The sequence below is a fragment of the Pleurodeles waltl genome, chromosome 4_2, assembly GCF_031143425.1.
Source record: "Pleurodeles waltl isolate 20211129_DDA chromosome 4_2, aPleWal1.hap1.20221129, whole genome shotgun sequence".
Classification (NCBI taxonomy): domain Eukaryota; kingdom Metazoa; phylum Chordata; class Amphibia; order Caudata; family Salamandridae; genus Pleurodeles; species Pleurodeles waltl.
In genome coordinates, this window is record NC_090443.1 from 1004755755 (window position 1) to 1004827843 (window position 72089).

General features: G+C 45.3%; 2 protein-coding genes across 2 annotated transcripts; both read right to left on the bottom strand.

The window, feature by feature from the left end:
* Positions 1 to 22359: 22359 nt before the first annotated feature.
* LOC138293984 (C-type lectin domain family 2 member D-like) lies at positions 22360 to 23043 on the bottom strand. Its single transcript, XM_069233242.1, has one exon. The coding sequence runs from the start codon at positions 23041 to 23043 to the stop codon at positions 22360 to 22362; it is 684 nt and encodes a 227-aa protein (XP_069089343.1).
* A 24703-nt stretch (positions 23044 to 47746) lies between these two features.
* On the bottom strand, positions 47747 to 48370 carry LOC138293985 (C-type lectin domain family 2 member B-like). Its single transcript, XM_069233243.1, has one exon. It carries the CDS (start codon positions 48368 to 48370, stop codon positions 47747 to 47749), a length of 624 nt encoding a protein of 207 aa, XP_069089344.1.
* Between the last annotated feature and the right edge of the window lie 23719 nt (positions 48371 to 72089).

The following is a 72089-nucleotide window of genomic DNA, read 5'->3' on the forward strand; positions in this document are numbered from 1 at the left end:
GCCCAGGGGACCCTTGTCCCCTGTGCTGGCCGCTGGGGTGGTGGGTAAGACTCCTGTCTTTAATAAGACAGGAGTCATGTGGAATGGTAGGTTTTGCGCTCAGAAATGACACTAGGCTGATTAGAGTCATTTGCTTTTACTCTAACCAGACTGATGTCATTTTTCAGTGCAAAACCCCCTTCCCCATACCGCCACTGCCACCCCCACCCCCACCACCACCCGGCTAATGTAATTTTCCATGATGTTAGCCCACCCTTTGTGCTGGATTGCACCATTCCTTAAATATGGCGCCCTGCTGGTGCTCTGGAATGGCAGAAGCTGTCGCTTTACTTTTTGACACAAAACTGCATTAGCTAAGATTTGCGTGAAAAAGTATACATTTGGGCCTAAATACCAAACCTAAATCAACAAATCGGACCTGAAGTGCACTCTTTCAGCTGCTGCAAAACAAACTCTGGAGATTTTGAGAATGCTTATTTATTACTACAATATGAAATGTTACAGGAGAAAAAAGATGCTGTTTAGTTGCTTATCGTACATCTAACAGATATAGAAAAATCTTTAAAATGTAAGTGTAAATTTTTAGGTTCAATGCTCCTCTTTTCCACATAAAAATGAAGGGGTAGATTTAAAAATGCTCTGGGTTAGCATCAAAAATGTGCTGCAAACCAACACAAAATGTTTTTCCTATTTTACTTTCCAGTGCAAAACTTGTTTTGCAATCAAAAGTACCCTAAAAGTAATGCAAAGCAGCGCAAAGAACTGCTTTGCCTTTCTTAGTGCCAAGGGGACGTTACATGGGCGTTCTCACATAACCACCCATACTTTTTGATGCAAAACCCTATTAAGAACAGTAGACAGGGTTTTATGTCAAAAGTTAACGCCATTTGAAAGGAGACGTTAAAAGGAGAAATGTTTTCATTTCTCCTTTCATTTCCGGCTTTGCATGTTTACTGCGTTGTAAGGGACACATACAAAGTAGGAGAAGTTTTAAATGAAGTCTTGTGCTGGAAGGCTATTCTTCCAGTATAAGCACATGCTAGTCACACACACACACCCTCGCACTGCTGCGTGGAGGTGCCGGGGGGTGACGTCTGCTCATCGCCAAATGTAAAGAGCAATACATGCAGGCAAGATTCAGATTTAGCTCTTTATTCACAGGTTCTAGTCTCCCACGGCGTGCTGCGTCCAGAGGGCTCGGAGACTGACTGCGACTGACTCCCTTCCCGTCGAAATCCCTCGTCAGTGTCCGCTCCATGCACATGACATTACAAATCAGAACAACGTGACAATGCACAAGAAGCATCTCGAGACACAATACATTACAGTGAGTAATAGTAACATTTATATTTACCAAAGGTGCTTAGAAGCAGATGCTGCTCCTGCTATGTATGGAGTGTCTCCACCCAGAGAGTGAACGTGTATTTAAGCACTACACACTTGTGAATTGCACTGCCTGGAGTGTGAATGTGCCTTTGCTCACTCCTTCTGGCTCTGCAAGGTCGTGTGCTGTGATGATAGCTGCACGCTTCTGCTGAGGGTGTCCTGATGGAGTGCACTGAGTGGCCAAGGGTTGGATATCTGCGTACATGAGAGAGCAGCTGAGCTTCATTACTACAAAGAGTAACCCTGTGGGGGCTGCAGCACCAGGGTGCAGTACCGCACCCTGTCACTAAACTACTCTCTAGAGAAAACACCACAAGTGTGCAGTACTGCACTCTGTCACTAGGTGTCCCTGTAAAGAAGAAAGCACCAGGGTGCTTACATGATGTCTGTGCTGAGCAAGCGCCTGAATTTTATGACAAGACCGGAGGCTCCTATTATGCGTTTCTCTTCTCGCTTTATTAACACAGCAGTCAAGAAAGAAACTACAAAACTACAAATCCCATGTGGCTAACCCAGAGAGCCAATGGGATTAGAAACGTAGTACATCATATGTTAACCAATAGGAACACCCTCGTGCCCTTGTGATGTCACTTGACTGCAAGCAGCCCTCTTTTCTTGCTGCTGCAGTCAAGGATAAGTTCTCTTTTTATTTCCTCTGATATTGTAAAACGTTTTATGAGGATATGTAGTATTTATGGTATTATTTTTATAATCTGTGTAGTCCTATGTAGACGGCAAGTTTGCCGCATTATTTCGCGCTGCCTCGCGCTAGCGTCCGTTTTTTCCTGCTCTCGGGCGGCGACTAAACCGTTCCCGAGGCAGAAGATTCAACGGTTTTCAGGCGCGCTGTGTGCGCGACGCGCTCAGGCTCTTCCTCGCGTCTGGAGAATAACCGTCACTCGGTTTTTCTTCCTGACGCGAGGAAGCCACTAATTTCTGCGCGCCGGCTTCAAATTACCTGCCTCAGCCGTTCCTCCTACGCAAGTTGTTTTTTCCCTTTGCTGTCAACACCTCCTTTGGGCCCGCCCTCCGATAGGAGGGGTTTTGGTTTCCATAGCTCAATTGATGTTTCCTGCTCTGTTAACCCCCGGTTGTCTGCATCCTTTTCAAGTCATTTCCTATTAACTTCAATTGTTTTTTCTCAGGAGTTGTTTTCCTTATTTGAATTTTAAAGAAGATAAATATTAATATGGAATCTAATACTTCCTCTGGGGAACAAGGTGTGCCCAATGATATTGAGGATATTAGAAATGAACTTCGAAATTTTATAAAGAGTTCTGTTCAACAGGCTATGGCGTCATCCATGCAAAAACTATCAAAAAATGTAGAATCAAATTTTTCTAATTTATTATCAAAATCTTCGGCCCAGTCTGCGGGGGAATGCAGTCAACGCCAGCCTGTCAACCCTACGGGTTCGACTCAAATGGAGAGTGAGTTTACCTCACATATGACAGAGGACGCGGTTCCTCACAAGGCTCCTGCCAAGGAGTATAATAATATGGTTCCTAAACTTTCCCTAAAACGAACAGCAAAACAACGCAATATTTCCCTACCCGTACCCTCTGCATCTACTCCTGACTCAGACGATGATATCCCTGATGCGGATTCCGATTACGTGGTATCTGATCAAGATGATACCGATTCCTTTTCACCTCCCCCTCATAAGAAGCCTAAAGTTCCCTATGTTTCCCCTACTCTCTTTGATGCAGAAGGCTTTCCCATGTTTGACCCTTCCCACATACTCTGTCCCAATTCCACGGAATGGTTCCCTGCCGACCATGTTGGTCGTTACGTGGCTCAAAAATTATTTTCTCCCCTTGACAAGCAAACCAGAGCTAAACTTAAATCAGAATGCCCTCGCCCCGTGCTTCCACATAATGCTACTTCTACCCCTTCAATCGATCAACAGATGCTGACCTTTTTCAACAAACAGGGCAAAGACCCTCGCAAAGGGGTAGACAAAGCATGGTCGTCCTGTCAGGACAAACTGTTGGACGTCATTGGTCCACTTACCAGAATTTTTGACATGGTTGAAACGGCTAGACTGGATGGTAGTTTCTTGGATCCAGAAGAACTTCTTTGTGGATCCAACGTTGTTTTTGTCTGCTGGGCAATGCTAACGCTTCCCTAATACACGAGAGACGGAAGGGTCTCCTTATAAAATTAGACCCTAAATTAATCAACTTGGCCACGGTTCAACCTCAGATTCACACTGAGGGACAACTCTTTGGGGACTCGTTCATCAAAGACGTCAGCAAATATGTTGCCACCTTTACTTCTTTGGACAAAGCACAACAGTCCATGAGAAAAATGTTCAGCCAACGTGTTTTTGCCAGGGCCGGTAGAGGCAGGGGCCGCTTTACCGGCCGAGGTAACACCACCCAAGGCTCCAGAGGGTACTACGGTTCTTACCAACAAGACTTCAGACCGCAATTCTATCCCCAGCGCGGCAGAGGTTATCGTGCCAGATCCTTTAGACACAATAAGACCGTCAATCCAACAGGTAAGCCCTCAAGTTGGTTCCTTTCCAACAGGGGGTCGCATTTTCCATTTTCTTTCAAATTGGTTAACAATTACTGCGGATGTGTGGGTACTAAATACTGTACAGGGTTACATGATAGATCTTTATTCTACCCCAGTGCAAACGTTCTCCATTCCTCTTCCCCATTTTTCCACAGAAATGACCCACCTAATATCTCTCGAAGTAAGCTCTCTTTTGCAAAAACAAGCAATCTCTATTGCCCAACCCCATCCTTCGGGATTTACCAGCCCAATTTTCCTTGTTCAAAAGAAGAACAAAAAGATGCGTCCAGTCATCAATCTAAAACATTTCAATCGATTTGTAGTATACAGACATTTCAAAATGGAAACAATTCTCCACCTCAGAGATATACTCCTTCAAAACGACTGGATGGTCAGACTGGATCTGCAGGACGCCTATTTAGTGATTCCTATTCATCCAGACTCCAGGAAATTCTTTCAGTTCCACTGGCTCGACCAAACTTATCACTTTACTTCTCTACCCTTCGGGCTATCTTCCGCCCCTTGGTGCTTCACCAAGCTCCTGAAGCCTGTCGTGGCTTTCCTAAGATCCCAGGGCATAAGGCTCTTAATTTACTTAGACATCCTCATTTTAAGTCAAGCTCCTCAGACTCTCCTTCTACACTTACAAACAACCAGCTCACTTCTAGAGAATCTGGGTTTCATAATAAACAGAGAAAAATCTCTCCTAGTGCCTTCCCAAACCTTAGAGTTCTTGGGATTTCAAATCAATTCCATCTCAGCCACTCTGCTTCTTCCTTCCGCAAAAATAAGATCCATAAAGTCAGAGATTCTACAAGTCCTTCGCAGTTCTCTTATCTCTCTCAGGACTTTGGCTCGAATAGTAGGCCTTCTGTCCTCTTCCATACAGGCAATCTTTCCAGGTCCCCTTCACTATCGTTCCCTTCAAAGACTAAAGATTCAACACTTGAGGAAGGGTCTAGCATACTCCGACCTCATTCCCTTAGATATGGAGTCCCGCACAGAGCTTCAATGGTGGATAGACCATTTGGATGCCTGGAACGGGAAAAGTATCTTTCCATCAGCCCCAGATCTTGTGTTAGAATCCGATGCAAGTCGTCTAGGCTGGGGGGCCCGGTGTGGTCCCATCTCGACTGGAGGTACATGGTCTTCAGAGGAGTCCAAATTGCATATCAATTGTTTAGAGATGCTTGCCGGCTCCTTTGCAATCAAAAGCCTGGCAAAGCACAAAGTGCACTGTGCAATACTCCTCAGGATGGACAATATTTCTGCAGTAAGGTACATAAATCATCTTGGAGGCACAAAATCCAAACCTCTAGCGGATTTGGCCAAGAGTTTTTGGGAATATTGCCTTTCAAACCATCTTTCGGTACAGGCAGAATACCTTCCAGGAGCTCTCAATTCGGTCGCAGACTGGCATTCTCGTCATCTACGAGATTCCAACGATTGGAGAATTCACTCTTCAATTTTTCACAAGATTCATTCCTTATGGGGCCCGTTCTCGATAGATCTCTTCGCATCTCGACTGAACACTCAACTTCCCCAATTTTACAGTTGGCGCCCGGATCCCTTAGCCTTGGCATCAGATGCCTTCTTACAGGATTGGTCTCATTCCCTCAATTATGCCTTTCCCCCCTTTATCATGATCAACAGGGTCCTAGCTCATGCCAGACGTCAACACGCTTCTCTTATTCTCATTGTTCCGTTTTGGCAATCCCAAGTATGGTTTCCGTCCCTTCTGGAACTATCGGTGGATTTTCCATTGTTAATTCCGTCCTTCCCAAAATTACTGTTGGACCCTCTCCTGCGTCCTCATCCCCTCATTGTGGACAACATTCTTACTCTATCCGCTTGGAAGATCTCAGGAATTCCCAACCTTTCCCTATCATTTCGTCAGAAGCTTCCCAGTATATCTCAAACTCCTGGGCCCCTGGTACCAAAAAAGCCTACAAGTCAGCCTGGTCTTTATGGGACGGCTGGTGTTTGGAAAGGCATCTTGATCCCTTTTCAGCAGATGTAATCTTTGTTGTTAATTTCCTGGCCGCAGAAGCCAGTAAAGGTAAAGCTTTCCGTACTGTCAACCTTTATAGGTCAGCTATCTCTTCTAACCATATCCATGTCAATGGGAAACCGATAGGCGAACATCCGCTGGTGTCCAGATTATTAAAGGGAGTAAAATTTTCCAAACCTCCTTTACCTAAATATAACCAATTATGGGACGTTAATATCGTTCTAAAATTTGTGATTTCTTTACCGGATAATCCTTTTCTTTCTCTAAAGATGTTATCTGCTAAGTTAACAATGTTACTGTGTCTAGTTTCCATCAAACGTTTATCAGATGTAAAGGCTTTGGACGTCTCCAACCGACAGTTCACCCCTACAGGAGTGCTATTTTCGGTTGTACGACGTACAAAGACCAGTTTGTCGTCAGTTTTTTATCCATATTTCCCACAGCATCGCAAATTATGTGTGGGCCAATGTCTTAAAGTTTATGAACAGAAAACTGCAGATTTGAGAACATCCTCTTCCCAACTTCTTATCTCCTTTAGGAAACCCTATCACCCGGTTTTATCTGCCACCTTAGCTCGTTGGGTCAAGTGGATTATGTCCCTAGCGGGTATCGATATTTCCAGTTTTGGTGCCCATTCTACCAGAGGGGCTATGGCCTCCAAAGCCTTTTGGGCAGGCTCCCGTTTAGAGGATATTCTGAAATCTGCAGACTGGTCTAATGACAATACCTTTAGAGTATTTTATTGCAAACCTGTTGACGATGTTTCACTAAATGTAATTAATATGCTTTAAACTCGCATAATAGGAGCCTCCGGTCTTGTCATAAAATGTAGATTTTCCTAGTTTATGACGGAAAGTCTTAATTTTATTAAAGACACAGAGGCGAGTATTATCCCGCCTCTAGTTTAAACACTGTTTTTCTCCCTCCCTTTCTTCTAGCTACAGTTCCAGCTGCTCAACCAGGGTCCTAGTACGATTTCTTCACACCTTGGGAAGACTTCATTCATCACAAGCATGGGATCGTATTCTCCCGATTTATTGGAGCATTCCTTCCTTTGTAGGATTTTGGATTTTTCTTCAGACGTTTTTGCTTTCCTGATGGCTTTGTTTATTCTATGTTCTTTATTTCCGTTATTATTCAACAATTTACTTCATTCGCAAGAAAAGAGGGCTGCTTGCAGTCAAGTGACATCACAATGGCACGAGGGTGTTCCTATTGGTTAACATATGATGTACTACGTTTCTAATCCCATTGGCTCTCTGGGTTAGCCACATGGGATTTGTAGTTTTGTAGTTTCTTTCTTGACTGCTGTGTTAATAAAGCGAGAAGAGAAACGCATAATACTCGCCTCTGTGTCTTTAATAAAATTAAGACTTTCCGTCATAAACTAGGAAAATCTACACTATCCTCCACATTACTGGATATGTCTGTTGAACATGTAGCACAAGGGTGCAGTACCAAGCCCCATTCCTAGCTGTCCCAGTAGATCCTGATGCAACACAGCAGACCCGAACTAAGGCCTGGGGGATTTATTTACTAGTTCCAGTCAAAGCAACACAGCAAATTAGGCCCCTTGTTAAGCATGAACATTAAAGCTCCCGAGGGCTGTCTGAAGACGTGTGTATGCGAAAAAACACTGTGACCTAATTTGCACAGCCTGTGGCGCAGGCCACTGAGAAAGGACATGAACCCGTCATATCTACAAGATACGGCACATTTCTGTCCTCTTCCCCTGCACTGGCACACAAACTGCTGCCTAGCACTAACGCAGGCATCCTTGCACCATGGTGCAAGGGTTCCTGCATTGTGGTGATGATTGTTTTTGTGCAGGAAGGGGCACCTTCCTGCACTAAAACAATCCCAAGAGGTGTTTTCCTCTTTCTATGTGTGCTGCAGAATGAAAAAAAGAGGGAGAAGTAAAGATATTTCTCCCTGTTGCGTCACTCTTACACCACTCCTGAGGTAGCATAGGAATCTGACGCACTCCCAGACTTGTAAATCAGTGGTATGCGGGAAAGGGGTCCATATTTTCAAGGCCACGCAAAGCCACGTGGCTTTGTAAATAAGGGCTAGCACACTGCGCCACCGGAGCGTAAACAAACTGACGCTTTGAAGCACAGTGTGCCGCTAGGACCTTGTAAATGAGACCCTGGAGGGTTTATTTACTACAAATTTGCCACATGTTTACATCACAAAAGTGACACAAATCAACGCAATCTTTTTTTATTTATTTAGGGATTATTTGGAAGGCCCTTGCACTTTTCCCATATAAAAAGTGATGCCCCGGCGGCGCAAGGGGCTTGTAGATAAGCCCCTTACATTCCAGCGCAAAACTTGTTTTGTGCTGGAAAATCACTTAAAAGTAAAGCAATGCATTTGCATTACTTAGCGCCAAGGGTGCATTTAATGGGTGGTGCATGGGCGTTCCCATGCAACCACCCTATGTTTTTGACCCAAAGCCTTATTTACTAAAAAAAAGGAAACAGGGGCCCATATGTTCAAGCGGCTTGTGCTTCTGGAGCATCTCTTTTGTTGCTGCACGCATAGCGCAGGCTGCAAGCCCATATCTACAAAGCCACTTTGCGCTCAGAAAGATGAAAACTCCTACAAGTTCCCAAAAGACTGACCCGCATAATACCATGGGAGCGCCTCAGGGCTTTTTTTTTAAACAGATTTTATTGATTTTCAGGGATATAAAACATCAACCATTCCTGGTAGATTGGAAGGGTGCAATTGTACAGATATTATTACAGATTCACCAATACCGTCAAAACATTGCTACCCGACTCCCTGTCCTGCCGCCCGATATCACTGTTGGTTGATGGTGTGGCCAGTGTGTGGTCTACTGGTTCTATACCAAGGACCTCTGCAATCATCGAAGGCCTTTTCCATGGGCGACATACATAACCTTTGTTGTGGTAGGGGTACTAGAAATTTGTGATATAAGTGCTTCAGTTCTTAATTTGTAAATAAAAATGTGCCGGTGCCCAAAGCTCTCCTCTGAAAGTCGCGGCTGCTGCAATTGAATGTGCGAACACTGAGGCAGTGTAACCCTGAAGCCATCTCTGGCCTCTCTAATCCATTTACAGCCACTCCCTGCCCCTTAAGCTCACTCTTGCAGCTTTCTGCTTTCTCCTTTTGTGACGCTTTTTTGTTTTTCTCTTCGTCCAACTTTCCTATGTGTGTCTTTTGCTCCCAGTAAATACTTCAGGCAGAAAAATAAGTGCCGGCCCTCAAAAATAAGTGCCGGTGCCCAGCACCGGAAACCACCAACACAAATTAAGCACTGAAGTGCCTGCTATTAGTGGGTTCCAGCCGGAGTTCCCAGTGGAGAGGGATCTGGGTGCTTTATACTATCCACTGACGTTTCCAAGGCTCTGGCCATTTCCACTGAGCCCCGGCCACCTCCTGCTTCTCTTAGCAGCACTGCTCCTTCATGACCAGCCCCTTTCTCGAGTTCCTTCGTCATAGTCCCACCCGGAGACCATTCTGAGCTTTCCATTTCCGGGTAATCTCCCGCTTCGCGAGGAATGCCAGGTGCTGAAACCTGCTTGTGGCTTTGTCTTTAGTAGTGTGTGGGAATCAGCTTAAAAGCAATGTTGTGGAGCGCATGGGACCACTCTCAACGTCATCAGCAAGAATAGCAGTTATTTCCTCCCAACAGAGTGTGAGCGTCATGCAAGACCAAAACATATGCAAGAACTCAGCTCCCTCCTCCCCTCACCGTGGGCATTTGCACTGGAGGTATCAAAATACAGATTCATTTGTCTCAGTGTCAGATATGTCCCGTGTATCACATAAAAAGTTATCAGCTGAAAGCGAGCGTTCCTCAACACTTTGGGAACCCTCTCTAATATTTTGGTCCAGTCCTGGTCTGGTACGGGACTCCCCACATCCACTTCCTTCTTTAACCGAAGAGTAGTCGGAGGTAGGCGCAGGTCCCTCATATTGATCTATATAAGCAAGTGACAGCCTTAAAAATACCAGCTGATGTGATAAAATATTGGCAGGTCTTATGGTGTGGTGGCTGTTCCATAGCTGTCCCCCAATGTTTTGCACTGCGGTCGCCACTGCTTTATGTATTAAGAAATGACCTCTAGGCAGGTCATATGTCATTCGGAATTCTTCAAAAGGGAGGAGTGTCTCAGCCTCAAATAGGTCACCCAGGATAGATGCTCCTGCCTCCACCCATTAGAGCTTTTGTGTTTGTAGTTTTGTACTTATTTATAATTAGTTACTGTTGTTAAAAAGAAAGTGATGGCGGTGTGCATGGAGTGGTGACAATAAACTGGAATACCAGAAGTTATCTGGTGAAGATTGTCATGAGGTAGCAAGAGTACTGAAGAAAAATAAGCTTTTAATTATTGATTAGGTGAGCATGGTTTCTAATCTCATGCTTGTCTTTGTTGATCTGAGAATGCAACAGATACTCAAAACGGAATATGACATTTTGTTTGGAGGAACACATTTAATTGTTTTGGAGACCTTCTTCAACTTACTACTGTAAAAGAACAGGCTGTTTTTAAAACTCACATGAACAGACTTGAAACGCATTGGGAAGTATTGGCAATGTAAACATTTGGCAATATTTTCAATACAAGGAACTTGCTAAAAATATGCGTAAAACCTATGACCAGGAGTATAGAATCATTTTAAAGGACATTAGAGTAAGAGTTCTGACAGAGGAGGGAAGACTGATGTTGGAAAGTCGACTTATTAAGAAATTGTTTTCCTCTAAGAAGATGGCAGCAGAGCTAATGAAAAACTTTTTTAAAGGGGCCGATTTAAGAGCCCCTTGTGCCACTTTAGTGCTCCCTTAGCTTAATCTTTTTTACACTAAGGCGGCGCTAAGGTGGCCTTTTCCCAGCTCCATATTTACAAAGTGGTGCAATGCATGCATTGAACCACTTTGTAACCCTTTGCGCCACATCATGCATGTGCCATGCATAATGTATGCAAAGGTGCGTTCCGGCTCAAAGAGGCCTGCAAAAATGGTGTCGTGAAATCTACAAGATTTAATTCGCCATATTTGGTGTCGTTTTTAATGCCTGCTGAAAGCAGGCGTTGAAAGGATGCACCCATTGTAATCAAGGGGCCTCCTTGCACTTTGCTCCACTAGCGTCACAATTTCTGACGGTAGTGGACCAAAGTGCAACAATAGCATCAAAAATGTTGATGCTATTGTTCCTAGGCCCATATTTATACTTTTTGACGCTAAACTGCGCTAACGCAGTTTAGCGTCAAAAAATTTAGCGCCGTCTAACGCCATTCTGAAGCGCCATGCGGGCGCCGTATTTATGGAATGGCGTTAGCCGGCGCTAGCAGACCGGCGCTGCCTGGTGTGCGTGGAAAAAAAACACGTAGACCAGGCAGCGCCGGCGTAGGGGGAAAATGGCGTTAGGGCGTCTTAAAATGGGGCAAGTCAGGTTGAGGCAAAAAAATCGCCTCAACCCGATTTGCGCCATTATTTTCGACGCCCAGACGCCATTTAAATGACTCCTGTCTTAGTAAAGACAGGAGTCATGCCCCCTTGCCCAATGGCCATGCCCAGGGGACTTATGTCCCCTGGGCATGGTCATTGGGCATAGTGGCATGTAGGGGGGCACAAATAAGGCCCCCCTATGCCACCCAAAAAAAATTAAAAAATATAAAAAATTATACTTACCTGAACTTACCTGAATGTCCCTGGGGTGGGTCCCTCCATCCTTGGGTGTCCTCCTGGGGTGGGCAGGGGTGGCAGGGGGGGTCCCTGGGGGCAGGGGAGGGCACCTGTGGGCTCATTTTGAGCCCACAGGCCCCTTAACGCCTACCCTGACCCAGGCGTTAAATAGTGGCGCAAATGCAGGGTTTTTTGACCCGCCACCTCCCGGGCGTGACTTTTGCCCGGGAGTATAAATACGACGCATTTGCGTCGCCGTCATTTTTTTAGACGGGAACGCCTTCCTTACATCTCATTAACGCAAGGAAGGCGTTCACGCAAAAAAATGACGCTATTTGCCCATACTTTGGCGCTAGACGTGTCTAACGCCAAAGTATAAATATGGCGTTAGTTTTGCGCCGAATTTGCGTCGAAAAAAACGACGCTAATTCGGCGCAAACGGAGTATAAATACGGGCCCTAATACCGCTATGGTGCGCTGTATCATTAATACAACACACACATGGTGGCGTTAGGGGGCCCAGGGGGCACAAGAAAAGTGGTGCTGCATTTGATGCAGTGCCATGTTTCTTAAATTCGGCCCAGTGTTTCATAGATGCCTACACTTCAAGAGTATGCAGCATTTAATGAAGAATTACTAAAATGTGAGAATGCAAACATTTTGGAAATTACTGCTATTGACAAAACAGAACACCACTGTGTAACTGTTCTGCTGATTACAAGATAAATTAATCTCTTTTGGAGAAATCTGTATTCAGGACTGCTGGACTAGAGAAGTATTAACATATCTGCAAATACTATAGAGTAATTCTAAGATGTAATTTAAATGTAGAAGGATTGGTAAAGTTGTTGATTTCATTAATTTTCCTAACTGTGAAGAAGTTGAATTTTTAGCCCGAAAGTTTGATCAGGTTGATGGTGTGAAGCAAATTGGATGATGTGTTGTACGCTTTTTGCTTGTGAAAGATTTGTATGTCTGACAAAAATAGTTTCCAGTTTGTCTTGCGTATGCCGCAGCGATCCACAAGTCTCAAGGCCTAAGTGTTAATTCTGCATTTATAATTATCGGAACTACCGTTTTTAAAGAAGGATTGTCATAAGTAGCATTGTCACACATTTGAACATTATCTGGTTTGTTTCTGGTTGATTTTGATAAGAAGTAACTTAGGGCCGTATTTATACTCTGGTTGCGCCGAATTTGCGTCGTTTTTTTCGACGCAAATTCGACGCTAAACTAACGCCAACTAACGCCATATTTATACTATGGCGTTAGACGCTTCGGGCGCCAAAGTGCCCGGAGTGTGCGTCATTTTTTAACGTGAACCCCTTCCTTGCGTTAATGATATGCAAGGGAGGCGTTCCCGTCTTAAAAAATGACTCCCAGGCCTTTACGTGGTATTTATACTCCCGGGCAAAAATGACGCCCGGGAGTGGGCGTGGCCAAAAACGGCGCATTTGCGCCGCTTTTTAACGCCTGGGTCAGGCATGGCGTTAAGGGACAAGTGGGCTCAAAATGAGCCCAGAGTGCCCTCCCCTGCCCCCAGGGACCCCCCCTGCCACCCTTGGCCACCCCAGGAGGACACCCAAGGACGGAGGGACCCATCCCATGGACATTAAGGTAAGTTCAGGTAAGTTTTTATTTTTTTATTTTTTGTGGCATAGGGGGGCCTGATTTGTGCCCCCCTACATGCCACTATGCTCAATGACCATGCCCAGGGGACAGAAGTCCCCTGGGCATGGCCATTGGGCAAGGGGGCATGACTCCTATCTTTACAATGATAGGAGTCATGTTGATGGGGGATGGGCGTCGAAAAAAATGGCGCAAGTCGGGTTACGACGATTTTTTCGACGTAACCTGACTTGCCCCATTTTAAGACGCCCATACGCCATTTTCCCCCTACGCCGGCGCTGTCTGGTGTACGTGGCTTTTTTCCACGCACACCAGGCAGCGCCGGTCTGCTTGCGCCGGCTAACGCCATTCCATAAATACGGCGCCCGCATGGCGCTTCAGAATGGCGTTAGACGGCAGAAAATTTTTTGACGCTAAACTGCGTTAGCGCAGTTTAGCGTCAAAAAGTATAAATATGGGCCTTAGTACAGATGCAAATTGCATGAGAGAGTAAAAAAGATTAAGAAGTAGATATGCTCCTCATTTAGGACAGTAGCCTATTTATGAAAAATGGGTATTATGTCCTAAGCGGAAACTGACAAAACAGATTATAGAAAAGACCAAAAGGAAAGCTAAAGAAGAAAGTGTCAAGAAAATAAAACTGGATAAGGATGGAGATATTGTAGGTTATCGGTTGGATAACGCTACTGGTGTAAACTGCCATGCGAATGTTGTTCTCAATGTTCTCTTCCGTTTACCACATGTTGTAAATGCAATCCAAGAAAAATCCAGGGACACACTGTGCACAGCAGTATGTTATTGCCTTCTCATGACAGAACTGCAATACATTCTGCTTCAGACATTTGACAACTAGTAGACAAATATAGTGGATCCGTAGTATTTACTCTAAATGCTCAACAAGATGCACAGGAATTTATTATGGTGATGCCTCGAGTTTTAGAAGACGAGGATTTAAATATTGATCACATATTTGGACTGATTTATACATAGAACCATGAGTTTGAAGATTGCTCTTTCTCACCTACAACTGAAATCCAATCCGAGCGATTTCTGTACTTAACTCTGCCAGATTCTAAAAATGTGTCTTTTGATAAGATAATTTAAAAAAGTTACCAAAATATTTCCCATCAAAGCTGTAAATCAAATGTATTCTCTACATTGCTCATACAGAAGAGAGATAAATACATTATAGCAATGTTTCAACGATGCAGAGCACATGGAACAAATTTGGACACTTGCGGGCATATTTTTACTCTGTTCATGCCGAATTTGTCATTTTTTTACGCAAATTCGGCGCAAACTTAACTCTATATTTATATTTTGAGGCTAAGACTGTCTAGCGTCACAATATTTAAGTTTGCACCATTTTTAGATGTGTAATCCCCACCTTGCGTCAATGAGATGCAAGGTAGGCGTTCCCATCCAAAAATGACGCAATAGCGCCGTATTTATCCCCAGTGCTAAAATGATGCACGGGAGGGAGGCTGTCCCAAATAATGGCGTTAAGCTTGCTTAGAGCCATTATTTAACACCTGGGTCAGACCAGGTGTTAAGGGACCTGTGGACCCATTTCCATGGTCAAACACCATGGAATGGGCCCACAGGTGCCCACCCCAAGCCTTAGGAACACCCCCACCAAGACAAGAGGATGGGGGACCCCATCCGAGGTAAGTAGGGTAAGTATGGGTAAGTATTTTTGTTATTTGTTTTAAAGTGCCATTGGGGGTTCAACAAGGGGTCTCCTGCATGGCACTAGGTACAATGGCCATGCCAAGGGGACACTGGTCCCCTGGCTGACCATTGGGGTTGTGGGCATGACTCTGTCTTTTCTAAGACAGAGTCATGTTTTAGGATGGTTGTGCACCTGGAAATGATGCAGGGATGGTTAGCTGCATTTTTGTTTGCCCCTAACCAGCGTAACGTCATTTTTTTACACACAACCTTCTATTCCCATACTGCTACCCTCACCCGGCTAGCGTCACTTTTGTTGACACTAGCCCAAGCTTAGCGCCAGCTTGCGCCATTCCATAAATATGGCACCCGGCACTCAGGAATGACGCAAGCCGGCTGTAAACTTTTTGGTGTAAAACTGCATTAGCGCAGTTTTGCACCAAAAAGTTTAAATAAACCCCTTAGATTACAAACTTTAAAGCTGGACAGATATCAGTTTCTTGTAGAACATACTGTACTTTGGCTATCATTTTTCATAAAGGTCTAAATATCACATCAGGACATTATAACTTATATTGAAAGACTGAAACTGGATAGACAGAGTGAAGGGATATCAGTCTGCAATTCCAACAAAAACTGCCTTTCAAACTTCCTAATTCTTACCTACTACCCCTTCAGCCTGAGTTCTAAGAAAGTTTTCTTTAACAAAAGTATCAGATACAGTCTTCTGTGTTGACATATAAACTGCTTAAAAATATCATTAAGCCTATCAGGAATCATGTCTTCAAAAATATATAAAAATATGAACTATGCATAAATGAGGTGAAAGGATTTCTGGTCTAAAACAAATATACAGGCCCATATTTATACTTTTTGACGCTAAACTGCGCTAACGCAGTTTAGCGTCAAAAAGTTTTGCGCCGGCTAACGCCATTCTGAAGCGCCATGCGGGCGCCGTATTTATTGAATGGCGTTAGCCGGCGCAAGCAGACCGGCGCTGCCTGGTGTGCGCGAGAAAAACCACGTACACCAGGCAGCGCCGGCGTAGGGGGAAAATGGCGCATGGGCGTCTTAAAATGGGGCAAGTCAGGTTACGTCGAAAAAATCATCGTAACCCGACTTGCGCCATTTATTTTCGACGCCCATCCCCCATCAACATGACTCCTATCATTGTAAAGATAGGAGTCATGCCCCCTTGCCCAATGGCCATGCCCAGGGGACTTATGTCCCCTGGGCATGGTCATTGGGCATTGTGGCATGTAGGGGGGCACAAATCAGGCCCCCCTATGCCAAAAAAAATTATTACAAAAAAATAAAAAAATACTTACCTGAATGTCCCTGGGGTGGGTCCCTCCAGCCTTGGGTGTCCTCCTGGGGTGGCCAAGGGTGGCAGGGGGGGTCCCTGGGAGCAGGGGAGGGCACTCTGGGCTCATTTTGAGCCCACTTGTCCCTTAACGCCATGCCTGACCCAGGCGTTAAAAAGCGGCGCAAATGCGCCGTTTTTAGCCACGCCCACTCCCGGGCGTCTCTTTTGCCCGGGAGTATAAATACCACGTAAAGGCCTGGGAGTCATTTTTTAGACGGGAACGCCTCCCTTGCATATCATTAACGCAAGGAAGGGGTTCACGCTAAAAAATGACGCACATTCCGGGAACTTTGGCGCTATTCGCCTCTAACGCCATAGTATAAATATGGCGTTAGTTGGCGTTAGTTTAGCGTCGAATTTGCGTCGAAAAAAACGACGCAAATTCGGCGCAAACGGAGTATAAATACGGCCCACAGTTTTTTCTCTCAATAGATTTTCAATGTTTAAGACATCATTCGGCCTACCAGGGGTGATGTCAACAAAAGGATATCCAAAACCTCAAGCGTCGATCTAGGAAAGTACTCTCTTTCTTGGCACAGTTACCCCCATTTTCTCCCTGTTGTCATTGTGTTTGACTGTGTTCACTGGGATCCTGCTAACCAAGAACCCAGTGATTATGCTCTCTCTTATCTAACTTGGTAACCTGTTCTATTTTCACTCCACATTTGGCATACTGGTGCCCTCATGCCCCCATGTAAGTCCCTACTATATGGTACACAGGTAATCAGGGCACTGGGGTACCAGGGGATCCCCATGGGCTGCAGTATGTATTATGCCACCCATGAGGAGCCCATGCAAAGTGTTCTACAGGCCTGCCATTGCAGCCTGTGTGAAAGAGTGCATGCACCCCTTTTCCCATACCTCACTGCACCAGGTCACTGTAAATCACCCCTATGGCAGGCCCTCCTAGCCCAGAGGGCAGGGTGCAAGTACCTGTGTGGGAGGGCACCCCGCCACTAGCAGAAGTGCCTCCATGAACTCCATTGCCATTTTCATGGACTTCGTGAGTGTAGGGATGCCATTTTACACATCACTACCTATGTTCAGCTACGAACGGTAATTCCAAATCTAGGTATGTTTGGGGTCAAACATGTCAGAATCATAACCCAATACTGTTGCCAGTATTGGAAATATGATTCCATGTATTCAGGGGGCTCCTTAGAGGTCCCCCAACATTGCTCCTACCAGTCTTCCAGGGTTTTCCGGGCAGCCCAAGCTGCTGCCACCACTCAGACAGGTTTCTGCCCTCCTGCTGCTTGAACAGCTCAAGCCTAGGAAGGCAGAACTAATGACTTCCTTTGGGAGAGTGGGAGTAACACCCTCTCCCTTTGGAAATAGGTGTTGCATAGCTTAGGATGGGGTAGCCTCCCCAAGCCACTGGTATGCTTTGAAGGGCACTGCATTGGCACAAAACTGGTCAATGGAAAGGGGAGGTGCCAAGAGCTCCTCCAGAGGGTCTCTGGGTTCTGCCATCTTGAATCCAAGGTTGGCAGGGACCTCTGGAAGCATCTGAGTGGCCAGGCAGGTGATGTCAGAGCCCCCCTCCTGACAGCTGGTCACCTGGCTAGGTGACCAATCCCCCTTTGAGGGCTATTTAGGGTCTCTCTCTTGAGTGGATCCTCACATTCGGCTTGCACGATTCCAGCAGGACTCCTCTGAAACCTCCACTTCTTCTTCTAGCCACTGGAACCATGACTGGACCCTTCAGGGACCGACAATCTGCATCCACAAAGAAGACTCTTCTTGCAACATGGTTTCCACAGCTCCTTCCAACTTCTGCAACATTTCCCCATTTGTGCATCTTCTGAGGGTGGCAAGTCTTCAGTCTGCACAAGAATGAAGAAGGAATCTACCTTGGAGTGAAAGAGTCACTCCCCTGCATTCGCAAGCACCTACTGTAATGACAACCGGATGCATGGATGTCCTCTCATTCTGAGCTGCATGGATCCTGCAACATGGGTGGTGGTCCATAGTAGTCCTCTTGGGCCTCTCTGTCAGCTGTCCAACTTTGGTTCAGGTAAGCCCTTGCCTTTCCACGCGGGACAGTACACCTATGCACGGCGTCTCTTGCCAAGGATTGTTTGCATTTCCTCCAAGGGACCGTCAGGCATTGTGCAGCTCCAGCACTCCTTCCTGTGATGCACAGCCCTCTGCGTGGTTCTCCTGCGGCATGAGACCCTTCTCCTGTGTGCTGCATGGGCTCCTTCTGCCACGTCTGGGTCCCCGACCTGTGGGCTCTCTGTGTTGCTGAGGGTCCTCTCTGGCTCCCCCTTCTGGGTTGAATCCTCCTGGGCCTTGCTGGTCCACCATAGCACAACTTTTACACTAACCGCGAATTCACCTTTGCCAAGGCTTGTTGGTGCAATTCCTGCACTGACACCCATCTGCGATCTTCCTTCCAGTGTGGGACATCTTCTGCAGCCCTCAGGAACTCTTCTTCGGCTCCAGGGCTGCAGACCATGACCGTCGACCAACTCCTGCAAGTACAGCTGGGAGGGTAGTAGCTCCTACTCCTCCTGGACTACTGTGACTCTTGGACTTGGTCCTCTCTCACCACAGGTCTTCCTCTCCAGGAATCCACCACTGGTTTCTTGCCGTCTTGGGTGGGTGTCTTCTTTTTCTTCCTTTTGGGGGGTTTTGGGAAATCCCAGTGATTTACTCCTGCTTTCCTGGTCGCAGGGGGTACTGCGTTACTTACCTGTGTGGTTTTCTAGTACTCACAGCTCCCTTCTGTACATTCCACTTACCTAGGTGGGGGTCCTGTGTTCGCATTCCATTTTTTTAGCATATGGTTTGGGCCCCCCATAGGGTCACTATTGTCTAACTGCATTTGTACTGTTTTCTAACCTTTCCTATGCCTATTCCTGTTTACTAGTGTATATAATTAGTGTAGTACTTACCTCCTATTGGAGGGTTGCCCTTCTAGTATTTTGTAGTATTGTGTGACCAAAAATAAAGTACCCTTATTTATATACAACTGAGTGTTTTCTTTCACGTGTGTAAGTGCTGTGTGACTACAGTGGTTTTGCATGAGCTTTGCATGTCTCCTAGATAAGCCTTGCCTGCTAGTCCACAGCTACCTCTCCAGAGCCTGGATTCTAGACGCTGCCTGCACTTCCCTAAGAGGGGATACCTGGTCCTGGTATAAGGTGTAAGTACCTTGGGTACCCATCACACACCAGGCCATCTTCCTACAGAAGGTAAGCCAGATAGTCAACTCCAACTGGCACATACTGAACAGCAATAGAGAGGAATATCTTAGGCTCCCCAAATCTATATTTGTGCATAAACAGAACAAGAATTTGAAGAACTATGTTGTGCGGTCCAGCTTGGACAAACCACTATGATTTATAGAAAAAAATAACTGATAGTGTTACTCAAGTCAAAGAAAATTTCAAATGATCAACAAGAAAGGCATGAGCCAATGCTATTGAGCCAGATGTGTACACTTTCAATAATTACACAGTAAGCCTGACCACCTTCACTTTCTGCAAGATGAAGAACATTACTTACTTGCTCATTAGCCCCAGTAATCTTGGGTATGTAGGGGAAACACCCGCTTTACTGAGCAGAAATCTGCCATACAAATAGCTCAAACAAATGCACCATTAATAAAACATTATATAGAAAAAAACATAATCCAGAAGACATCAAATGGCTTATTTTAGAAAAAAATGATAATGAGAGGTCCATAGAGCTGCTAGTAAAAGAAGAGAAGTGTTTTGTATTTTCACTCTTGATACGTGTGGAAGGGATATAAATAGTGAGATTCTGTGAGAGAATGCTATTGTCTCTAATACATAAGGGACATTTTTGGGATTTACACAGCACATATGGACAGTTAAAGTTCCAAGCGAGATCTGTTAAAAAATAAAAGTGTAGAAATAACATATAAGTGACAATTTGGGCTCCAATTACATATTAGACCCATGAGCGGTATTCCCCCTTCTGATGTTTTTTTTCTCTTAGAGTAGGGAGTTTACACAGTTTAAAGATACCTGCCTTATAAGTTGCATTCCCCCCTATATTTAGGCTTCCAGCATAGGGAGATAGTATTGTTCCAAGCTGGCCGCCACAGCCAGTGTGACCCTCTAGGTGGCCCACACTAGAAAGATTTTAGGACAAGGTGCCAAATAAAATATTATGGAACAGATCCTTGTTTCTGTGGGCCACAGAAGTTGCTTCTGTGGACTCTATTGGTGCCTAGCATGGGGCTGCTGGAATATTTAAAAATGGCTGCAGTAGTAGCTGTGGTTTGTGAGGTGGTCAAGTAGGGAGAAATCTCTGCCCATCTCACACACAGGTGGCTTCAATAAGGCGTTGTACTTATCCCCCCTGGCCGGAGCGCAGATTTGCAAACTGGTTCAGAGCTCCTTGCACTCATTCTTTGGGAGCCTGAGGTTTTGACGGTCCCCGGCTACGGTGAGTAATCTAATAGTGAAGTTGTTGGTCCTAATAAATAGCCGGGTCTTTAGCAGCCATGCAGACCTTGGAGAAATATTATTTTGATTAATGAGCAGTGCGTATCAGATCGGTTGTGTGGTACGGATGTTGAGCTAAGAAACAAGCTGCCTGTAGCAGAAGATGACCACGATGGTAGTACACATCCATAGACATTACTTTAGAACTGCCCCAGACCAGCAGCAAGTAAGGGCTAGAGTACAGCAAAGTTAGTATATGAGCAAGAAATTATTCATTATCATAGGAAGATAATGTGGCCTTCAGAACGGTATCATCTGTTCCTCACAGACTCTTATGGTTTATGTTTTTCAGCCATTTGTTTCAAGGATTTAAAGCAAGGCTGGGGCCTTTGGCATATTGAATAGGACAGGCGAGGCATTTCAGTGCCTGCCATTTGAGTATCTTAGCTGGCCGATAGTGGAGCAGTTTTAAAAAAACAATCAAAACGTCTGAATCTTAATAAGATTGTCTTATTCTTTTTTTTTTTTTGTCCTCATCTCACTAATCCATGCCAGTAAAGGAAGGATCCACTACTCATTGACCCCCAGGTGTATAGCTCAACAATATCAACGGGCCACTCCACCTGCCACTCTCTTCCGACAAAAAAAAAAAAAAGATTGTCTTATTCTTCAACATGCATTTTTCTTGCAGTTGTTCCATTTCTAACTGGTCCCTGAGGAGAACATGCAATTCTAAATTCTCAGTTAGACATAAGCACACATTTTTGGAACTTATGGGAGGTATACATTGAGTAATACAGTATGCAGCACACACTTGGGAGATACTGCCTGGGATTTAAGTTATATGACATGGATTCAAAACCGTGTATAAGAGTGCATCAAACGTTTGGGTTATGGGGTGGTATTTTGAATTGAGTCAAACATGATAAAATTGCATGATAGGGGTTCACCCCACTAAATGAAGATGCTATATATGAAAAGTTATATGGTAGGGACTCACCTTGGCATTTGAACCATGTCACAAATAGGGGTGGGTGGAGGTTCTGTCTTCCACTGGTAATCACAAAAATCACAGGGAAGGTGGCCTGATGGGGTCAGCAGACAACCATATCTGTGATTGCTTTTAAATAAAGCATTTTTTTTATTTTTAAACACAGCTTGTTTTCCTTAAAGTAAAACCGGATGCGTTTAAAAATACAAAAAATGAAACGTTTCAGTTTAATTTTTTAAGAGTAGGCAGTGGTACATGGCAGTGGTCCGTAGACCACTGGCTGCTCTCAAAAAAACGTTTTTGCATGCATTCATAAAGGGGAATGAGTCAACCCTATTTTGTGATTCAGTAAATAGATTAGTGTTAGAAATGAGGTCTCTAGTTGGTAGAGATATACACCCTTCTCCAAGTAAGGGACCACAATCCTAGCCAGGGTAAGTTGCACACAATGAAAATTATCCTGTGCCCACCCTCTGGTAGCTTGGCACCGAGCAGTCCGTCTTAATTTAGAAGGCATGGGGTTATGTATTTGTGCAATAAATCATACAGTAACACAGTGAAAACACCACACAGGTTTAGAAAAATATAGGATGTTTATCTGATTAAATTAAGGTCAATGTTGAAATATCACTTTTGCAGGTTTAAAAGTCTTAAATGTTAGAAATCAACAAGCTTTGTGCATTTGGCTCTATGTGCCTTAAATTATTCCTTCTTTATATATTCTGCGTGTTTGGTGCAGATGTATCTCCGAGTTGAGGAGCACCGGGCACTGCTGAGACCCTGATGGTTTAGATAGGCGCAGTCCGAGCCGCCGGGGACGCCGGTGCCGCTGTCCAGGGCGCTGCCGTCGGCCCACCGCCAGGGCCCGCTCGGATCTCTCAGCAGGCCGACCCAGCGATCATACTCCCCCTTCTCAGAGAGGGCGAACCCTCTCTCTTTGTCGCTTTTAATCACAGCCAGACTGGAGGAACGAGAGGCGCAGCTGCCATTGGCAAATGTCCAGCTTCCTTCGTTTTCAGAGAATAAGAAACAGCTGCTCTCGCGCAGGGTCCATCCTGCCTCGCACTGGCGGGAAAGGCCGCCCTCGTCGGTGCGGTTCGCCTCACTCGCGGGGTCTTCTCCCGCTCTGAGGGCGAACACGGCGGCGAGGACGACGGAGCCCAAAACCACCGCCACCGCCGCAGCCACCACCCGCCAAAGACGGCGGCGGCGGGAGGCGGCTGGGACGCCCTCTGCGGGCGGCCGGGGCTCTACCGCGGCTACGGCCACTTGTTGCTCCTCCTCGGAGGGTGGTGCCGCCGTGATCTCCGGCCACCCCCGCCCTAGCAGCGCACATGCCCGGGGTGAGGTTTCTTGGCCGGGGTCTTCCCTCAGGTCTGGCTCCATCGCGAGCACCACCGGTGCGTATAGAGACATGTTTAACTGGCAGAATGAAAAACTTTTTACACCAGCGCTCAGATACATTTTCCAAGAATTTGAACCAACCAAACTCATCTGATTTTGACTATTCTTTTCGCTTCTCCGAGAGGTTCTTAAACAATCTTAAACATTTTTTTGCTACGGCGCCCCAACAAATTATGACTATGAACCAAATTCTATGTACTGCTACGATCTATAAACAGAGTTAATAGAGGTATTTTTTTGACATTACAAACTAATGGCGGATGTCGTATGATGTTTTAGTCTGTGAAAATTGCGCATAGAATTGTGGGTAAGCGCATATCGCTTGTGGGTAGGAGGCTGATTCTTTTAGGGGTTTTTCGAAGCTGCTTTCTGCCCTCGGCTTTTGTTACTGATAGCATTTAACGCTGCACTTTCTATCTCCACGGGCATTTATATTGCCATGGAGGAGGATCGAAGCGGGTGAAAATTAAAATAGCACACTTTTTTTGGCTTTAGGTATTTCGCCGCTCCTGCCGAAATAGCACACTTTGGTGAAAAGTATCCAGCTTTGTAACCATATATGTAATACCTTACCTGTAACAAGTTGTTATTTACCATAAAAACGTAAAAATACACACTTCTACTCATTTTGCGAGAGATCTCTGCTTTGTCAATGGCTCTGACCTTCATCTCCCCAGAACAGCTTGGGACAGATTTACTAACATTCTGCACCGGAAACTGGCGCAACTCGTTTATTTTGAATTCATCTGCCCGAAAGTAAGGCAAAGCAGCGTCCATGGGTGGTACATGTACTAAAGCTGCCCATAACACTTGAACAGACTCGTATTTCATGTCTCAGCACAAACATGTCTGGCACTATTCCCCCCTCTCCACCTGCACAGAATCATGCTGCTGAGCGCCACACACACCTTTAACACATAGTGCGAGGATGTCTGAATGTGCAAGGTTACCCCTCCAGTACAAAATACCATACCTCGGCTGACTTTACCTTACATACCTTGCATGTGTGCTGTATAGTGCAGCAGACATGAAAAGTTGGAAAAGAAATGAGATAAATATTTCTCTTTAACGCCTGTTTTTGAAATAGTGGTAATTCTTAGTGCAAAATGCTGTCTACTATTATTAGTAGATAGGGTTTTAAGTAAAAAACCAAGGCTGGTAGCCCTGGAACGCCCATGTACCACCCATGGAATGCCAGAAGTATCTAAGGGCCAGATGTACGTAACTTTTTGCATGGCGCAAACAGCGAATTTTGCTGTTTCGACATGCAAAAAGCAAATTGCGATGCTCATTCCTATTTTGCGAGTCGGTAACCTGGTTACCGACTGGCAAAATGGGAATACGAGTCGCAAATATGCAAGGGTGTTCCCCTTCCTATTTGCGATTCGCATCGCTATGCAGAATTGCTTTGTGAACAAGAACGCGGTTGGAAAGCAATTCGCAGTTACCACCAGTGTCACACTGGTGGTAACCCATTCGCAAAAGGGAAGGGGTCCCCATGGGACCCCTTCCCCTATGTGAATAGCCCTGAAAAAATGAAACAAAAATGTTTTGTTTTTTTCGTTTGTATTGCAACTCGTTTTCCTTTAAGGAAAACGGGCTGCAATAAAATAAAAAAACGGCTTTATTTTAAAGCAGTCACAGGCATGGTGGTCTGCTGTCTCCAGCAGGCCACCATCCCTGTGAGTGGTGCGAATCGCAAGGGGTTCGCAAATTGCGACCCACCTCATTAATATTAATGAGGTGGGTCTTTGCGATTCACAGATGGTGTTGGGACAACATCTTGCATCCGGATTTGCGAGTCGCAAATTCGGATTTGTGTCATTTTTTTACGCGAACACAAACCTAACTCTAAATTTATACTTTGGCGCTAGACCCGTCCAGCGCCAACGTTTTGGAGTTAAAGTCATTTTTTGCCAGTGGGAAACTGCCTTGCATCAATGAAATACAAGGTAGGAGTTCCTGGGCAAAAAATGACTCTAAGGCCCAGGCGCCTTATTTATCCTGCAGTGGAAAAATGGTGCACAGTGGGGAGGTGGGTCTAAATAAAGGCACTAACCCTGCTTAGCACCATTATTTAACGCCTGGGTCAGGGCAGGCGTTAAGGGGCCTGTGGGCACATTTCCATGGTGGAACACCATGGAAAGAGCCCAAAGGTGCCCTTCCCAGGCCCCAACGACACCCCCACCCACACCAGAGGGACAGCAGAGGATGGCGACCCCATCCCAGGTAAGTAGAGGTAAGTATTTTGTATTATTTTTAAAAATGCCACTGGGGGCCCTGAAATCGCCCCCCTACATGGCACTGGGTGCAATGGCCATGCCCAGGGGACCCTTGTCCCCTGTGCTGGCCGCTGGGGTGGTGGGTAAGACTCCTGTCTTTAATAAGACAGGAGTCATGTGGAATGGTAGGTTTTGCGCTCAGAAATGACACTAGGCTGATTAGAGTCATTTGCTTTTACTCTAACCAGACTGATGTCATTTTTCAGTGCAAAACCCTCTTCCCCATACCGCCACTGCCACCCCCACCCCCACCACCACCCGGCTAATGTAATTTTCCATGATGTTAGCCCACCCTTTGTGCTGGATTGCACCATTCCTTAAATATGGCGCCCTGCTGGTGCTCTGGAATGGCAGAAGCTGTCGCTTTACTTTTTGACACAAAACTGCATTAGCTAAGATTTGCGTGAAAAAGTATACATTTGGGCCTAAATACCAAACCTAAATCAACAAATCGGACCTGAAGTGCACTCTTTCAGCTGCTGCAAAACAAACTCTGGAGATTTTGAGAATGCTTATTTATTACTACAATATGAAATGTTACAGGAGAAAAAAGATGCTGTTTAGTTGCTTATCGTACATCTAACAGATATAGAAAAATCTTTAAAATGTAAGTGTAAATTTTTAGGTTCAATGCTCCTCTTTTCCACATAAAAATGAAGGGGTAGATTTAAAAATGCTCTGGGTTAGCATCAAAAATGTGCTGCAAACCAACACAAAATGTTTTTCCTATTTTACTTTCCAGTGCAAAACTTGTTTTGCAATCAAAAGTACCCTAAAAGTAATGCAAAGCAGCGCAAAGAACTGCTTTGCCTTTCTTAGTGCCAAGGGGACGTTACATGGGCGTTCTCACATAACCACCCATACTTTTTGATGCAAAACCCTATTAAGAACAGTAGACAGGGTTTTATGTCAAAAGTTAACGCCATTTGAAAGGAGACGTTAAAAGGAGAAATGTTTTCATTTCTCCTTTCATTTCCGGCTTTGCATGTTTACTGCGTTGTAAGGGACACATACAAAGTAGGAGAAGTTTTAAATGAAGTCTTGTGCTGGAAGGCTATTCTTCCAGTATAAGCACATGCTAGTCACACACACACACCCTCGCACTGCTGCGTGGAGGTGCCGGGGGGTGACGTCTGCTCATCGCCAAATGTAAAGAGCAATACATGCAGGCAAGATTCAGATTTAGCTCTTTATTCACAGGTTCTAGTCTCCCACGGCGTGCTGCGTCCAGAGGGCTCGGAGACTGACTGCGACTGACTCCCTTCCCGTCGAAATCCCTCGTCAGTGTCCGCTCCATGCACATGACATTACAAATCAGAACAACGTGACAATGCACAAGAAGCATCTCGAGACACAATACATTACAGTGAGTAATAGTAACATTTATATTTACCAAAGGTGCTTAGAAGCAGATGCTGCTCCTGCTATGTATGGAGTGTCTCCACCCAGAGAGTGAACGTGTATTTAAGCACTACACACTTGTGAATTGCACTGCCTGGAGTGTGAATGTGCCTTTGCTCACTCCTTCTGGCTCTGCAAGGTCGTGTGCTGTGATGATAGCTGCACGCTTCTGCTGAGGGTGTCCTGATGGAGTGCACTGAGTGGCCAAGGGTTGGATATCTGCGTACATGAGAGAGCAGCTGAGCTTCATTACTACAAAGAGTAACCCTGTGGGGGCTGCAGCACCAGGGTGCAGTACCGCACCCTGTCACTAAACTACTCTCTAGAGAAAACACCACAAGTGTGCAGTACTGCACTCTGTCACTAGGTGTCCCTGTAAAGAAGAAAGCACCAGGGTGCTTACATGATGTCTGTGCTGAGCAAGCGCCTGAATTTTATGACAAGACCGGAGGCTCCTATTATGCGTTTCTCTTCTCGCTTTATTAACACAGCAGTCAAGAAAGAAACTACAAAACTACAAATCCCATGTGGCTAACCCAGAGAGCCAATGGGATTAGAAACGTAGTACATCATATGTTAACCAATAGGAACACCCTCGTGCCCTTGTGATGTCACTTGACTGCAAGCAGCCCTCTTTTCTTGCTGCTGCAGTCAAGGATAAGTTCTCTTTTTATTTCCTCTGATATTGTAAAACGTTTTATGAGGATATGTAGTATTTATGGTATTATTTTTATAATCTGTGTAGTCCTATGTAGACGGCAAGTTTGCCGCATTGTTTATTTCGCGCTGCCTCGCGCTAGCGTCCGTTTTTTCCTGCTCTCGGGCGGCGACTAAACCGTTCCCGAGGCAGAAGATTCAACGGTTTTCAGGCGCGCTGTGTGCGCGACGCGCTCAGGCTCTTCCTCGCATCTGGAGAATAACCGTCACTCGGTTTTTCTTCCTGACGCGAGGAAGCCACTAATTTCTGCGCGCCGGCTTCAAATTACCTGCCTCAGCCGTTCCTCCTACGCAAGTTGTTTTTTCCCTTTGCTGTCAACACCTCCTTTGGGCCCGCCCTCCGATAGGAGGGGTTTTGGTTTCCATAGCTCAATTGATGTTTCCTGCTCTGTTAACCCCCGGTTGTCTGCATCCTTTTCAAGTCATTTCCTATTAACTTCAATTGTTTTTTCTCAGGAGTTGTTTTCCTTATTTGAATTTTAAAGAAGATAAATATTAATATGGAATCTAATACTTCCTCTGGGGAACAAGGTGTGCCCAATGATATTGAGGATATTAGAAATGAACTTCGAAATTTTATAAAGAGTTCTGTTCAACAGGCTATGGCGTCATCCATGCAAAAACTATCAAAAAATGTAGAATCAAATTTTTCTAATTTATTATCAAAATCTTCGGCCCAGTCTGCGGGGGAATGCAGTCAACGCCAGCCTGTCAACCCTACGGGTTCGACTCAAATGGAGAGTGAGTTTACCTCACATATGACAGAGGACGCGGTTCCTCACAAGGCTCCTGCCAAGGAGTATAATAATATGGTTCCTAAACTTTCCCTAAAACGAACAGCAAAACAACGCAATATTTCCCTACCCGTACCCTCTGCATCTACTCCTGACTCAGACGATGATATCCCTGATGCGGATTCCGATTACGTGGTATCTGATCAAGATGATACCGATTCCTTTTCACCTCCCCCTCATAAGAAGCCTAAAGTTCCCTATGTTTCCCCTACTCTCTTTGATGCAGAAGGCTTTCCCATGTTTGACCCTTCCCACATACTCTGTCCCAATTCCACGGAATGGTTCCCTGCCGACCATGTTGGTCGTTACGTGGCTCAAAAATTATTTTCTCCCCTTGACAAGCAAACCAGAGCTAAACTTAAATCAGAATGCCCTCGCCCCGTGCTTCCACATAATGCTACTTCTACCCCTTCAATCGATCAACAGATGCTGACCTTTTTCAACAAACAGGGCAAAGACCCTCGCAAAGGGGTAGACAAAGCATGGTCGTCCTGTCAGGACAAACTGTTGGACGTCATTGGTCCACTTACCAGAATTTTTGACATGGTTGAAACGGCTAGACTGGATGGTAGTTTCTTGGATCCAGAAGAACTTCTTTGTGGATCCAACGTTGTTTTTGTCTGCTGGGCAATGCTAACGCTTCCCTAATACACGAGAGACGGAAGGGTCTCCTTATAAAATTAGACCCTAAATTAATCAACTTGGCCACGGTTCAACCTCAGATTCACACTGAGGGACAACTCTTTGGGGACTCGTTCATCAAAGACGTCAGCAAATATGTTGCCACCTTTACTTCTTTGGACAAAGCACAACAGTCCATGAGAAAAATGTTCAGCCAACGTGTTTTTGCCAGGGCCGGTAGAGGCAGGGGCCGCTTTACCGGCCGAGGTAACACCACCCAAGGCTCCAGAGGGTACTACGGTTCTTACCAACAAGACTTCAGACCGCAATTCTATCCCCAGCGCGGCAGAGGTTATCGTGCCAGATCCTTTAGACACAATAAGACCGTCAATCCAACAGGTAAGCCCTCAAGTTGGTTCCTTTCCAACAGGGGGTCGCATTTTCCATTTTCTTTCAAATTGGTTAACAATTACTGCGGATGTGTGGGTACTAAATACTGTACAGGGTTACATGATAGATCTTTATTCTACCCCAGTGCAAACGTTCTCCATTCCTCTTCCCCATTTTTCCACAGAAATGACCCACCTAATATCTCTCGAAGTAAGCTCTCTTTTGCAAAAACAAGCAATCTCTATTGCCCAACCCCATCCTTCGGGATTTACCAGCCCAATTTTCCTTGTTCAAAAGAAGAACAAAAAGATGCGTCCAGTCATCAATCTAAAACATTTCAATCGATTTGTAGTATACAGACATTTCAAAATGGAAACAATTCTCCACCTCAGAGATATACTCCTTCAAAACGACTGGATGGTCAGACTGGATCTGCAGGACGCCTATTTAGTGATTCCTATTCATCCAGACTCCAGGAAATTCTTTCAGTTCCACTGGCTCGACCAAACTTATCACTTTACTTCTCTACCCTTCGGGCTATCTTCCGCCCCTTGGTGCTTCACCAAGCTCCTGAAGCCTGTCGTGGCTTTCCTAAGATCCCAGGGCATAAGGCTCTTAATTTACTTAGACATCCTCATTTTAAGTCAAGCTCCTCAGACTCTCCTTCTACACTTACAAACAACCAGCTCACTTCTAGAGAATCTGGGTTTCATAATAAACAGAGAAAAATCTCTCCTAGTGCCTTCCCAAACCTTAGAGTTCTTGGGATTTCAAATCAATTCCATCTCAGCCACTCTGCTTCTTCCTTCCGCAAAAATAAGATCCATAAAGTCAGAGATTCTACAAGTCCTTCGCAGTTCTCTTATCTCTCTCAGGACTTTGGCTCGAATAGTAGGCCTTCTGTCCTCTTCCATACAGGCAATCTTTCCAGGTCCCCTTCACTATCGTTCCCTTCAAAGACTAAAGATTCAACACTTGAGGAAGGGTCTAGCATACTCCGACCTCATTCCCTTAGATATGGAGTCCCGCACAGAGCTTCAATGGTGGATAGACCATTTGGATGCCTGGAACGGGAAAAGTATCTTTCCATCAGCCCCAGATCTTGTGTTAGAATCCGATGCAAGTCGTCTAGGCTGGGGGGCCCGGTGTGGTCCCATCTCGACTGGAGGTACATGGTCTTCAGAGGAGTCCAAATTGCATATCAATTGTTTAGAGATGCTTGCCGGCTCCTTTGCAATCAAAAGCCTGGCAAAGCACAAAGTGCACTGTGCAATACTCCTCAGGATGGACAATATTTCTGCAGTAAGGTACATAAATCATCTTGGAGGCACAAAATCCAAACCTCTAGCGGATTTGGCCAAGAGTTTTTGGGAATATTGCCTTTCAAACCATCTTTCGGTACAGGCAGAATACCTTCCAGGAGCTCTCAATTCGGTCGCAGACTGGCATTCTCGTCATCTACGAGATTCCAACGATTGGAGAATTCACTCTTCAATTTTTCACAAGATTCATTCCTTATGGGGCCCGTTCTCGATAGATCTCTTCGCATCTCGACTGAACACTCAACTTCCCCAATTTTACAGTTGGCGCCCGGATCCCTTAGCCTTGGCATCAGATGCCTTCTTACAGGATTGGTCTCATTCCCTCAATTATGCCTTTCCCCCCTTTATCATGATCAACAGGGTCCTAGCTCATGCCAGACGTCAACACGCTTCTCTTATTCTCATTGTTCCGTTTTGGCAATCCCAAGTATGGTTTCCGTCCCTTCTGGAACTATCGGTGGATTTTCCATTGTTAATTCCGTCCTTCCCAAAATTACTGTTGGACCCTCTCCTGCGTCCTCATCCCCTCATTGTGGACAACATTCTTACTCTATCCGCTTGGAAGATCTCAGGAATTCCCAACCTTTCCCTATCATTTCGTCAGAAGCTTCCCAGTATATCTCAAACTCCTGGGCCCCTGGTACCAAAAAAGCCTACAAGTCAGCCTGGTCTTTATGGGACGGCTGGTGTTTGGAAAGGCATCTTGATCCCTTTTCAGCAGATGTAATCTTTGTTGTTAATTTCCTGGCCGCAGAAGCCAGTAAAGGTAAAGCTTTCCGTACTGTCAACCTTTATAGGTCAGCTATCTCTTCTAACCATATCCATGTCAATGGGAAACCGATAGGCGAACATCCGCTGGTGTCCAGATTATTAAAGGGAGTAAAATTTTCAAAACCTCCTTTACCTAAATATAACCAATTATGGGACGTTAATATCGTTCTAAAATTTGTGATTTCTTTACCGGATAATCCTTTTCTTTCTCTAAAGATGTTATCTGCTAAGTTAACAATGTTACTGTGTCTAGTTTCCATCAAACGTTTATCAGATGTAAAGGCTTTGGACGTCTCCAACCGACAGTTCACCCCTACAGGAGTGCTATTTTCGGTTGTACGACGTACAAAGACCAGTTTGTCGTCAGTTTTTTATCCATATTTCCCACAGCATCGCAAATTATGTGTGGGCCAATGTCTTAAAGTTTATGAACAGAAAACTGCAGATTTGAGAACATCCTCTTCCCAACTTCTTATCTCCTTTAGGAAACCCTATCACCCGGTTTTATCTGCCACCTTAGCTCGTTGGGTCAAGTGGATTATGTCCCTAGCGGGTATCGATATTTCCAGTTTTGGTGCCCATTCTACCAGAGGGGCTATGGCCTCCAAAGCCTTTTGGGCAGGCTCCCGTTTAGAGGATATTCTGAAATCTGCAGACTGGTCTAATGACAATACCTTTAGAGTATTTTATTGCAAACCTGTTGACGATGTTTCACTAAATGTAATTAATATGCTTTAAACTCGCATAATAGGAGCCTCCGGTCTTGTCATAAAATGTAGATTTTCCTAGTTTATGACGGAAAGTCTTAATTTTATTAAAGACACAGAGGCGAGTATTATCCCGCCTCTAGTTTAAACACTGTTTTTCTCCCTCCCTTTCTTCTAGCTACAGTTCCAGCTGCTCAACCAGGGTCCTAGTACGATTTCTTCACACCTTGGGAAGACTTCATTCATCACAAGCATGGGATCGTATTCTCCCGATTTATTGGAGCATTCCTTCCTTTGTAGGATTTTGGATTTTTCTTCAGACGTTTTTGCTTTCCTGATGGCTTTGTTTATTCTATGTTCTTTATTTCCGTTATTATTCAACAATTTACTTCATTCGCAAGAAAAGAGGGCTGCTTGCAGTCAAGTGACATCACAATGGCACGAGGGTGTTCCTATTGGTTAACATATGATGTACTACGTTTCTAATCCCATTGGCTCTCTGGGTTAGCCACATGGGATTTGTAGTTTTGTAGTTTCTTTCTTGACTGCTGTGTTAATAAAGCGAGAAGAGAAACGCATAATACTCGCCTCTGTGTCTTTAATAAAATTAAGACTTTCCGTCATAAACTAGGAAAATCTACACTATCCTCCACATTACTGGATATGTCTGTTGAACATGTAGCACAAGGGTGCAGTACCAAGCCCCATTCCTAGCTGTCCCAGTAGATCCTGATGCAACACAGCAGACCCGAACTAAGGCCTGGGGGATTTATTTACTAGTTCCAGTCAAAGCAACACAGCAAATTAGGCCCCTTGTTAAGCATGAACATTAAAGCTCCCGAGGGCTGTCTGAAGACGTGTGTATGCGAAAAAACACTGTGACCTAATTTGCACAGCCTGTGGCGCAGGCCACTGAGAAAGGACATGAACCCGTCATATCTACAAGATACGGCACATTTCTGTCCTCTTCCCCTGCACTGGCACACAAACTGCTGCCTAGCACTAACGCAGGCATCCTTGCACCATGGTGCAAGGGTTCCTGCATTGTGGTGATGATTGTTTTTGTGCAGGAAGGGGCACCTTCCTGCACTAAAACAATCCCAAGAGGTGTTTTCCTCTTTCTATGTGTGCTGCAGAATGAAAAAAAGAGGGAGAAGTAAAGATATTTCTCCCTGTTGCGTCACTCTTACACCACTCCTGAGGTAGCATAGGAATCTGACGCACTCCCAGACTTGTAAATCAGTGGTATGCGGGAAAGGGGTCCATATTTTCAAGGCCACGTAAAGCCACGTGGCTTTGTAAATAAGGGCTAGCACACTGCGCCACCGGAGCGTAAACAAACTGACGCTTTGAAGCACAGTGTGCCGCTAGGACCTTGTAAATGAGACCCTGGAGGGTTTATTTACTACAAATTTGCCACATGTTTACATCACAAAAGTGACACAAATCAACGCAATCTTTTTTTATTTATTTAGGGATTATTTGGAAGGCCCTTGCACTTTTCCCATATAAAAAGTGATGCCCCGGCGGCGCAAGGGGCTTGTAGATAAGCCCCTTACATTCCAGCGCAAAACTTGTTTTGTGCTGGAAAATCACTTAAAAGTAAAGCAATGCATTTGCATTACTTAGCGCCAAGGGTGCATTTAATGGGTGGTGCATGGGCGTTCCCATGCAACCACCCTATGTTTTTGACCCAAAGCCTTATTTACTAAAAAAAAGGAAACAGGGGCCCATATGTTCAAGCGGCTTGTGCTTCTGGAGCATCTCTTTTGTTGCTGCACGCATAGCGCAGGCTGCAAGCCCATATCTACAAAGCCACTTTGCGCTCAGAAAGATGAAAACTCCTACAAGTTCCCAAAAGACTGACCCGCATAATACCATGGGAGCGCCTCAGGGCTTTTTTTTTAAACAGATTTTATTGATTTTCAGGGATATAAAACATCAACCATTCCTGGTAGATTGGAAGGGTGCAATTGTACAGATATTATTACAGATTCACCAATACCGTCAAAACATTGCTACCCGACTCCCTGTCCTGCCGCCCGATATCACTGTTGGTTGATGGTGTGGCCAGTGTGTGGTCTACTGGTTCTATACCAAGGACCTCTGCAATCATCGAAGGCCTTTTCCATGGGCGACATACATAACCTTTGTTGTGGTAGGGGTACTAGAAATTTGTGATATAAGTGCTTCAGTTCTTAATTTGTAAATAAAAATGTGCCGGTGCCCAAAGCTCTCCTCTGAAAGTCGCGGCTGCTGCAATTGAATGTGCGAACACTGAGGCAGTGTAACCCTGAAGCCATCTCTGGCCTCTCTAATCCATTTACAGCCACTCCCTGCCCCTTAAGCTCACTCTTGCAGCTTTCTGCTTTCTCCTTTTGTGACGCTTTTTTGTTTTTCTCTTCGTCCAACTTTCCTATGTGTGTCTTTTGCTCCCAGTAAATACTTCAGGCAGAAAAATAAGTGCCGGCCCTCAAAAATAAGTGCCGGTGCCCAGCACCGGAAACCACCAACACAAATTAAGCACTGAAGTGCCTGCTATTAGTGGGTTCCAGCCGGAGTTCCCAGTGGAGAGGGATCTGGGTGCTTTATACTATCCACTGACGTTTCCAAGGCTCTGGCCATTTCCACTGAGCCCCGGCCACCTCCTGCTTCTCTTAGCAGCACTGCTCCTTCATGACCAGCCCCTTTCTCGAGTTCCTTCGTCATAGTCCCACCCGGAGACCATTCTGAGCTTTCCATTTCCGGGTAATCTCCCGCTTCGCGAGGAATGCCAGGTGCTGAAACCTGCTTGTGGCTTTGTCTTTAGTAGTGTGTGGGAATCAGCTTAAAAGCAATGTTGTGGAGCGCATGGGACCACTCTCAACGTCATCAGCAAGAATAGCAGTTATTTCCTCCCAACAGAGTGTGAGCGTCATGCAAGACCAAAACATATGCAAGAACTCAGCTCCCTCCTCCCCTCACCGTGGGCATTTGCACTGGAGGTATCAAAATACAGATTCATTTGTCTCAGTGTCAGATATGTCCCGTGTATCACATAAAAAGTTATCAGCTGAAAGCGAGCGTTCCTCAACACTTTGGGAACCCTCTCTAATATTTTGGTCCAGTCCTGGTCTGGTACGGGACTCCCCACATCCACTTCCTTCTTTAACCGAAGAGTAGTCGGAGGTAGGCGCAGGTCCCTCATATTGATCTATATAAGCAAGTGACAGCCTTAAAAATACCAGCTGATGTGATAAAATATTGGCAGGTCTTATGGTGTGGTGGCTGTTCCATAGCTGTCCCCCAATGTTTTGCACTGCGGTCGCCACTGCTTTATGTATTAAGAAATGACCTCTAGGCAGGTCATATGTCATTCGGAATTCTTCAAAAGGGAGGAGTGTCTCAGCCTCAAATAGGTCACCCAGGATAGATGCTCCTGCCTCCACCCATTAGAGCTTTTGTGTTTGTAGTTTTGTACTTATTTATAATTAGTTACTGTTGTTAAAAAGAAAGTGATGGCGGTGTGCATGGAGTGGTGACAATAAACTGGAATACCAGAAGTTATCTGGTGAAGATTGTCATGAGGTAGCAAGAGTACTGAAGAAAAATAAGCTTTTAATTATTGATTAGGTGAGCATGGTTTCTAATCTCATGCTTGTCTTTGTTGATCTGAGAATGCAACAGATACTCAAAACGGAATATGACATTTTGTTTGGAGGAACACATTTAATTGTTTTGGAGACCTTCTTCAACTTACTACTGTAAAAGAACAGGCTGTTTTTAAAACTCACATGAACAGACTTGAAACGCATTGGGAAGTATTGGCAATGTAAACATTTGGCAATATTTTCAATACAAGGAACTTGCTAAAAATATGCGTAAAACCTATGACCAGGAGTATAGAATCATTTTAAAGGACATTAGAGTAAGAGTTCTGACAGAGGAGGGAAGACTGATGTTGGAAAGTCGACTTATTAAGAAATTGTTTTCCTCTAAGAAGATGGCAGCAGAGCTAATGAAAAACTTTTTTAAAGGGGCCGATTTAAGAGCCCCTTGTGCCACTTTAGTGCTCCCTTAGCTTAATCTTTTTTACACTAAGGCGGCGCTAAGGTGGCCTTTTCCCAGCTCCATATTTACAAAGTGGTGCAATGCATGCATTGAACCACTTTGTAACCCTTTGCGCCACATCATGCATGTGCCATGCATAATGTATGCAAAGGTGCGTTCCGGCTCAAAGAGGCCTGCAAAAATGGTGTCGTGAAATCTACAAGATTTAATTCGCCATATTTGGTGTCGTTTTTAATGCCTGCTGAAAGCAGGCGTTGAAAGGATGCACCCATTGTAATCAAGGGGCCTCCTTGCACTTTGCTCCACTAGCGTCACAATTTCTGACGGTAGTGGACCAAAGTGCAACAATAGCATCAAAAATGTTGATGCTATTGTTCCTAGGCCCATATTTATACTTTTTGACGCTAAACTGCGCTAACGCAGTTTAGCGTCAAAAAATTTAGCGCCGTCTAACGCCATTCTGAAGCGCCATGCGGGCGCCGTATTTATGGAATGGCGTTAGCCGGCGCTAGCAGACCGGCGCTGCCTGGTGTGCGTGGAAAAAAAACACGTAGACCAGGCAGCGCCGGCGTAGGGGGAAAATGGCGTTAGGGCGTCTTAAAATGGGGCAAGTCAGGTTGAGGCAAAAAAATCGCCTCAACCCGATTTGCGCCATTATTTTCGACGCCCAGACGCCATTTAAATGACTCCTGTCTTAGTAAAGACAGGAGTCATGCCCCCTTGCCCAATGGCCATGCCCAGGGGACTTATGTCCCCTGGGCATGGTCATTGGGCATAGTGGCATGTAGGGGGGCACAAATAAGGCCCCCCTATGCCACCCAAAAAAAATTAAAAAATATAAAAAATTATACTTACCTGAACTTACCTGAATGTCCCTGGGGTGGGTCCCTCCATCCTTGGGTGTCCTCCTGGGGTGGGCAGGGGTGGCAGGGGGGGTCCCTGGGGGCAGGGGAGGGCACCTGTGGGCTCATTTTGAGCCCACAGGCCCCTTAACGCCTACCCTGACCCAGGCGTTAAATAGTGGCGCAAATGCAGGGTTTTTTGACCCGCCACCTCCCGGGCGTGACTTTTGCCCGGGAGTATAAATACGACGCATTTGCGTCGCCGTCATTTTTTTAGACGGGAACGCCTTCCTTACATCTCATTAACGCAAGGAAGGCGTTCACGCAAAAAAATGACGCTATTTGCCCATACTTTGGCGCTAGACGTGTCTAACGCCAAAGTATAAATATGGCGTTAGTTTTGCGCCGAATTTGCGTCGAAAAAAACGACGCTAATTCGGCGCAAACGGAGTATAAATACGGGCCCTAATACCGCTATGGTGCGCTGTATCATTAATACAACACACACATGGTGGCGTTAGGGGGCCCAGGGGGCACAAGAAAAGTGGTGCTGCATTTGATGCAGTGCCATGTTTCTTAAATTCGGCCCAGTGTTTCATAGATGCCTACACTTCAAGAGTATGCAGCATTTAATGAAGAATTACTAAAATGTGAGAATGCAAACATTTTGGAAATTACTGCTATTGACAAAACAGAACACCACTGTGTAACTGTTCTGCTGATTACAAGATAAATTAATCTCTTTTGGAGAAATCTGTATTCAGGACTGCTGGACTAGAGAAGTATTAACATATCTGCAAATACTATAGAGTAATTCTAAGATGTAATTTAAATGTAGAAGGATTGGTAAAGTTGTTGATTTCATTAATTTTCCTAACTGTGAAGAAGTTGAATTTTTAGCCCGAAAGTTTGATCAGGTTGATGGTGTGAAGCAAATTGGATGATGTGTTGTACGCTTTTTGCTTGTGAAAGATTTGTATGTCTGACAAAAATAGTTTCCAGTTTGTCTTGCGTATGCCGCAGCGATCCACAAGTCTCAAGGCCTAAGTGTTAATTCTGCATTTATAATTATCGGAACTACCGTTTTTAAAGAAGGATTGTCATAAGTAGCATTGTCACACATTTGAACATTATCTGGTTTGTTTCTGGTTGATTTTGATAAGAAGTAACTTAGGGCCGTATTTATACTCTGGTTGCGCCGAATTTGCGTCGTTTTTTTCGACGCAAATTCGACGCTAAACTAACGCCAACTAACGCCATATTTATACTATGGCGTTAGACGCTTCGGGCGCCAAAGTGCCCGGAGTGTGCGTCATTTTTTAACGTGAACCCCTTCCTTGCGTTAATGATATGCAAGGGAGGCGTTCCCGTCTTAAAAAATGACTCCCAGGCCTTTACGTGGTATTTATACTCCCGGGCAAAAATGACGCCCGGGAGTGGGCGTGGCCAAAAACGGCGCATTTGCGCCGCTTTTTAACGCCTGGGTCAGGCATGGCGTTAAGGGACAAGTGGGCTCAAAATGAGCCCAGAGTGCCCTCCCCTGCCCCCAGGGACCCCCCCTGCCACCCTTGGCCACCCCAGGAGGACACCCAAGGACGGAGGGACCCATCCCATGGACATTAAGGTAAGTTCAGGTAAGTTTTTATTTTTTTATTTTTTGTGGCATAGGGGGGCCTGATTTGTGCCCCCCTACATGCCACTATGCTCAATGACCATGCCCAGGGGACAGAAGTCCCCTGGGCATGGCCATTGGGCAAGGGGGCATGACTCCTATCTTTACAATGATAGGAGTCATGTTGATGGGGGATGGGCGTCGAAAAAAAATGGCGCAAGTCGGGTTACGACGATTTTTTCGACGTAACCTGACTTGCCCCATTTTAAGACGCCCATACGCCATTTTCCCCCTACGCCGGCGCTGTCTGGTGTACGTGGCTTTTTTCCACGCACACCAGGCAGCGCCGGTCTGCTTGCGCCGGCTAACGCCATTCCATAAATACGGCGCCCGCATGGCGCTTCAGAATGGCATTAGACGGCACAAAATTTTTTGACGCTAAACTGCGTTAGCGCAGTTTAGCGTCAAAAAGTATAAATATGGGCCTTAGTACAGATGCAAATTGCATGAGAGAGTAAAAAAGATTAAGAAGTAGATATGCTCCTCATTTAGGACAGTAGCCTATTTATGAAAAATGGGTATTATGTCCTAAGCGGAAACTGACAAAACAGATTATAGAAAAGACCAAAAGGAAAGCTAAAGAAGAAAGTGTCAAGAAAATAAAACTGGATAAGGATGGAGATATTGTAGGTTATCGGTTGGATAACGCTACTGGTGTAAACTGCCATGCGAATGTTGTTCTCAATGTTCTCTTCCGTTTACCACATGTTGTAAATGCAATCCAAGAAAAATCCAGGGACACACTGTGCACAGCAGTATGTTATTGCCTTCTCATGACAGAACTGCAATACATTCTGCTTCAGACATTTGACAACTAGTAGACAAATATAGTGGATCCGTAGTATTTACTCTAAATGCTCAACAAGATGCACAGGAATTTATTATGGTGATGCCTCGAGTTTTAGAAGACGAGGATTTAAATATTGATCACATATTTGGACTGATTTATACATAGAACCATGAGTTTGAAGATTGCTCTTTCTCACCTACAACTGAAATCCAATCCGAGCGATTTCTGTACTTAACTCTGCCAGATTCTAAAAATGTGTCTTTTGATAAGATAATTTAAAAAAGTTACCAAAATATTTCCCATCAAAGCTGTAAATCAAATGTATTCTCTACATTGCTCATACAGAAGAGAGATAAATACATTATAGCAATGTTTCAACGATGCAGAGCACATGGAACAAATTTGGACACTTGCGGGCATATTTTTACTCTGTTCATGCCGAATTTGTCATTTTTTTACGCAAATTCGGCGCAAACTTAACTCTATATTTATATTTTGAGGCTAAGACTGTCTAGCGTCACAATATTTAAGTTTGCACCATTTTTAGATGTGTAATCCCCACCTTGCGTCAATGAGATGCAAGGTAGGCGTTCCCATCCAAAAATGACGCAATAGCGCCGTATTTATCCCCAGTGCTAAAATGATGCACGGGAGGGAGGCTGTCCCAAATAATGGCGTTAAGCTTGCTTAGAGCCATTATTTAACACCTGGGTCAGACCAGGTGTTAAGGGACCTGTGGACCCATTTCCATGGTCAAACACCATGGAATGGGCCCACAGGTGCCCACCCCAAGCCTTAGGAACACCCCCACCAAGACAAGAGGATGGGGGACCCCATCCGAGGTAAGTAGGGTAAGTATGGGTAAGTATTTTTGTTATTTGTTTTAAAGTGCCATTGGGGGTTCAACAAGGGGTCTCCTGCATGGCACTAGGTACAATGGCCATGCCAAGGGGACACTGGTCCCCTGGCTGACCATTGGGGTTGTGGGCATGACTCTGTCTTTTCTAAGACAGAGTCATGTTTTAGGATGGTTGTGCACCTGGAAATGATGCAGGGATGGTTAGCTGCATTTTTGTTTGCCCCTAACCAGCGTAACGTCATTTTTTTACACACAACCTTCTATTCCCATACTGCTACCCTCACCCGGCTAGCGTCACTTTTGTTGACACTAGCCCAAGCTTAGCGCCAGCTTGCGCCATTCCATAAATATGGCACCCGGCACTCAGGAATGACGCAAGCCGGCTGTAAACTTTTTGGTGTAAAACTGCATTAGCGCAGTTTTGCACCAAAAAGTTTAAATAAACCCCTTAGATTACAAACTTTAAAGCTGGACAGATATCAGTTTCTTGTAGAACATACTGTACTTTGGCTATCATTTTTCATAAAGGTCTAAATATCACATCAGGACATTATAACTTATATTGAAAGACTGAAACTGGATAGACAGAGTGAAGGGATATCAGTCTGCAATTCCAACAAAAACTGCCTTTCAAACTTCCTAATTCTTACCTACTACCCCTTCAGCCTGAGTTCTAAGAAAGTTTTCTTTAACAAAAGTATCAGATACAGTCTTCTGTGTTGACATATAAACTGCTTAAAAATATCATTAAGCCTATCAGGAATCATGTCTTCAAAAATATATAAAAATATGAACTATGCATAAATGAGGTGAAAGGATTTCTGGTCTAAAACAAATATACAGGCCCATATTTATACTTTTTGACGCTAAACTGCGCTAACGCAGTTTAGCGTCAAAAAGTTTTGCGCCGGCTAACGCCATTCTGAAGCGCCATGCGGGCGCCGTATTTATTGAATGGCGTTAGCCGGCGCAAGCAGACCGGCGCTGCCTGGTGTGCGCGAGAAAAACCACGTACACCAGGCAGCGCCGGCGTAGGGGGAAAATGGCGCATGGGCGTCTTAAAATGGGGCAAGTCAGGTTACGTCGAAAAAATCGTCGTAACCCGACTTGCGCCATTTATTTTCGACGCCCATCCCCCATCAACATGACTCCTATCATTGTAAAGATAGGAGTCATGCCCCCTTGCCCAATGGCCATGCCCAGGGGACTTATGTCCCCTGGGCATGGTCATTGGGCATTGTGGCATGTAGGGGGGCACAAATCAGGCCCCCCTATGCCAAAAAAAATTATTAAAAAAAAATAAAAATATACTTACCTGAATGTCCCTGGGGTGGGTCCCTCCAGCCTTGGGTGTCCTCCTGGGGTGGCCAAGGGTGGCAGGAGGGGTCCCTGGGAGCAGGGGAGGGCACTCTGGGCTCATTTTGAGCCCACTTGTCCCTTAACGCCATGCCTGACCCAGGCGTTAAAAAGCGGCGCAAATGCGCCGTTTTTAGCCACGCCCACTCCCGGGCGTCTCTTTTGCCCGGGAGTATAAATACCACGTAAAGGCCTGGGAGTCATTTTTTAGACGGGAACGCCTCCCTTGCATATCATTAACGCAAGGAAGGGGTTCACGCTAAAAAATGACGCACATTCCGGGAACTTTGGCGCTATTCGCCTCTAACGCCATAGTATAAATATGGCGTTAGTTGGCGTTAGTTTAGCGTCGAATTTGCGTCGAAAAAAACGACGCAAATTCGGCGCAAACGGAGTATAAATACGGCCCACAGTTTTTTCTCTCAATAGATTTTCAATGTTTAAGACATCATTCGGCCTACCAGGGGTGATGTCAACAAAAGGATATCCAAAACCTCAAGCGTCGATCTAGGAAAGTACTCTCTTTCTTGGCACAGTTACCCCCATTTTCTCCCTGTTGTCATTGTGTTTGACTGTGTTCACTGGGATCCTGCTAACCAAGAACCCAGTGATTATGCTCTCTCTTATCTAACTTGGTAACCTGTTCTATTTTCACTCCACATTTGGCATACTGGTGCCCTCATGCCCCCATGTAAGTCCCTACTATATGGTACACAGGTAATCAGGGCACTGGGGTACCAGGGGATCCCCATGGGCTGCAGTATGTATTATGCCACCCATGAGGAGCCCATGCAAAGTGTTCTACAGGCCTGCCATTGCAGCCTGTGTGAAAGAGTGCATGCACCCCTTTTCCCATACCTCACTGCACCAGGTCACTGTAAATCACCCCTATGGCAGGCCCTCCTAGCCCAGAGGGCAGGGTGCAAGTACCTGTGTGGGAGGGCACCCCGCCACTAGCAGAAGTGCCTCCATGAACTCCATTGCCATTTTCATGGACTTCGTGAGTGTAGGGATGCCATTTTACACATCACTACCTATGTTCAGCTACGAACGGTAATTCCAAATCTAGGTATGTTTGGGGTCAAACATGTCAGAATCATAACCCAATACTGTTGCCAGTATTGGAAATATGATTCCATGTATTCAGGGGGCTCCTTAGAGGTCCCCCAACATTGCTCCTACCAGTCTTCCAGGGTTTTCCGGGCAGCCCAAGCTGCTGCCACCACTCAGACAGGTTTCTGCCCTCCTGCTGCTTGAACAGCTCAAGCCTAGGAAGGCAGAACTAATGACTTCCTTTGGGAGAGTGGGAGTAACACCCTCTCCCTTTGGAAATAGGTGTTGCATAGCTTAGGATGGGGTAGCCTCCCCAAGCCACTGGTATGCTTTGAAGGGCACTGCATTGGCACAAAACTGGTCAATGGAAAGGGGAGGTGCCAAGAGCTCCTCCAGAGGGTCTCTGGGTTCTGCCATCTTGAATCCAAGGTTGGCAGGGACCTCTGGAAGCATCTGAGTGGCCAGGCAGGTGATGTCAGAGCCCCCCTCCTGACAGCTGGTCACCTGGCTAGGTGACCAATCCCCCTTTGAGGGCTATTTAGGGTCTCTCTCTTGAGTGGATCCTCACATTCGGCTTGCACGATTCCAGCAGGACTCCTCTGAAACCTCCACTTCTTCTTCTAGCCACTGGAACCATGACTGGACCCTTCAGGGACCGACAATCTGCATCCACAAAGAAGACTCTTCTTGCAACATGGTTTCCACAGCTCCTTCCAACTTCTGCAACATTTCCCCATTTGTGCATCTTCTGAGGGTGGCAAGTCTTCAGTCTGCACAAGAATGAAGAAGGAATCTACCTTGGAGTGAAAGAGTCACTCCCCTGCATTCGCAAGCACCTACTGTAATGACAACCGGATGCATGGATGTCCTCTCATTCTGAGCTGCATGGATCCTGCAACATGGGTGGTGGTCCATAGTAGTCCTCTTGGGCCTCTCTGTCAGCTGTCCAACTTTGGTTCAGGTAAGCCCTTGCCTTTCCACGCGGGACAGTACACCTATGCACGGCGTCTCTTGCCAAGGATTGTTTGCATTTCCTCCAAGGGACCGTCAGGCATTGTGCAGCTCCAGCACTCCTTCCTGTGATGCACAGCCCTCTGCGTGGTTCTCCTGCGGCATGAGACCCTTCTCCTGTGTGCTGCATGGGCTCCTTCTGCCACGTCTGGGTCCCCGACCTGTGGGCTCTCTGTGTTGCTGAGGGTCCTCTCTGGCTCCCCCTTCTGGGTTGAATCCTCCTGGGCCTTGCTGGTCCACCATAGCACAACTTTTACACTAACCGCGAATTCACCTTTGCCAAGGCTTGTTGGTGCAATTCCTGCACTGACACCCATCTGCGATCTTCCTTCCAGTGTGGGACATCTTCTGCAGCCCTCAGGAACTCTTCTTCGGCTCCAGGGCTGCAGACCATGACCGTCGACCAACTCCTGCAAGTACAGCTGGGAGGGTAGTAGCTCCTACTCCTCCTGGACTACTGTGACTCTTGGACTTGGTCCTCTCTCACCACAGGTCTTCCTCTCCAGGAATCCACCACTGGTTTCTTGCCGTCTTGGGTGGGTGTCTTCTTTTTCTTCCTTTTGGGGGGTTTTGGGAAATCCCAGTGATTTACTCCTGCTTTCCTGGTCGCAGGGGGTACTGCGTTACTTACCTGTGTGGTTTTCTAGTACTCACAGCTCCCTTCTGTACATTCCACTTACCTAGGTGGGGGTCCTGTGTTCGCATTCCATTTTTTTAGCATATGGTTTGGGCCCCCCATAGGGTCACTATTGTCTAACTGCATTTGTACTGTTTTCTAACCTTTCCTATGCCTATTCCTGTTTACTAGTGTATATAATTAGTGTAGTACTTACCTCCTATTGGAGGGTTGCCCTTCTAGTATTTTGTAGTATTGTGTGACCAAAAATAAAGTACCCTTATTTATATACAACTGAGTGTTTTCTTTCACGTGTGTAAGTGCTGTGTGACTACAGTGGTTTTGCATGAGCTTTGCATGTCTCCTAGATAAGCCTTGCCTGCTAGTCCACAGCTACCTCTCCAGAGCCTGGATTCTAGACGCTGCCTGCACTTCCCTAAGAGGGGATACCTGGTCCTGGTATAAGGTGTAAGTACCTTGGGTACCCATCACACACCAGGCCATCTTCCTACAGAAGGTAAGCCAGATAGTCAACTCCAACTGGCACATACTGAACAGCAATAGAGAGGAATATCTTAGGCTCCCCAAATCTATATTTGTGCATAAACAGAACAAGAATTTGAAGAACTATGTTGTGCGGTCCAGCTTGGACAAACCACTATGATTTATAGAAAAAAATAACTGATAGTGTTACTCAAGTCAAAGAAAATTTCAAATGATCAACAAGAAAGGCATGAGCCAATGCTATTGAGCCAGATGTGTACACTTTCAATAATTACACAGTAAGCCTGACCACCTTCACTTTCTGCAAGATGAAGAACATTACTTACTTGCTCATTAGCCCCAGTAATCTTGGGTATGTAGGGGAAACACCCGCTTTACTGAGCAGAAATCTGCCATACAAATAGCTCAAACAAATGCACCATTAATAAAACATTATATAGAAAAAAACATAATCCAGAAGACATCAAATGGCTTATTTTAGAAAAAAATGATAATGAGAGGTCCATAGAGCTGCTAGTAAAAGAAGAGAAGTGTTTTGTATTTTCACTCTTGATACGTGTGGAAGGGATATAAATAGTGAGATTCTGTGAGAGAATGCTATTGTCTCTAATACATAAGGGACATTTTTGGGATTTACACAGCACATATGGACAGTTAAAGTTCCAAGCGAGATCTGTTAAAAAATAAAAGTGTAGAAATAACATATAAGTGACAATTTGGGCTCCAATTACATATTAGACCCATGAGCGGTATTCCCCCTTCTGATGTTTTTTTTCTCTTAGAGTAGGGAGTTTACACAGTTTAAAGATACCTGCCTTATAAGTTGCATTCCCCCCTATATTTAGGCTTCCAGCATAGGGAGATAGTATTGTTCCAAGCTGGCCGCCACAGCCAGTGTGACCCTCTAGGTGGCCCACACTAGAAAGATTTTAGGACAAGGTGCCAAATAAAATATTATGGAACAGATCCTTGTTTCTGTGGGCCACAGAAGTTGCTTCTGTGGACTCTATTGGTGCCTAGCATGGGGCTGCTGGAATATTTAAAAATGGCTGCAGTAGTAGCTGTGGTTTGTGAGGTGGTCAAGTAGGGAGAAATCTCTGCCCATCTCACACACAGGTGGCTTCAATAAGGCGTTGTACTTATCCCCCCTGGCCGGAGCGCAGATTTGCAAACTGGTTCAGAGCTCCTTGCACTCATTCTTTGGGAGCCTGAGGTTTTGACGGTCCCCGGCTACGGTGAGTAATCTAATAGTGAAGTTGTTGGTCCTAATAAATAGCCGGGTCTTTAGCAGCCATGCAGACCTTGGAGAAATATTATTTTGATTAATGAGCAGTGCGTATCAGATCGGTTGTGTGGTACGGATGTTGAGCTAAGAAACAAGCTGCCTGTAGCAGAAGATGACCACGATGGTAGTACACATCCATAGACATTACTTTAGAACTGCCCCAGACCAGCAGCAAGTAAGGGCTAGAGTACAGCAAAGTTAGTATATGAGCAAGAAATTATTCATTATCATAGGAAGATAATGTGGCCTTCAGAACGGTATCATCTGTTCCTCACAGACTCTTATGGTTTATGTTTTTCAGCCATTTGTTTCAAGGATTTAAAGCAAGGCTGGGGCCTTTGGCATATTGAATAGGACAGGCGAGGCATTTCAGTGCCTGCCATTTGAGTATCTTAGCTGGCCGATAGTGGAGCAGTTTTAAAAAAACAATCAAAACGTCTGAATCTTAATAAGATTGTCTTATTCTTTTTTTTTTTTTGTCCTCATCTCACTAATCCATGCCAGTAAAGGAAGGATCCACTACTCATTGACCCCCAGGTGTATAGCTCAACAATATCAACGGGCCACTCCACCTGCCACTCTCTTCCGACAAAAAAAAAAAAAAGATTGTCTTATTCTTCAACATGCATTTTTCTTGCAGTTGTTCCATTTCTAACTGGTCCCTGAGGAGAACATGCAATTCTAAATTCTCAGTTAGACATAAGCACACATTTTTGGAACTTATGGGAGGTATACATTGAGTAATACAGTATGCAGCACACACTTGGGAGATACTGCCTGGGATTTAAGTTATATGACATGGATTCAAAACCGTGTATAAGAGTGCATCAAACGTTTGGGTTATGGGGTGGTATTTTGAATTGAGTCAAACATGATAAAATTGCATGATAGGGGTTCACCCCACTAAATGAAGATGCTATATATGAAAAGTTATATGGTAGGGACTCACCTTGGCATTTGAACCATGTCACAAATAGGGGTGGGTGGAGGTTCTGTCTTCCACTGGTAATCACAAAAATCACAGGGAAGGTGGCCTGATGGGGTCAGCAGACAACCATATCTGTGATTGCTTTTAAATAAAGCATTTTTTTTATTTTTAAACACAGCTTGTTTTCCTTAAAGTAAAACCGGATGCGTTTAAAAATACAAAAAATGAAACGTTTCAGTTTAATTTTTTAAGAGTAGGCAGTGGTACATGGCAGTGGTCCGTAGACCACTGGCTGCTCTCAAAAAAACGTTTTTGCATGCATTCATAAAGGGGAATGAGTCAACCCTATTTTGTGATTCAGTAAATAGATTAGTGTTAGAAATGAGGTCTCAAGTTGGTAGAGATATACACCCTTCTCCAAGTAAGGGACCACAATCCTAGCCAGGGTAAGTTGCACACAATGAAAATTATCCTGTGCCCACCCTCTGGTAGCTTGGCACCGAGCAGTCCGTCTTAATTTAGAAGGCATGGGGTTATGTATTTGTGCAATAAATCATACAGTAACACAGTGAAAACACCACACAGGTTTAGAAAAATATAGGATGTTTATCTGATTAAATTAAGGTCAATGTTGAAATATCACTTTTGCAGGTTTAAAAGTCTTAAATGTTAGAAATCAACAAGCTTTGTGCATTTGGCTCTATGTGCCTTAAATTATTCCTTCTTTATATATTCTGCGTGTTTGGTGCAGATGTATCTCCGAGTTGAGGAGCACCGGGCACTGCTGAGACCCTGATGGTTTAGATAGGCGCAGTCCGAGCCGCCGGGGACGCCGGTGCCGCTGTCCAGGGCGCTGCCGTCGGCCCACCGCCAGGGCCCGCTCGGATCTCTCAGCAGGCCGACCCAGCGATCATACTCCCCCTTCTCAGAGAGGGCGAACCCTCTCTCTTTGTCGCTTTTAATCACAGCCAGACTGGAGGAACGAGAGGCGCAGCTGCCATTGGCAAATGTCCAGCTTCCTTCGTTTTCAGAGAATAAGAAACAGCTGCTCTCGCGCAGGGTCCATCCTGCCTCGCACTGGCGGGAAAGGCCGCCCTCGTCGGTGCGGTTCGCCTCACTCGCGGGGTCTTCTCTCGCTCTGAGGGCGAACACGGCGGCGAGGACGACGGAGCCCAAAACCACCGCCACCGCCGCCACCACCCGCCAAAGACGGCGGCGGCGGCTGGGACGCCCTCTGCGGGCGGCCGGGGCTCTACCGCGGCTACGGCCACTTGTTGCTCCTCCTCGGAGGGTGGTGCCGCCGTGATCTCCGGCCACCCCCGCCCTAGCAGCGCACATGCCCGGGGTGAGGTTTCTTGGCCGGGGTCTTCCCTCAGGTCTGGCTCCATCGCGAGCACCACCGGTGCGTATAGAGACATGTTTAATTGGCAGAATGAAAAACTTTTTACACCAGCGCTCGGATACATTTTCCAAGAATTTGAACCAACCAAACTCATCTGATTTTGACTATTCTTTTCGCTTCTCCGAGAGGTTCTTAAACAATCTTAAACATTTTTTTGCTACGGCGCCCCAACAAATTATGACTATGAACCAAATTCTATGTACTGCTACGATCTATAAACAGGGTTAATAGAGGTATTTTTTTGACATTACAAACTAATGGCGGATGTCGTATGATGTTTTAGTCTGTGAAAATTGCGCATAGAATTGTGGGTAAGCGCATATCGCTTGTGGGTAGGAAGGCTGATTCTTTTAGGGGTTTTTCGAAGCTGCTTTCTGCCCTCGGCTTTTGTTACTGATAGCATTTAACGCTGCACTTTCTATCTCCACGGGCATTTATATTGCCATGGAGGAGGATCGAAGCGGGTGAAAATTAAAATAGCACACTTTTTTTGGCTTTAGGTATTTCGCCGCTCCTGCCGAAATAGCACACTTTGGTGAAAAGTATCCAGCTTTGTAACCATATATGTAATACCTTACCTGTAACAAGTTGTTATTTACCATAAAAACGTAAAAATACACACTTCTACTCATTTTGCGAGAGATCTCTGCTTTGTCAATGGCTCTGACCTTCATCTCCCCAGAACAGCTTGGGACAGATTTACTAACATTCTGCACCGGAAACTGGCGCAACTCGTTTATTTTGAATTCATCTGCCCGAAAGTAAGGCAAAGCAGCGTCCATGGGTGGTACATGTACTAAAGCTGCCCATAACACTTGAACAGACTCGTATTTCATGTCTCAGCACAAACATGTCTGGCACTATTCCCCCCTCTCCACCTGCACAGAATCATGCTGCTGAGCGCCACACACACCTTTAACACATAGTGCGAGGATGTCTGAATGTGCAAGGTTACCCCTCCAGTACAAAATACCATACCTCGGCTGACTTTACCTTACATACCTTGCATGTGTGCTGTATAGTGCAGCAGACATGAAAAGTTGGAAAAGAAATGAGATAAATATTTCTCTTTAACGCCTGTTTTTGAAATAGTGGTAATTCTTAGTGCAAAATGCTGTCTACTATTATTAGTAGATAGGGTTTTAAGTAAAAAACCAAGGCTGGTAGCCCTGGAACGCCCATGTACCACCCATGGAATGCCAGAAGTATCTAAGGGCCAGATGTACGTAACTTTTTGCATGGCGCAAACAGCGAATTTTGCTGTTTCGACATGCAAAAAGCAAATTGCGATGCTCATTCCTATTTTGCGAGTCGGTAACCTGGTTACCGACTGGCAAAATGGGAATACGAGTCGCAAATATGCAAGGGTGTTCCCCTTCCTATTTGCGATTCGCATCGCTATGCAGAATTGCTTTGTGAACAAGAACGCGGTTGGAAAGCAATTCGCAGTTACCACCAGTGTCACACTGGTGGTAACCCATTCGCAAAAGGGAAGGGGTCCCCATGGGACCCCTTCCCCTATGTGAATAGCCCTGAAAAAATGAAACAAAAATGTTTTGTTTTTTTCGTTTGTATTGCAACTCGTTTTCCTTTAAGGAAAACGGGCTGCAATAAAATAAAAAAACGGCTTTATTTTAAAGCAGTCACAGGCATGGTGGTCTGCTGTCTCCAGCAGGCCACCATCCCTGTGAGTGGTGCGAATCGCAAGGGGTTCGCAAATTGCGACCCACCTCATTAATATTAATGAGGTGGGTCTTTGCGATTCACAGATGGTGTTGGGACAACATCTTGCATCCGGATTTGCGAGTCGCAAATTCGGATTTGTGTCATTTTTTTACGCGAACACAAACCTAACTCTAAATTTATACTTTGGCGCTAGACCCGTCCAGCGCCAACGTTTTGGAGTTAAAGTCATTTTTTGCCAGTGGGAAACTGCCTTGCATCAATGAAATACAAGGTAGGAGTTCCTGGGCAAAAAATGACTCTAAGGCCCAGGCGCCTTATTTATCCTGCAGTGGAAAAATGGTGCACAGTGGGGAGGTGGGTCTAAATAAAGGCACTAACCCTGCTTAGCACCATTATTTAACGCCTGGGTCAGGGCAGGCGTTAAGGGGCCTGTGGGCACATTTCCATGGTGGAACACCATGGAAAGAGCCCAAAGGTGCCCTTCCCAGGCCCCAACGACACCCCCACCCACACCAGAGGGACAGCAGAGGATGGCGACCCCATCCCAGGTAAGTAGAGGTAAGTATTTTGTATTATTTTTAAAAATGCCACTGGGGGCCCTGAAATCGCCCCCCTACATGGCACTGGGTGCAATGGCCATGCCCAGGGGACCCTTGTCCCCTGTGCTGGCCGCTGGGGTGGTGGGTAAGACTCCTGTCTTTAATAAGACAGGAGTCATGTGGAATGGTAGGTTTTGCGCTCAGAAATGACACTAGGCTGATTAGAGTCATTTGCTTTTACTCTAACCAGACTGATGTCATTTTTCAGTGCAAAACCCTCTTCCCCATACCGCCACTGCCACCCCCACCCCCACCACCACCCGGCTAATGTAATTTTCCATGATGTTAGCCCACCCTTTGTGCTGGATTGCACCATTCCTTAAATATGGCGCCCTGCTGGTGCTCTGGAATGGCAGAAGCTGTCGCTTTACTTTTTGACACAAAACTGCATTAGCTAAGATTTGCGTGAAAAAGTATACATTTGGGCCTAAATACCAAACCTAAATCAACAAATCGGACCTGAAGTGCACTCTTTCAGCTGCTGCAAAACAAACTCTGGAGATTTTGAGAATGCTTATTTATTACTACAATATGAAATGTTACAGGAGAAAAAAGATGCTGTTTAGTTGCTTATCGTACATCTAACAGATATAGAAAAATCTTTAAAATGTAAGTGTAAATTTTTAGGTTCAATGCTCCTCTTTTCCACATAAAAATGAAGGGGTAGATTTAAAAATGCTCTGGGTTAGCATCAAAAATGTGCTGCAAACCAACACAAAATGTTTTTCCTATTTTACTTTCCAGTGCAAAACTTGTTTTGCAATCAAAAGTACCCTAAAAGTAATGCAAAGCAGCGCAAAGAACTGCTTTGCCTTTCTTAGTGCCAAGGGGACGTTACATGGGCGTTCTCACATAACCACCCATACTTTTTGATGCAAAACCCTATTAAGAACAGTAGACAGGGTTTTATGTCAAAAGTTAACGCCATTTGAAAGGAGACGTTAAAAGGAGAAATGTTTTCATTTCTCCTTTCATTTCCGGCTTTGCATGTTTACTGCGTTGTAAGGGACACATACAAAGTAGGAGAAGTTTTAAATGAAGTCTTGTGCTGGAAGGCTATTCTTCCAGTATAAGCACATGCTAGTCACACACACACACCCTCGCACTGCTGCGTGGAGGTGCCGGGGGGTGACGTCTGCTCATCGCCAAATGTAAAGAGCAATACATGCAGGCAAGATTCAGATTTAGCTCTTTATTCACAGGTTCTAGTCTCCCACGGCGTGCTGCGTCCAGAGGGCTCGGAGACTGACTGCGACTGACTCCCTTCCCGTCGAAATCCCTCGTCAGTGTCCGCTCCATGCACATGACATTACAAATCAGAACAACGTGACAATGCACAAGAAGCATCTCGAGACACAATACATTACAGTGAGTAATAGTAACATTTATATTTACCAAAGGTGCTTAGAAGCAGATGCTGCTCCTGCTATGTATGGAGTGTCTCCACCCAGAGAGTGAACGTGTATTTAAGCACTACACACTTGTGAATTGCACTGCCTGGAGTGTGAATGTGCCTTTGCTCACTCCTTCTGGCTCTGCAAGGTCGTGTGCTGTGATGATAGCTGCACGCTTCTGCTGAGGGTGTCCTGATGGAGTGCACTGAGTGGCCAAGGGTTGGATATCTGCGTACATGAGAGAGCAGCTGAGCTTCATTACTACAAAGAGTAACCCTGTGGGGGCTGCAGCACCAGGGTGCAGTACCGCACCCTGTCACTAAACTACTCTCTAGAGAAAACACCACAAGTGTGCAGTACTGCACTCTGTCACTAGGTGTCCCTGTAAAGAAGAAAGCACCAGGGTGCTTACATGATGTCTGTGCTGAGCAAGCGCCTGAATTTTATGACAAGACCGGAGGCTCCTATTATGCGTTTCTCTTCTCGCTTTATTAACACAGCAGTCAAGAAAGAAACTACAAAACTACAAATCCCATGTGGCTAACCCAGAGAGCCAATGGGATTAGAAACGTAGTACATCATATGTTAACCAATAGGAACACCCTCGTGCCCTTGTGATGTCACTTGACTGCAAGCAGCCCTCTTTTCTTGCTGCTGCAGTCAAGGATAAGTTCTCTTTTTATTTCCTCTGATATTGTAAAACGTTTTATGAGGATATGTAGTATTTATGGTATTATTTTTATAATCTGTGTAGTCCTATGTAGACGGCAAGTTTGCCGCATTGTTTATTTCGCGCTGCCTCGCGCTAGCGTCCGTTTTTTCCTGCTCTCGGGCGGCGACTAAACCGTTCCCGAGGCAGAAGATTCAACGGTTTTCAGGCGCGCTGTGTGCGCGACGCGCTCAGGCTCTTCCTCGCATCTGGAGAATAACCGTCACTCGGTTTTTCTTCCTGACGCGAGGAAGCCACTAATTTCTGCGCGCCGGCTTCAAATTACCTGCCTCAGCCGTTCCTCCTACGCAAGTTGTTTTTTCCCTTTGCTGTCAACACCTCCTTTGGGCCCGCCCTCCGATAGGAGGGGTTTTGGTTTCCATAGCTCAATTGATGTTTCCTGCTCTGTTAACCCCCGGTTGTCTGCATCCTTTTCAAGTCATTTCCTATTAACTTCAATTGTTTTTTCTCAGGAGTTGTTTTCCTTATTTGAATTTTAAAGAAGATAAATATTAATATGGAATCTAATACTTCCTCTGGGGAACAAGGTGTGCCCAATGATATTGAGGATATTAGAAATGAACTTCGAAATTTTATAAAGAGTTCTGTTCAACAGGCTATGGCGTCATCCATGCAAAAACTATCAAAAAATGTAGAATCAAATTTTTCTAATTTATTATCAAAATCTTCGGCCCAGTCTGCGGGGGAATGCAGTCAACGCCAGCCTGTCAACCCTACGGGTTCGACTCAAATGGAGAGTGAGTTTACCTCACATATGACAGAGGACGCGGTTCCTCACAAGGCTCCTGCCAAGGAGTATAATAATATGGTTCCTAAACTTTCCCTAAAACGAACAGCAAAACAACGCAATATTTCCCTACCCGTACCCTCTGCATCTACTCCTGACTCAGACGATGATATCCCTGATGCGGATTCCGATTACGTGGTATCTGATCAAGATGATACCGATTCCTTTTCACCTCCCCCTCATAAGAAGCCTAAAGTTCCCTATGTTTCCCCTACTCTCTTTGATGCAGAAGGCTTTCCCATGTTTGACCCTTCCCACATACTCTGTCCCAATTCCACGGAATGGTTCCCTGCCGACCATGTTGGTCGTTACGTGGCTCAAAAATTATTTTCTCCCCTTGACAAGCAAACCAGAGCTAAACTTAAATCAGAATGCCCTCGCCCCGTGCTTCCACATAATGCTACTTCTACCCCTTCAATCGATCAACAGATGCTGACCTTTTTCAACAAACAGGGCAAAGACCCTCGCAAAGGGGTAGACAAAGCATGGTCGTCCTGTCAGGACAAACTGTTGGACGTCATTGGTCCACTTACCAGAATTTTTGACATGGTTGAAACGGCTAGACTGGATGGTAGTTTCTTGGATCCAGAAGAACTTCTTTGTGGATCCAACGTTGTTTTTGTCTGCTGGGCAATGCTAACGCTTCCCTAATACACGAGAGACGGAAGGGTCTCCTTATAAAATTAGACCCTAAATTAATCAACTTGGCCACGGTTCAACCTCAGATTCACACTGAGGGACAACTCTTTGGGGACTCGTTCATCAAAGACGTCAGCAAATATGTTGCCACCTTTACTTCTTTGGACAAAGCACAACAGTCCATGAGAAAAATGTTCAGCCAACGTGTTTTTGCCAGGGCCGGTAGAGGCAGGGGCCGCTTTACCGGCCGAGGTAACACCACCCAAGGCTCCAGAGGGTACTACGGTTCTTACCAACAAGACTTCAGACCGCAATTCTATCCCCAGCGCGGCAGAGGTTATCGTGCCAGATCCTTTAGACACAATAAGACCGTCAATCCAACAGGTAAGCCCTCAAGTTGGTTCCTTTCCAACAGGGGGTCGCATTTTCCATTTTCTTTCAAATTGGTTAACAATTACTGCGGATGTGTGGGTACTAAATACTGTACAGGGTTACATGATAGATCTTTATTCTACCCCAGTGCAAACGTTCTCCATTCCTCTTCCCCATTTTTCCACAGAAATGACCCACCTAATATCTCTCGAAGTAAGCTCTCTTTTGCAAAAACAAGCAATCTCTATTGCCCAACCCCATCCTTCGGGATTTACCAGCCCAATTTTCCTTGTTCAAAAGAAGAACAAAAAGATGCGTCCAGTCATCAATCTAAAACATTTCAATCGATTTGTAGTATACAGACATTTCAAAATGGAAACAATTCTCCACCTCAGAGATATACTCCTTCAAAACGACTGGATGGTCAGACTGGATCTGCAGGACGCCTATTTAGTGATTCCTATTCATCCAGACTCCAGGAAATTCTTTCAGTTCCACTGGCTCGACCAAACTTATCACTTTACTTCTCTACCCTTCGGGCTATCTTCCGCCCCTTGGTGCTTCACCAAGCTCCTGAAGCCTGTCGTGGCTTTCCTAAGATCCCAGGGCATAAGGCTCTTAATTTACTTAGACATCCTCATTTTAAGTCAAGCTCCTCAGACTCTCCTTCTACACTTACAAACAACCAGCTCACTTCTAGAGAATCTGGGTTTCATAATAAACAGAGAAAAATCTCTCCTAGTGCCTTCCCAAACCTTAGAGTTCTTGGGATTTCAAATCAATTCCATCTCAGCCACTCTGCTTCTTCCTTCCGCAAAAATAAGATCCATAAAGTCAGAGATTCTACAAGTCCTTCGCAGTTCTCTTATCTCTCTCAGGACTTTGGCTCGAATAGTAGGCCTTCTGTCCTCTTCCATACAGGCAATCTTTCCAGGTCCCCTTCACTATCGTTCCCTTCAAAGACTAAAGATTCAACACTTGAGGAAGGGTCTAGCATACTCCGACCTCATTCCCTTAGATATGGAGTCCCGCACAGAGCTTCAATGGTGGATAGACCATTTGGATGCCTGGAACGGGAAAAGTATCTTTCCATCAGCCCCAGATCTTGTGTTAGAATCCGATGCAAGTCGTCTAGGCTGGGGGGCCCGGTGTGGTCCCATCTCGACTGGAGGTACATGGTCTTCAGAGGAGTCCAAATTGCATATCAATTGTTTAGAGATGCTTGCCGGCTCCTTTGCAATCAAAAGCCTGGCAAAGCACAAAGTGCACTGTGCAATACTCCTCAGGATGGACAATATTTCTGCAGTAAGGTACATAAATCATCTTGGAGGCACAAAATCCAAACCTCTAGCGGATTTGGCCAAGAGTTTTTGGGAATATTGCCTTTCAAACCATCTTTCGGTACAGGCAGAATACCTTCCAGGAGCTCTCAATTCGGTCGCAGACTGGCATTCTCGTCATCTACGAGATTCCAACGATTGGAGAATTCACTCTTCAATTTTTCACAAGATTCATTCCTTATGGGGCCCGTTCTCGATAGATCTCTTCGCATCTCGACTGAACACTCAACTTCCCCAATTTTACAGTTGGCGCCCGGATCCCTTAGCCTTGGCATCAGATGCCTTCTTACAGGATTGGTCTCATTCCCTCAATTATGCCTTTCCCCCCTTTATCATGATCAACAGGGTCCTAGCTCATGCCAGACGTCAACACGCTTCTCTTATTCTCATTGTTCCGTTTTGGCAATCCCAAGTATGGTTTCCGTCCCTTCTGGAACTATCGGTGGATTTTCCATTGTTAATTCCGTCCTTCCCAAAATTACTGTTGGACCCTCTCCTGCGTCCTCATCCCCTCATTGTGGACAACATTCTTACTCTATCCGCTTGGAAGATCTCAGGAATTCCCAACCTTTCCCTATCATTTCGTCAGAAGCTTCCCAGTATATCTCAAACTCCTGGGCCCCTGGTACCAAAAAAGCCTACAAGTCAGCCTGGTCTTTATGGGACGGCTGGTGTTTGGAAAGGCATCTTGATCCCTTTTCAGCAGATGTAATCTTTGTTGTTAATTTCCTGGCCGCAGAAGCCAGTAAAGGTAAAGCTTTCCGTACTGTCAACCTTTATAGGTCAGCTATCTCTTCTAACCATATCCATGTCAATGGGAAACCGATAGGCGAACATCCGCTGGTGTCCAGATTATTAAAGGGAGTAAAATTTTCAAAACCTCCTTTACCTAAATATAACCAATTATGGGACGTTAATATCGTTCTAAAATTTGTGATTTCTTTACCGGATAATCCTTTTCTTTCTCTAAAGATGTTATCTGCTAAGTTAACAATGTTACTGTGTCTAGTTTCCATCAAACGTTTATCAGATGTAAAGGCTTTGGACGTCTCCAACCGACAGTTCACCCCTACAGGAGTGCTATTTTCGGTTGTACGACGTACAAAGACCAGTTTGTCGTCAGTTTTTTATCCATATTTCCCACAGCATCGCAAATTATGTGTGGGCCAATGTCTTAAAGTTTATGAACAGAAAACTGCAGATTTGAGAACATCCTCTTCCCAACTTCTTATCTCCTTTAGGAAACCCTATCACCCGGTTTTATCTGCCACCTTAGCTCGTTGGGTCAAGTGGATTATGTCCCTAGCGGGTATCGATATTTCCAGTTTTGGTGCCCATTCTACCAGAGGGGCTATGGCCTCCAAAGCCTTTTGGGCAGGCTCCCGTTTAGAGGATATTCTGAAATCTGCAGACTGGTCTAATGACAATACCTTTAGAGTATTTTATTGCAAACCTGTTGACGATGTTTCACTAAATGTAATTAATATGCTTTAAACTCGCATAATAGGAGCCTCCGGTCTTGTCATAAAATGTAGATTTTCCTAGTTTATGACGGAAAGTCTTAATTTTATTAAAGACACAGAGGCGAGTATTATCCCGCCTCTAGTTTAAACACTGTTTTTCTCCCTCCCTTTCTTCTAGCTACAGTTCCAGCTGCTCAACCAGGGTCCTAGTACGATTTCTTCACACCTTGGGAAGACTTCATTCATCACAAGCATGGGATCGTATTCTCCCGATTTATTGGAGCATTCCTTCCTTTGTAGGATTTTGGATTTTTCTTCAGACGTTTTTGCTTTCCTGATGGCTTTGTTTATTCTATGTTCTTTATTTCCGTTATTATTCAACAATTTACTTCATTCGCAAGAAAAGAGGGCTGCTTGCAGTCAAGTGACATCACAATGGCACGAGGGTGTTCCTATTGGTTAACATATGATGTACTACGTTTCTAATCCCATTGGCTCTCTGGGTTAGCCACATGGGATTTGTAGTTTTGTAGTTTCTTTCTTGACTGCTGTGTTAATAAAGCGAGAAGAGAAACGCATAATACTCGCCTCTGTGTCTTTAATAAAATTAAGACTTTCCGTCATAAACTAGGAAAATCTACACTATCCTCCACATTACTGGATATGTCTGTTGAACATGTAGCACAAGGGTGCAGTACCAAGCCCCATTCCTAGCTGTCCCAGTAGATCCTGATGCAACACAGCAGACCCGAACTAAGGCCTGGGGGATTTATTTACTAGTTCCAGTCAAAGCAACACAGCAAATTAGGCCCCTTGTTAAGCATGAACATTAAAGCTCCCGAGGGCTGTCTGAAGACGTGTGTATGCGAAAAAACACTGTGACCTAATTTGCACAGCCTGTGGCGCAGGCCACTGAGAAAGGACATGAACCCGTCATATCTACAAGATACGGCACATTTCTGTCCTCTTCCCCTGCACTGGCACACAAACTGCTGCCTAGCACTAACGCAGGCATCCTTGCACCATGGTGCAAGGGTTCCTGCATTGTGGTGATGATTGTTTTTGTGCAGGAAGGGGCACCTTCCTGCACTAAAACAATCCCAAGAGGTGTTTTCCTCTTTCTATGTGTGCTGCAGAATGAAAAAAAGAGGGAGAAGTAAAGATATTTCTCCCTGTTGCGTCACTCTTACACCACTCCTGAGGTAGCATAGGAATCTGACGCACTCCCAGACTTGTAAATCAGTGGTATGCGGGAAAGGGGTCCATATTTTCAAGGCCACGTAAAGCCACGTGGCTTTGTAAATAAGGGCTAGCACACTGCGCCACCGGAGCGTAAACAAACTGACGCTTTGAAGCACAGTGTGCCGCTAGGACCTTGTAAATGAGACCCTGGAGGGTTTATTTACTACAAATTTGCCACATGTTTACATCACAAAAGTGACACAAATCAACGCAATCTTTTTTTATTTATTTAGGGATTATTTGGAAGGCCCTTGCACTTTTCCCATATAAAAAGTGATGCCCCGGCGGCGCAAGGGGCTTGTAGATAAGCCCCTTACATTCCAGCGCAAAACTTGTTTTGTGCTGGAAAATCACTTAAAAGTAAAGCAATGCATTTGCATTACTTAGCGCCAAGGGTGCATTTAATGGGTGGTGCATGGGCGTTCCCATGCAACCACCCTATGTTTTTGACCCAAAGCCTTATTTACTAAAAAAAAGGAAACAGGGGCCCATATGTTCAAGCGGCTTGTGCTTCTGGAGCATCTCTTTTGTTGCTGCACGCATAGCGCAGGCTGCAAGCCCATATCTACAAAGCCACTTTGCGCTCAGAAAGATGAAAACTCCTACAAGTTCCCAAAAGACTGACCCGCATAATACCATGGGAGCGCCTCAGGGCTTTTTTTTTAAACAGATTTTATTGATTTTCAGGGATATAAAACATCAACCATTCCTGGTAGATTGGAAGGGTGCAATTGTACAGATATTATTACAGATTCACCAATACCGTCAAAACATTGCTACCCGACTCCCTGTCCTGCCGCCCGATATCACTGTTGGTTGATGGTGTGGCCAGTGTGTGGTCTACTGGTTCTATACCAAGGACCTCTGCAATCATCGAAGGCCTTTTCCATGGGCGACATACATAACCTTTGTTGTGGTAGGGGTACTAGAAATTTGTGATATAAGTGCTTCAGTTCTTAATTTGTAAATAAAAATGTGCCGGTGCCCAAAGCTCTCCTCTGAAAGTCGCGGCTGCTGCAATTGAATGTGCGAACACTGAGGCAGTGTAACCCTGAAGCCATCTCTGGCCTCTCTAATCCATTTACAGCCACTCCCTGCCCCTTAAGCTCACTCTTGCAGCTTTCTGCTTTCTCCTTTTGTGACGCTTTTTTGTTTTTCTCTTCGTCCAACTTTCCTATGTGTGTCTTTTGCTCCCAGTAAATACTTCAGGCAGAAAAATAAGTGCCGGCCCTCAAAAATAAGTGCCGGTGCCCAGCACCGGAAACCACCAACACAAATTAAGCACTGAAGTGCCTGCTATTAGTGGGTTCCAGCCGGAGTTCCCAGTGGAGAGGGATCTGGGTGCTTTATACTATCCACTGACGTTTCCAAGGCTCTGGCCATTTCCACTGAGCCCCGGCCACCTCCTGCTTCTCTTAGCAGCACTGCTCCTTCATGACCAGCCCCTTTCTCGAGTTCCTTCGTCATAGTCCCACCCGGAGACCATTCTGAGCTTTCCATTTCCGGGTAATCTCCCGCTTCGCGAGGAATGCCAGGTGCTGAAACCTGCTTGTGGCTTTGTCTTTAGTAGTGTGTGGGAATCAGCTTAAAAGCAATGTTGTGGAGCGCATGGGACCACTCTCAACGTCATCAGCAAGAATAGCAGTTATTTCCTCCCAACAGAGTGTGAGCGTCATGCAAGACCAAAACATATGCAAGAACTCAGCTCCCTCCTCCCCTCACCGTGGGCATTTGCACTGGAGGTATCAAAATACAGATTCATTTGTCTCAGTGTCAGATATGTCCCGTGTATCACATAAAAAGTTATCAGCTGAAAGCGAGCGTTCCTCAACACTTTGGGAACCCTCTCTAATATTTTGGTCCAGTCCTGGTCTGGTACGGGACTCCCCACATCCACTTCCTTCTTTAACCGAAGAGTAGTCGGAGGTAGGCGCAGGTCCCTCATATTGATCTATATAAGCAAGTGACAGCCTTAAAAATACCAGCTGATGTGATAAAATATTGGCAGGTCTTATGGTGTGGTGGCTGTTCCATAGCTGTCCCCCAATGTTTTGCACTGCGGTCGCCACTGCTTTATGTATTAAGAAATGACCTCTAGGCAGGTCATATGTCATTCGGAATTCTTCAAAAGGGAGGAGTGTCTCAGCCTCAAATAGGTCACCCAGGATAGATGCTCCTGCCTCCACCCATTAGAGCTTTTGTGTTTGTAGTTTTGTACTTATTTATAATTAGTTACTGTTGTTAAAAAGAAAGTGATGGCGGTGTGCATGGAGTGGTGACAATAAACTGGAATACCAGAAGTTATCTGGTGAAGATTGTCATGAGGTAGCAAGAGTACTGAAGAAAAATAAGCTTTTAATTATTGATTAGGTGAGCATGGTTTCTAATCTCATGCTTGTCTTTGTTGATCTGAGAATGCAACAGATACTCAAAACGGAATATGACATTTTGTTTGGAGGAACACATTTAATTGTTTTGGAGACCTTCTTCAACTTACTACTGTAAAAGAACAGGCTGTTTTTAAAACTCACATGAACAGACTTGAAACGCATTGGGAAGTATTGGCAATGTAAACATTTGGCAATATTTTCAATACAAGGAACTTGCTAAAAATATGCGTAAAACCTATGACCAGGAGTATAGAATCATTTTAAAGGACATTAGAGTAAGAGTTCTGACAGAGGAGGGAAGACTGATGTTGGAAAGTCGACTTATTAAGAAATTGTTTTCCTCTAAGAAGATGGCAGCAGAGCTAATGAAAAACTTTTTTAAAGGGGCCGATTTAAGAGCCCCTTGTGCCACTTTAGTGCTCCCTTAGCTTAATCTTTTTTACACTAAGGCGGCGCTAAGGTGGCCTTTTCCCAGCTCCATATTTACAAAGTGGTGCAATGCATGCATTGAACCACTTTGTAACCCTTTGCGCCACATCATGCATGTGCCATGCATAATGTATGCAAAGGTGCGTTCCGGCTCAAAGAGGCCTGCAAAAATGGTGTCGTGAAATCTACAAGATTTAATTCGCCATATTTGGTGTCGTTTTTAATGCCTGCTGAAAGCAGGCGTTGAAAGGATGCACCCATTGTAATCAAGGGGCCTCCTTGCACTTTGCTCCACTAGCGTCACAATTTCTGACGGTAGTGGACCAAAGTGCAACAATAGCATCAAAAATGTTGATGCTATTGTTCCTAGGCCCATATTTATACTTTTTGACGCTAAACTGCGCTAACGCAGTTTAGCGTCAAAAAATTTAGCGCCGTCTAACGCCATTCTGAAGCGCCATGCGGGCGCCGTATTTATGGAATGGCGTTAGCCGGCGCTAGCAGACCGGCGCTGCCTGGTGTGCGTGGAAAAAAAACACGTAGACCAGGCAGCGCCGGCGTAGGGGGAAAATGGCGTTAGGGCGTCTTAAAATGGGGCAAGTCAGGTTGAGGCAAAAAAATCGCCTCAACCCGATTTGCGCCATTATTTTCGACGCCCAGACGCCATTTAAATGACTCCTGTCTTAGTAAAGACAGGAGTCATGCCCCCTTGCCCAATGGCCATGCCCAGGGGACTTATGTCCCCTGGGCATGGTCATTGGGCATAGTGGCATGTAGGGGGGCACAAATAAGGCCCCCCTATGCCACCCAAAAAAAATTAAAAAATATAAAAAATTATACTTACCTGAACTTACCTGAATGTCCCTGGGGTGGGTCCCTCCATCCTTGGGTGTCCTCCTGGGGTGGGCAGGGGTGGCAGGGGGGGTCCCTGGGGGCAGGGGAGGGCACCTGTGGGCTCATTTTGAGCCCACAGGCCCCTTAACGCCTACCCTGACCCAGGCGTTAAATAGTGGCGCAAATGCAGGGTTTTTTGACCCGCCACCTCCCGGGCGTGACTTTTGCCCGGGAGTATAAATACGACGCATTTGCGTCGCCGTCATTTTTTTAGACGGGAACGCCTTCCTTACATCTCATTAACGCAAGGAAGGCGTTCACGCAAAAAAATGACGCTATTTGCCCATACTTTGGCGCTAGACGTGTCTAACGCCAAAGTATAAATATGGCGTTAGTTTTGCGCCGAATTTGCGTCGAAAAAAACGACGCTAATTCGGCGCAAACGGAGTATAAATACGGGCCCTAATACCGCTATGGTGCGCTGTATCATTAATACAACACACACATGGTGGCGTTAGGGGGCCCAGGGGGCACAAGAAAAGTGGTGCTGCATTTGATGCAGTGCCATGTTTCTTAAATTCGGCCCAGTGTTTCATAGATGCCTACACTTCAAGAGTATGCAGCATTTAATGAAGAATTACTAAAATGTGAGAATGCAAACATTTTGGAAATTACTGCTATTGACAAAACAGAACACCACTGTGTAACTGTTCTGCTGATTACAAGATAAATTAATCTCTTTTGGAGAAATCTGTATTCAGGACTGCTGGACTAGAGAAGTATTAACATATCTGCAAATACTATAGAGTAATTCTAAGATGTAATTTAAATGTAGAAGGATTGGTAAAGTTGTTGATTTCATTAATTTTCCTAACTGTGAAGAAGTTGAATTTTTAGCCCGAAAGTTTGATCAGGTTGATGGTGTGAAGCAAATTGGATGATGTGTTGTACGCTTTTTGCTTGTGAAAGATTTGTATGTCTGACAAAAATAGTTTCCAGTTTGTCTTGCGTATGCCGCAGCGATCCACAAGTCTCAAGGCCTAAGTGTTAATTCTGCATTTATAATTATCGGAACTACCGTTTTTAAAGAAGGATTGTCATAAGTAGCATTGTCACACATTTGAACATTATCTGGTTTGTTTCTGGTTGATTTTGATAAGAAGTAACTTAGGGCCGTATTTATACTCTGGTTGCGCCGAATTTGCGTCGTTTTTTTCGACGCAAATTCGACGCTAAACTAACGCCAACTAACGCCATATTTATACTATGGCGTTAGACGCTTCGGGCGCCAAAGTGCCCGGAGTGTGCGTCATTTTTTAACGTGAACCCCTTCCTTGCGTTAATGATATGCAAGGGAGGCGTTCCCGTCTTAAAAAATGACTCCCAGGCCTTTACGTGGTATTTATACTCCCGGGCAAAAATGACGCCCGGGAGTGGGCGTGGCCAAAAACGGCGCATTTGCGCCGCTTTTTAACGCCTGGGTCAGGCATGGCGTTAAGGGACAAGTGGGCTCAAAATGAGCCCAGAGTGCCCTCCCCTGCCCCCAGGGACCCCCCCTGCCACCCTTGGCCACCCCAGGAGGACACCCAAGGACGGAGGGACCCATCCCATGGACATTAAGGTAAGTTCAGGTAAGTTTTTATTTTTTTATTTTTTGTGGCATAGGGGGGCCTGATTTGTGCCCCCCTACATGCCACTATGCTCAATGACCATGCCCAGGGGACAGAAGTCCCCTGGGCATGGCCATTGGGCAAGGGGGCATGACTCCTATCTTTACAATGATAGGAGTCATGTTGATGGGGGATGGGCGTCGAAAAAAAATGGCGCAAGTCGGGTTACGACGATTTTTTCGACGTAACCTGACTTGCCCCATTTTAAGACGCCCATACGCCATTTTCCCCCTACGCCGGCGCTGTCTGGTGTACGTGGCTTTTTTCCACGCACACCAGGCAGCGCCGGTCTGCTTGCGCCGGCTAACGCCATTCCATAAATACGGCGCCCGCATGGCGCTTCAGAATGGCATTAGACGGCACAAAATTTTTTGACGCTAAACTGCGTTAGCGCAGTTTAGCGTCAAAAAGTATAAATATGGGCCTTAGTACAGATGCAAATTGCATGAGAGAGTAAAAAAGATTAAGAAGTAGATATGCTCCTCATTTAGGACAGTAGCCTATTTATGAAAAATGGGTATTATGTCCTAAGCGGAAACTGACAAAACAGATTATAGAAAAGACCAAAAGGAAAGCTAAAGAAGAAAGTGTCAAGAAAATAAAACTGGATAAGGATGGAGATATTGTAGGTTATCGGTTGGATAACGCTACTGGTGTAAACTGCCATGCGAATGTTGTTCTCAATGTTCTCTTCCGTTTACCACATGTTGTAAATGCAATCCAAGAAAAATCCAGGGACACACTGTGCACAGCAGTATGTTATTGCCTTCTCATGACAGAACTGCAATACATTCTGCTTCAGACATTTGACAACTAGTAGACAAATATAGTGGATCCGTAGTATTTACTCTAAATGCTCAACAAGATGCACAGGAATTTATTATGGTGATGCCTCGAGTTTTAGAAGACGAGGATTTAAATATTGATCACATATTTGGACTGATTTATACATAGAACCATGAGTTTGAAGATTGCTCTTTCTCACCTACAACTGAAATCCAATCCGAGCGATTTCTGTACTTAACTCTGCCAGATTCTAAAAATGTGTCTTTTGATAAGATAATTTAAAAAAGTTACCAAAATATTTCCCATCAAAGCTGTAAATCAAATGTATTCTCTACATTGCTCATACAGAAGAGAGATAAATACATTATAGCAATGTTTCAACGATGCAGAGCACATGGAACAAATTTGGACACTTGCGGGCATATTTTTACTCTGTTCATGCCGAATTTGTCATTTTTTTACGCAAATTCGGCGCAAACTTAACTCTATATTTATATTTTGAGGCTAAGACTGTCTAGCGTCACAATATTTAAGTTTGCACCATTTTTAGATGTGTAATCCCCACCTTGCGTCAATGAGATGCAAGGTAGGCGTTCCCATCCAAAAATGACGCAATAGCGCCGTATTTATCCCCAGTGCTAAAATGATGCACGGGAGGGAGGCTGTCCCAAATAATGGCGTTAAGCTTGCTTAGAGCCATTATTTAACACCTGGGTCAGACCAGGTGTTAAGGGACCTGTGGACCCATTTCCATGGTCAAACACCATGGAATGGGCCCACAGGTGCCCACCCCAAGCCTTAGGAACACCCCCACCAAGACAAGAGGATGGGGGACCCCATCCGAGGTAAGTAGGGTAAGTATGGGTAAGTATTTTTGTTATTTGTTTTAAAGTGCCATTGGGGGTTCAACAAGGGGTCTCCTGCATGGCACTAGGTACAATGGCCATGCCAAGGGGACACTGGTCCCCTGGCTGACCATTGGGGTTGTGGGCATGACTCTGTCTTTTCTAAGACAGAGTCATGTTTTAGGATGGTTGTGCACCTGGAAATGATGCAGGGATGGTTAGCTGCATTTTTGTTTGCCCCTAACCAGCGTAACGTCATTTTTTTACACACAACCTTCTATTCCCATACTGCTACCCTCACCCGGCTAGCGTCACTTTTGTTGACACTAGCCCAAGCTTAGCGCCAGCTTGCGCCATTCCATAAATATGGCACCCGGCACTCAGGAATGACGCAAGCCGGCTGTAAACTTTTTGGTGTAAAACTGCATTAGCGCAGTTTTGCACCAAAAAGTTTAAATAAACCCCTTAGATTACAAACTTTAAAGCTGGACAGATATCAGTTTCTTGTAGAACATACTGTACTTTGGCTATCATTTTTCATAAAGGTCTAAATATCACATCAGGACATTATAACTTATATTGAAAGACTGAAACTGGATAGACAGAGTGAAGGGATATCAGTCTGCAATTCCAACAAAAACTGCCTTTCAAACTTCCTAATTCTTACCTACTACCCCTTCAGCCTGAGTTCTAAGAAAGTTTTCTTTAACAAAAGTATCAGATACAGTCTTCTGTGTTGACATATAAACTGCTTAAAAATATCATTAAGCCTATCAGGAATCATGTCTTCAAAAATATATAAAAATATGAACTATGCATAAATGAGGTGAAAGGATTTCTGGTCTAAAACAAATATACAGGCCCATATTTATACTTTTTGACGCTAAACTGCGCTAACGCAGTTTAGCGTCAAAAAGTTTTGCGCCGGCTAACGCCATTCTGAAGCGCCATGCGGGCGCCGTATTTATTGAATGGCGTTAGCCGGCGCAAGCAGACCGGCGCTGCCTGGTGTGCGCGAGAAAAACCACGTACACCAGGCAGCGCCGGCGTAGGGGGAAAATGGCGCATGGGCGTCTTAAAATGGGGCAAGTCAGGTTACGTCGAAAAAATCGTCGTAACCCGACTTGCGCCATTTATTTTCGACGCCCATCCCCCATCAACATGACTCCTATCATTGTAAAGATAGGAGTCATGCCCCCTTGCCCAATGGCCATGCCCAGGGGACTTATGTCCCCTGGGCATGGTCATTGGGCATTGTGGCATGTAGGGGGGCACAAATCAGGCCCCCCTATGCCAAAAAAAATTATTAAAAAAAAATAAAAATATACTTACCTGAATGTCCCTGGGGTGGGTCCCTCCAGCCTTGGGTGTCCTCCTGGGGTGGCCAAGGGTGGCAGGAGGGGTCCCTGGGAGCAGGGGAGGGCACTCTGGGCTCATTTTGAGCCCACTTGTCCCTTAACGCCATGCCTGACCCAGGCGTTAAAAAGCGGCGCAAATGCGCCGTTTTTAGCCACGCCCACTCCCGGGCGTCTCTTTTGCCCGGGAGTATAAATACCACGTAAAGGCCTGGGAGTCATTTTTTAGACGGGAACGCCTCCCTTGCATATCATTAACGCAAGGAAGGGGTTCACGCTAAAAAATGACGCACATTCCGGGAACTTTGGCGCTATTCGCCTCTAACGCCATAGTATAAATATGGCGTTAGTTGGCGTTAGTTTAGCGTCGAATTTGCGTCGAAAAAAACGACGCAAATTCGGCGCAAACGGAGTATAAATACGGCCCACAGTTTTTTCTCTCAATAGATTTTCAATGTTTAAGACATCATTCGGCCTACCAGGGGTGATGTCAACAAAAGGATATCCAAAACCTCAAGCGTCGATCTAGGAAAGTACTCTCTTTCTTGGCACAGTTACCCCCATTTTCTCCCTGTTGTCATTGTGTTTGACTGTGTTCACTGGGATCCTGCTAACCAAGAACCCAGTGATTATGCTCTCTCTTATCTAACTTGGTAACCTGTTCTATTTTCACTCCACATTTGGCATACTGGTGCCCTCATGCCCCCATGTAAGTCCCTACTATATGGTACACAGGTAATCAGGGCACTGGGGTACCAGGGGATCCCCATGGGCTGCAGTATGTATTATGCCACCCATGAGGAGCCCATGCAAAGTGTTCTACAGGCCTGCCATTGCAGCCTGTGTGAAAGAGTGCATGCACCCCTTTTCCCATACCTCACTGCACCAGGTCACTGTAAATCACCCCTATGGCAGGCCCTCCTAGCCCAGAGGGCAGGGTGCAAGTACCTGTGTGGGAGGGCACCCCGCCACTAGCAGAAGTGCCTCCATGAACTCCATTGCCATTTTCATGGACTTCGTGAGTGTAGGGATGCCATTTTACACATCACTACCTATGTTCAGCTACGAACGGTAATTCCAAATCTAGGTATGTTTGGGGTCAAACATGTCAGAATCATAACCCAATACTGTTGCCAGTATTGGAAATATGATTCCATGTATTCAGGGGGCTCCTTAGAGGTCCCCCAACATTGCTCCTACCAGTCTTCCAGGGTTTTCCGGGCAGCCCAAGCTGCTGCCACCACTCAGACAGGTTTCTGCCCTCCTGCTGCTTGAACAGCTCAAGCCTAGGAAGGCAGAACTAATGACTTCCTTTGGGAGAGTGGGAGTAACACCCTCTCCCTTTGGAAATAGGTGTTGCATAGCTTAGGATGGGGTAGCCTCCCCAAGCCACTGGTATGCTTTGAAGGGCACTGCATTGGCACAAAACTGGTCAATGGAAAGGGGAGGTGCCAAGAGCTCCTCCAGAGGGTCTCTGGGTTCTGCCATCTTGAATCCAAGGTTGGCAGGGACCTCTGGAAGCATCTGAGTGGCCAGGCAGGTGATGTCAGAGCCCCCCTCCTGACAGCTGGTCACCTGGCTAGGTGACCAATCCCCCTTTGAGGGCTATTTAGGGTCTCTCTCTTGAGTGGATCCTCACATTCGGCTTGCACGATTCCAGCAGGACTCCTCTGAAACCTCCACTTCTTCTTCTAGCCACTGGAACCATGACTGGACCCTTCAGGGACCGACAATCTGCATCCACAAAGAAGACTCTTCTTGCAACATGGTTTCCACAGCTCCTTCCAACTTCTGCAACATTTCCCCATTTGTGCATCTTCTGAGGGTGGCAAGTCTTCAGTCTGCACAAGAATGAAGAAGGAATCTACCTTGGAGTGAAAGAGTCACTCCCCTGCATTCGCAAGCACCTACTGTAATGACAACCGGATGCATGGATGTCCTCTCATTCTGAGCTGCATGGATCCTGCAACATGGGTGGTGGTCCATAGTAGTCCTCTTGGGCCTCTCTGTCAGCTGTCCAACTTTGGTTCAGGTAAGCCCTTGCCTTTCCACGCGGGACAGTACACCTATGCACGGCGTCTCTTGCCAAGGATTGTTTGCATTTCCTCCAAGGGACCGTCAGGCATTGTGCAGCTCCAGCACTCCTTCCTGTGATGCACAGCCCTCTGCGTGGTTCTCCTGCGGCATGAGACCCTTCTCCTGTGTGCTGCATGGGCTCCTTCTGCCACGTCTGGGTCCCCGACCTGTGGGCTCTCTGTGTTGCTGAGGGTCCTCTCTGGCTCCCCCTTCTGGGTTGAATCCTCCTGGGCCTTGCTGGTCCACCATAGCACAACTTTTACACTAACCGCGAATTCACCTTTGCCAAGGCTTGTTGGTGCAATTCCTGCACTGACACCCATCTGCGATCTTCCTTCCAGTGTGGGACATCTTCTGCAGCCCTCAGGAACTCTTCTTCGGCTCCAGGGCTGCAGACCATGACCGTCGACCAACTCCTGCAAGTACAGCTGGGAGGGTAGTAGCTCCTACTCCTCCTGGACTACTGTGACTCTTGGACTTGGTCCTCTCTCACCACAGGTCTTCCTCTCCAGGAATCCACCACTGGTTTCTTGCCGTCTTGGGTGGGTGTCTTCTTTTTCTTCCTTTTGGGGGGTTTTGGGAAATCCCAGTGATTTACTCCTGCTTTCCTGGTCGCAGGGGGTACTGCGTTACTTACCTGTGTGGTTTTCTAGTACTCACAGCTCCCTTCTGTACATTCCACTTACCTAGGTGGGGGTCCTGTGTTCGCATTCCATTTTTTTAGCATATGGTTTGGGCCCCCCATAGGGTCACTATTGTCTAACTGCATTTGTACTGTTTTCTAACCTTTCCTATGCCTATTCCTGTTTACTAGTGTATATAATTAGTGTAGTACTTACCTCCTATTGGAGGGTTGCCCTTCTAGTATTTTGTAGTATTGTGTGACCAAAAATAAAGTACCCTTATTTATATACAACTGAGTGTTTTCTTTCACGTGTGTAAGTGCTGTGTGACTACAGTGGTTTTGCATGAGCTTTGCATGTCTCCTAGATAAGCCTTGCCTGCTAGTCCACAGCTACCTCTCCAGAGCCTGGATTCTAGACGCTGCCTGCACTTCCCTAAGAGGGGATACCTGGTCCTGGTATAAGGTGTAAGTACCTTGGGTACCCATCACACACCAGGCCATCTTCCTACAGAAGGTAAGCCAGATAGTCAACTCCAACTGGCACATACTGAACAGCAATAGAGAGGAATATCTTAGGCTCCCCAAATCTATATTTGTGCATAAACAGAACAAGAATTTGAAGAACTATGTTGTGCGGTCCAGCTTGGACAAACCACTATGATTTATAGAAAAAAATAACTGATAGTGTTACTCAAGTCAAAGAAAATTTCAAATGATCAACAAGAAAGGCATGAGCCAATGCTATTGAGCCAGATGTGTACACTTTCAATAATTACACAGTAAGCCTGACCACCTTCACTTTCTGCAAGATGAAGAACATTACTTACTTGCTCATTAGCCCCAGTAATCTTGGGTATGTAGGGGAAACACCCGCTTTACTGAGCAGAAATCTGCCATACAAATAGCTCAAACAAATGCACCATTAATAAAACATTATATAGAAAAAAACATAATCCAGAAGACATCAAATGGCTTATTTTAGAAAAAAATGATAATGAGAGGTCCATAGAGCTGCTAGTAAAAGAAGAGAAGTGTTTTGTATTTTCACTCTTGATACGTGTGGAAGGGATATAAATAGTGAGATTCTGTGAGAGAATGCTATTGTCTCTAATACATAAGGGACATTTTTGGGATTTACACAGCACATATGGACAGTTAAAGTTCCAAGCGAGATCTGTTAAAAAATAAAAGTGTAGAAATAACATATAAGTGACAATTTGGGCTCCAATTACATATTAGACCCATGAGCGGTATTCCCCCTTCTGATGTTTTTTTTCTCTTAGAGTAGGGAGTTTACACAGTTTAAAGATACCTGCCTTATAAGTTGCATTCCCCCCTATATTTAGGCTTCCAGCATAGGGAGATAGTATTGTTCCAAGCTGGCCGCCACAGCCAGTGTGACCCTCTAGGTGGCCCACACTAGAAAGATTTTAGGACAAGGTGCCAAATAAAATATTATGGAACAGATCCTTGTTTCTGTGGGCCACAGAAGTTGCTTCTGTGGACTCTATTGGTGCCTAGCATGGGGCTGCTGGAATATTTAAAAATGGCTGCAGTAGTAGCTGTGGTTTGTGAGGTGGTCAAGTAGGGAGAAATCTCTGCCCATCTCACACACAGGTGGCTTCAATAAGGCGTTGTACTTATCCCCCCTGGCCGGAGCGCAGATTTGCAAACTGGTTCAGAGCTCCTTGCACTCATTCTTTGGGAGCCTGAGGTTTTGACGGTCCCCGGCTACGGTGAGTAATCTAATAGTGAAGTTGTTGGTCCTAATAAATAGCCGGGTCTTTAGCAGCCATGCAGACCTTGGAGAAATATTATTTTGATTAATGAGCAGTGCGTATCAGATCGGTTGTGTGGTACGGATGTTGAGCTAAGAAACAAGCTGCCTGTAGCAGAAGATGACCACGATGGTAGTACACATCCATAGACATTACTTTAGAACTGCCCCAGACCAGCAGCAAGTAAGGGCTAGAGTACAGCAAAGTTAGTATATGAGCAAGAAATTATTCATTATCATAGGAAGATAATGTGGCCTTCAGAACGGTATCATCTGTTCCTCACAGACTCTTATGGTTTATGTTTTTCAGCCATTTGTTTCAAGGATTTAAAGCAAGGCTGGGGCCTTTGGCATATTGAATAGGACAGGCGAGGCATTTCAGTGCCTGCCATTTGAGTATCTTAGCTGGCCGATAGTGGAGCAGTTTTAAAAAAACAATCAAAACGTCTGAATCTTAATAAGATTGTCTTATTCTTTTTTTTTTTTTGTCCTCATCTCACTAATCCATGCCAGTAAAGGAAGGATCCACTACTCATTGACCCCCAGGTGTATAGCTCAACAATATCAACGGGCCACTCCACCTGCCACTCTCTTCCGACAAAAAAAAAAAAAAGAT

Excerpts from the sequence above, each read along its gene's own strand:
- LOC138293984 (XM_069233242.1), bottom strand. The coding sequence starts at position 23,043 with ATGGAGCCAGACCTGAGGGAAGACCCCGGCCAAGAAACCTCACCCCGG.
- LOC138293985 (XM_069233243.1), bottom strand. The coding sequence starts at position 48,370 with ATGTGCGCTGCTAGGGCGGGGGTGGCCGGAGATCACGGCGGCACCACC.